This window comes from Lygodium microphyllum, chromosome 26 (assembly GCF_053477565.2).
Source record: "Lygodium microphyllum isolate KBCC chromosome 26, Lygodium_microphyllum_v1.1.10, whole genome shotgun sequence".
Taxonomy (NCBI): Eukaryota; Viridiplantae; Streptophyta; class Polypodiopsida; order Schizaeales; family Lygodiaceae; genus Lygodium; species Lygodium microphyllum.
In genome coordinates this window covers 116071052-116143140 of record NC_141160.1, presented here as the reverse complement: position 1 = coordinate 116143140, position 72089 = coordinate 116071052, and the positions used below count along the sequence as shown (strand labels likewise).

Here is a 72089-nt window from a genome sequence, read left to right as displayed (position 1 = left end):
GGCTAAACCGTCTCTCTCCATTGTCGAGTAATTCATTTCCATATCTGTGAGTCGTCTGCTAGCAAAGCTCACATGATAATCTAAGTTGTATTCACCAGGCTGGCACAACATAGCTCCTACAACAAATTTAGAAGCATCAGTATGAACATGAAAAGTGATTGTCTAGTATAGGGCTTATAGAATTGGTGCAATGTTAGAGCCTTTTTCAACTCCTCATATGCGCATTGGCATTCCTTGGTCCACTCGAATATAATTAGCAACTTGTATAGAGGTCTAGCAATCAATGCACAGCTCAACACAAATTGTCGATAATACCTTGTATGGCCTAGGAAGCACTAAACTCCCTTGTAATCAATTGGTGGTGGAAGATCAACAATAACCTTGACTTTCAAGAAGTCTATGGCAATGCCGTTCTTTGACACCACGTGCCCTAGGATGCATCCATGCTTCACCCAAAACTAGCACTTTAAGGCGTTCACTGAGAGAGGATATAATCGACACCATTCAAAGACAACTTGGAGTTTTTCTAAGTGTTCCTTCCAAATAGAGTGAACACACAAATTATCAACAAAAACCTCTAACTCCTTCCTAAGCATATCCTTGAATATGGCACACATGAGCCTCTAGAAGGTAACTGGCGCATTAGTCAACCCGCAGGGCATGACTATGTAGGCAAAGACTCCCCACTCAGTGGCAAAGGCGGTCTTGTACCTATTGTCAGGGTGCACTTGCACCTAATTGTACCCTGAGAAGCCGTCCAAGAAACTGTAGGCTTATCAATTTTTTCCTTGATAGCATGAGCGTGCTTTGGATTCATGGGATATGCTCGCTGCTTGGACCAACGTTGCATCGAGTATCATGGATATATTGTGAGTCACTACACTCGAATCTACCCCTTTGAGTTCCTCCAAGGACCAAGCAAAGATGTCCATATACTCTCTCAAAAGAGCAATGAGACTTGCCTCCTCTTTCTTGGTCAAGTCATTGGCTATAAAGATAGGTCACGGGGTATCTCCCCCTCCTTGGCTAAATTGACCTCCTTGACCTTGGCAGGTTCTTCTATTGGTTTGCTTGCTTGCCCCCTGGTGTTTGTCTCCCAGCAAGATCACTACCCTATTGCCTTTCTTGAACTTAGTGAATCTCTTTGGTAGATCTTGCGATGTTCTTTGCTCCTACACATGCATGTCCCTAGGCTGTTTCTTTCTTTCCTCCTTTAACCTTTGGTGTCTTAGGTGAACGGGTAAGTCCCCTTTGGTGAGTCTTGTCTTAGAAGGTTGAGGTATTTTAGGATCTAAGCTTACTTCTGATTCAAAATTGAACCTTCTGTCTTTTCTAGAAGAGGGAGTCTCTCTTGATGGTCGTAGCTTTGATGGTGAATCCGTCCTAAGCAATGGCGTGGCACTTGGGTGGCCTAGGCTTGCTTGCTCAAAGTCTGTTACACCTATGTGCCCCAACCAAGAGCGATCGCAATCCATGCACATTACTCCTCTTTCGATTCTAAAGGCATTTCCCTTGTGGTTTGGATTCTGCTCGTATTTGCTCTATCAGCCATCCCTCACTAGTGTATTCTATCGTGCCAATTTTCTCTTCACTCTCATCACTAAAGGAACAACAGTCCTCATATTCGTCGTTACGTCCGTCTCTTAAGTCTTGATATGTCTTCTCCTTCTTGTCGATGACTAAGGCCCAATTGTACATCAAGTTTAAGTCATGCACTTTGGTCCATCGCCACTTAAGTTTGTTCAAGAGATCTTTGAGTGGTTTAAGGTTTGTTGATGGGTTACAGGCTAACTTGTCAGTCAAGTACTCTAAGATCTCATGGAGCTCTCGCTAGTTGTTCGGTGCTTAGAATATGACAGGATTGGGTCTTCTCTGCATGCTCCTAGCCATCATGCAGATTGGCACTAAGGGCTCTCCTCGGGTCTTGCCAACTGCCTTAGCAGCTTGCTTGTATTCCTCATTGTCCAAGAATGGTAGGTCGATTGTAGCAAGGACATGCATCCAGTCTCTCTCGTCCTCAAGGCAAGGATATACTTAGTTAGTGGCCCTCAAGATTTTCTATTCTGGCAGTCACCCTTCAGCACAGTGGAGATGGCATCTAAATCGACTGTTGTGGTCTTCTAGGTATCCATCTCTACTCTTACGGCTTTCGCTTGATTGCCTAGGAAGATTAGACTGTTGCCCCAGCCTTCTATGACTCTCGCATTGTGCATCTATGGACAACCTAGCAATATGTCATAGTCCACTCCCTTCATGACTATGAAATCAACTGAGAATTGGACTCCTGCAATCTTTACTGGCCAATTCTTTAACACGCCAAATGGCTTCACTTTCATCCCATTAGCCAGTGTGACGTTAAACCTAGCCATCTCAACCGGTGGGTTACCCTAGGTCTAGAGCACTCATGGCTCAGCACACTGACTCCCACTCCTGTTGATGGTTGAAAATGAGCGACTAGGGACATTATGCTGCATGGAGTCAAGTGGGATAATACATGTAAATATCATTTTTTTTTCTTTCTAACACTTACCCATAGCAAGAGTCGCATTTATAGATGGGGATACCAAGTGGTACCATGCATGTTTGACACATGGTTGTGAACTTTCAGTTTTGAGACACGCGCCTCATGCAGGAAGAGAAAGGAACGTGTTCTCGCTTTCGGTTTTGAGTCCCCAAGTGGAATTGTATGTGGCAAGGGGCGTGTTTGTCATTTAGCAACTAAGAGGAAGCAAGGGACAACTTGGTAAAATAGGGGAAAAAGCAAAAATGTGAGTTTTTTTTTAAAGAAAGGAAGAGGGTGGACCTTCACCTTGTCCATTCCCAACATGGCGTAGACGTCCCTCTTCGGCTTTCTTTCCACTTTAGTTGGCAGCCCCAGTGCCCTCTCCACCAATTCTGGGGTCAGCTCAATCTGTACTTGTCGGGTGGCTTCATTCTCGCGCACCGTGATGGTGCCTCTGTTTCTGTTAAAGGTGCGCAAAAAGTCAGTGCACTGGGTGTAGTCCACCCCCTGGCCCCATGCTTCTAGGTATTTCTGCAAATGGCACTAGTCTATAATCTGGCGCACTGCCGGCTCTTTGATGGCCCCAAGGCCAATTGTGCATAAATAGAGTGCCAAATATTTGAATTCAATGTCTTTTTACAACTGCACAAGCATAGAAAATTTGCAAGTGGCAACAGATTTAAATCTAATAGTAGCTAATCATTATTAAAAACCATTATGATGCATTTCAATTAAAAGTAAGAAGAGATGTGCTCACTTTCTGTGCAAATTGGAATACCTTCTAAATCATATTTTATATTTTATTTTCTATGTATTGTACACTCACAAGATCCACAATAGTAAAATGAAGATCCATTGGCAAATCCATCCATTAAATGAATCTTAAGCATGTAAAAATGAATTCATCAGACAAGGAAAATAGTCTAGGGGTTGAGGCTACTTTCCCAAGGAACAATATGTATATAATATGTAAGATTCATAGAGGCCCATTCTTGTGTGTGCATATTTTGAGTGTTCAAGCTTTCTCTTTACCTTCTTGCTTCCACCATAGCTTGTGCTTGAGAGTGATTAAAAGAGAGTTTGAGAGAATTTACAAGTGAGAGAAAGTGAGGGACTCGAAGAGAAAAGCACTCTCTTGCTTCCATTAATCTCATTCTCTTCTTTTTCCCCTCTTGGATACCACATGGGCTATGTGCAGATATGGAACTTTAATAAAATAATATACTACTTGTTCTCCATATCTAATAATGTCTACTAACTTTATTTATTTATAAGGTTTGGAGAAATATTGGATGGAGTGTCTAGGAATGAAATGAATGATAACTATTGGTGCTATGATTTTTGAACGCAATGTACTAGTTGAGAGAAAGGTGAAACTCTAGGGATGAACTCTTATGAGCTAGGTAAATCAAGAAGCAAGTCACATAGAAAAAAAGGATGTAGAATGCTACTTTTGTAACAAGAAGAGACACTTAAAAAAAAGATTGCTACAAGAGCTTTTTAGTGACAGTAGTGTATTTGGCCAATGGCTCAAAGATCAATTCTATGTCATGATGTAGGTGTGCAACTGTTGGTTGATTATCATGATTCTTCATTAGCTATTGCAAATTAGTTAGTGTTGTTTACTTCAGTTTTGTGCATGGCCCTAGTGCCACATTCTCCATTTCACTTTATGTGATTATCAATTGTCCTTTGTAAATTTTTTATATCTATCTATGCATAGCATCTTAACTTTAGTTCATCTTTTTTATGTGCACAAACTTCTAGAGCCTATTATGCAACTGCATAAGAGGGTCATGAACATCCTAGGGGGGCTCTATTTATGATTGCTTAGCATGGCTTGTCATGGGGAGCAAGGCCTTTTGGCAAGGTATAGTAGAGTTCTTTAAATTAGTCTAGATCAGGTAATGTTAGCTAACTGCATCTTGTGGGTTCGAGACATCCTAGTCAACCACCATGATGTGCTAGGTGTTGATACTACATTAGGACCTTAGTCATTACACTTACGTACATTCTAATGAAAAACAACATTTACCTTTAGAAAAAAGGTGGTTATCCAGTTGTAACGAATTGAGGATTATGTCTTTTGAGTTCTCACATAATTATATGTTTAGGATAGTGCCTATTCAAGGCTATGAATGATGTGACTTCGAATCCTATGTAATTTTCTTGAAAGATGAGCGTTGTTTTTGGTTGATTTCTTTATGAGGAAATATGTAGTTAGAAATATAGATCTTCACATGTATTTTTCACAAAAGTTGAGTTTTGTTTTTTGTTGCTTTATTTTTTAGAAAATATGTAGATAAAAATGTAGATCTTCCTAAGTATTCAAGTTATGGATCTATTTTTGCTATTATTCTAGTAGAGATATTTGATAACCTATGCTAGTACAATCCTTTGACTTATCTAATTTTGGGTGGAGGCCAATCCTATACATCTTGTACCATAGCAAGATCAATTTCTATCCCTTTCTTTGAGACAATAAATCCCAAGCACTTGAGTTTCCTTTGGAAGAAGGCACCTTTTATTTTCTTTATATAAGTCTTATGCGTCCTGAGGATCTCAAGCACAATCCAAAGATGAGCTGGGTGATTCTCTTCGTTAGAATAGGTCAAGATGCCCTTAGAGAATGTGAGCACAAACTCATCAAGGTACAACTTGAAAATGCCATGGACCAACCTATTGAAGGTAGTCGGAGCATTTGTTAGCCCCCAAGACATCATAATAAATTTAGATTGGTCATACTTGGTGTTGAAGGTTGTTTTTGGGATGTCTTTCTACTTGGTCTAAATTTGCTATTATCTAAACCTTAAATTGATCTTTGAAAAGATCATGTCTCCTTTTCTATCCCATAGCTCGTTGATATAGGGGATAGGGTGCTTATCTTGATAGTCATTTTTTTAAATCCTTGGTAGTCAATGCAAAACATGAGGATTCTATCTTTCTTCATTTAGAAGAGGACAAGCACCCAAAGGTGAATTATTTGGGTTTAAAAAAAGCTAGTCCAATAGTTATTTCAATTACTCGTTCCATTGAATCGCCTAGATACTTTGTGTGGCCTCCTACTGAGATTGGTTCTTGCTCCTTGTGTTAACTTGATTTCATGATCCATTCCTTAGCTAGGAGGAAGTTTTGTCAATCCCTTTTGGAGCATCTCAACATAATCCTTAAGCCAAGAAGGTTCATCTTTATCTTTTGAGTCATCTACATTGTTGAGCTTAATCGGTGTAGAAGAGGAGTCCTTTTCTCATCCCTTTGAGAATTTGAAAAGGAATACATTGGTGAGTTGGAGGAACTTGGATAATGGAGAATTGGCATCTAGCTTTGTGCAACTATCCATTATGGCATGGACGAATCCTCTCGCCATCTATTCCCTAAGACAGAAGGATCTACTTCTTCTGATAGCGCATACATGAGTTCTAGCACCTTCCCCATCTACTTGGGGCAAAACTTTAGTTGTTGAAATTTCTTTCTATTGGAGGATTATGAGGAGCATTGGCATTGGTGTTATTGCCCCTTTTGGAACACTAGCTAATTAGTGATCCCTAGGTCTACCTCGCAGTGAAATGCCATGGCTCCATCCCGTGAGAATCAACCTCAGGTTCCAATGACTTGGAGAAATGTTGTTTACAAAGGATCCATGCCGTCTTTCATAAATGGTTGTATAGCTCTTCTTAGTCTCTATTAGCAATCACGAGAGAGAGAGAGAGAGAGAGAATTTTTTCCCTAATTATTTGTAATTGTTTTTTATCACACTACCCTACTTTTAGGCATCTATGTTTTTTTGAAATATTTACCCTTATCTTGGGTGTCCCATTTCATTTTGGGTTAATTTTTACTTTTTTCTTTTCATGGCTAAGCCTAAATTTTATAATTGTATTATTTATTTATCACTTTTTCCACTAACCAAGATTTATTTTTCCATTCATATTCAATTATTATGGTTGTCTAATTATTTAAAAGTTATTTATCTAATTTAATTTATTGCTCTCAAATTTATATTTTTTGACTTAAAATTTACAACCCTAGATATACCATTTTTTGATAAAATTTTCACTTTCACTAATTATTCATAATTATTAGTTTTAATTACCCAAACCATAAAATTTGCTCAATTTTTTTTCATATTCTAATCCTAATTTCATTTGTGTTCTAATATTGAAAATTATTTGTATGAACTTTAATTGTACTTTACCTTTGCCATTTGGTAAACAATACATTTATAAAAATGTCAAAACAATTTCTAAAAGTGAGAATTCATGTGATGATTGGACTTCTTGTGTCACCTTGAGATGTCCTAGCTTATTGTTTGGTATCAAGGTGGGTTTGGCAACATGTGGTGTCTTCAAGATGCCATGGTATAGCTAGAATGAAATGAAAGATAAGACAAGAAGTGGGTCAATGGTGTAGCTCTTGCATGCATATGTCATCTTTGTTTATCCAACTTGTGATGTGTCTCTCTCTCCCTCTCTCTCTCTCTCTCTCTCTCTCTCTCTCTCTCTCTCTCAAGCATATACATAGAGGTGAGGGTCATATGGGAAAATTGTTGCATTAAAAGATGTGTGAGACAAAATATTCACAAAAATGAAAGTAGTCTTTTCATAGTTTTTATAATAATATTGGCTATATAGTTAGAAAATGAAATGTGCTTATAACACATTTTTCCACTATTTTTTATACCTATAACATGCCTACCATAAAGTTAAAGCCCTAAAATATTTATTAATATGTTTATACATTTAAAAAACATCAACATAACTTATCCTTGACTTAAAGGTATAGTGATTGATTAAATAAGGGTGAAGGAGAACAAAGTTCTTTGAACATAAGAGTATAAACTGTGCAAAAATATAGAAAAAAAGATAGATTATTAAATATCTAGATTAGAAAATGTATGAAAAAATAAACCTTTAGCCAATTTATGAAATGATTAAAATTTTTAATAAACAAAGAGACAAACACGAAGTAAAACTTGCAAGAAATTCAAAGACTATTAAATTGAAGTAAAATTTAAGACAACCATTCAAACTTTAATCACTTTTGCTAGAAACAACCCCTTCTTGGTAAGATAAGATGAATTGAATGATTCTAAAATTTAAGTAGACATTCCAAAGGTGTATCATTTTGATAAAGTAACATTTAGACATTTTTCTAAAAAAGTATCCAAAATTTATTTAAGTGAAGGTGGCATTGCATCTTAGCTCTATGGTTTTTTTTATCGAAAACAAGAAAGCACTGGGACCCATCTTAACTTCTCATACTATTCTAGGGATTTATGGTAAAAAAATAAGAAAATTTCATGTAAGTTGAAGCTCATTTTCAACTTATGCCAAGCAAACTTGCAAATTAGCCCCCCTTTTTGGTCAAAGTTGAGAGAGAGAGAGAGAGAGAGAGAGAGAGAGAGAGAGAGAGAGAGAGAGAGAGAGAGAGAGAGAGAGAGATGTAGGCAAAGAGGCACACATCAAGGGTTTAGTTACAACTAACTTTAGGGTGCCATTGGCACAAAAAGAAACCCACCTTAGCATGCGAGTGGCACAAAGACTATTTAGGTTACTAGATGCTTAGGATTTTTGGACTCGTTTATAACAAATTTTGCCACCTTAATAAATTGCCCATTTGCCTTGCCTTTTATCTTGGCAATTTCACTTGGGTCATGCCTTGAATCATGCCAGTGTAATCCTATTTGTGACCCATACCCTTGAAACATTTAGATTGTTAAGAGAGAGTGTGTGCACGCATGCGTGTGTGCGCACATTCGCTTGTGTATTTTCCATGTATGTCTAACGGAGGCAGGTGCAGCAAATACATCACAATAAGGCCTCAACGATTATGGTGATGACGCCTGCTATGATGATAAATGATTGGGATATCACGACAGCCATGCTTACACCTTCTGAGTGAGAGTGAGAGAGAGAGAGAAAGAAAGAAAGAAAGAAAGTTATATTAACGTCTTCTAAAGACCAAAACTGGCCTATGAGATAAACTATGATACAACTGATGAGGTCCAGCTATCCAAAATAAAAGTGCTAAATGAAAAGCTAAAAACTGGAAACTGAAAATACGGTGCTGTGAGTGTGATAAGTGTCGTGTATGTGTATGTGCGTATGTAGCTCTGGTACTCCAGATAATGGCTACAAAAGGGGAACAAATGTCGGTTGTGATAGGGGAACAACTGTCGGCTGTGATAAAGTGGTGCGATGTGTATATGTAACAGATGCAGGGAGATATACTATCCTGGGATGTAGTAGCAGTCGTCGAAGTCGCTAATAGCAGGTGATTCCTCCTGGATGCAAGATGTGGTATATCGGTGGTGGAGAAAGAGCAAACTAGAGATCTGAGATCCAATGTGTCGAGTGTCATCGGATCTCAGTCTGCTGTCGATGTAGATCAAGAATCCTCCGGATCTCTTGTCGGTGTGGCTGTGGGGTCCGAAACCCACGGATCCTCGTGCGACGTCGGGTACACTGATCCTCAGCCTGCTGTAGTGTGAGCCCGGAGGTCTGGCTGGAGGCTGGTACAGTAGCTCTCACTCTGTCTGTTTGAAAGAGAGAGAGAGAGAGAGAGAGGAAATATTCAAACCCTTAGAATAATAATTAGTCTCTTATTAGCCGCATTATACAGCATGCATACAAGGCTGAGAGAAAGAGAGAGAGAGCGGTAAAATATCCATACCCTTAGAATATGACATAAATTAACACTTACTCGTAGCCCTAAAGGCTTGGATAGCGAGACATGACGAGAAAATTTGGACTTAACCAAGCCTTCTTGCACAATATGTTTCACTCAAGCATGGACTCCCCCCTTTCCCTCTCTCTTATATTCCTCCCTAGATGTTCATAGTTAATGGGATTAGGTTCGGTATCAAGAGGAGACCTTTATACCAACCCACCAATGAGCTTTTGTCATACCAACCTTATAACATGCAAGTAGATAAACTAGACATCTAGTATGCATTGGCTTGCTTCTTACTTTCCTTTAAAAACCCTCTTAATTAGTATTGGATGATTGGAGTGAGCATCTCAAGCTCCAATGCTCTTAAAATTGTGATAATGACCACGAGAAGTTACTTGCCATGACAATTGGAATACCTATCAATTTCTTTCTTGTGAACCTTACTCTCTTGCATGCATCCACATCTAACACTCACAATTCTACAATTAAATATTATTTCAAACATTTTGCCACTAGGTATTTGGGATGGCTAATGCATACATGGATAGGTGCATGTATTCTTTTGAAAATTTTCTCCTTGGGTGTTTAGCATGAAACTTACATGCATGGTGCATGTGCATAAAGGTTTACATGCATGCTTATGCATAGGCACACACACACATGCACACAAGTTAAAAACCTTCCTTCTTTAACAATTTAATGTTCATGATTAAGATTGAGTCTACCAAGCACACCAAGATAGGGATCTTATTATTAAGAGCAAAGGCCATGGCCGTGGCAAATGTGCACACAAACAAAAAGAACTTAGATGGTTGATCAATGAGCTAGAGTCAATTCCACATGGGTTGAAACACACATTTAGAGGGGCTCTTATAAAGACCAAGCCCACATCAAGGGCCAATGTAGAGGCTCGTGACTAGAAACAGGGTTACCATCGCACGTGGCTTTATGTACTATGTGACATATTATACTTGCTAGGAAGAGAGTGCCTTTAGCGACATTCATGAAATTCATTAGTTGCCTATCATACTTCAAACCTTGTTATGTCTCATTCAATTGGGTTGGTGGTGGTGTTACATGGTAGATGTCTTAGCATTAAAAAAAAGATTGGAAGGTTTCACACTACCCATGGCAAGATTATTTGTTATAGTCACATTTTTCTTTTTTGAGGACAAGGTACTATCCGAATAGAATATTTCAAAATCAATTAAGGATGTGTCTTAAAGTGGCTATGAATTGGATTTCAATCTCACATATTTCTAATGACCATTGCAAAAAAGATTTTGATTTTGCTAGAGGGAGGTTTCAATTAGAGCTATCTAGGAGTGTGGTCATTATTAACTCCCCTCCTTTATCATCATCATTGATAAAGCACATTCTACTACATAACTAATAGCAACTATGCCCATATTGACCAATGTATTGATCAAAAAGTGTGGGCACTTACCTTTCTCCAACCAAAACTTAATGGATCTAACATGGTTTCAAGCTTGCATAGAACCAATAGAGTCCAAGAGTTTATACCACTTGTCTTGAGGGTATACACGGCCCATAGAAGCATCCCTCATTTCATGGCTCTCCATGTTATCTACTCCTAGCTTACAATTATTGCAAAAGAATAATTAGGTCTTAGTTGTTAAAGTATTGATAACATTGTGGAGTTGCATGCTACTATTGATGCACACGTAGATGAGTAATGAAAATTAGGAGTGATTATGATAACATTGGTGACTAAAGTTTTGAGTTTTGCAAAAAGGGTGGGTGACCAAAACTCAAAACTTTAGTCACCAATGTTATCATAATCACTCCTAATTTTCATTACTCATCTACATGTGCATCAATAATAGCATGCAACTCGACAATGGCGCCCCTTTTTACAAAACTCAAAACTTTAGTCACCAATGCTTTTGGAGGAGGGTTGGACATCCTCATCTAAGCCTCGGACATCCTCATCTAAGCCTCGTGAATCCTCATCTAGCTAAACATCGGTGACTAAAGTTTTGAATTTTGAGTTTTGAGTTCCTCATACCCCATTGACACACTAGTTTAGTCAAGCAAGAAACTACATAATTGTAAAGATACTAGCATACTCACAACATGGACATCCACTTCTATGCAATGGTTGCTTTCATTAGAATGTACATCATCAACAACAATCCTACATCAACACTTGATGATATTGCCCCAAAGCAAGTTTATGTAAATATACATGCTTCAATTGTGCATTTTCATATTTTTTGATGTGATGCATTTGTCCATGGGTCAACATAAAAGAGAAGGAAGTTTGAACCCTACCCTTTGAAGCATGTTTTTGATAAAAAGTACTTCCAAGGCATATCAAAACTAGGATCTTGAATTATGCATGTTCTTGTTGATAGAGTCACAATTTTTAATGGCTTGCCTTCTTCAAAGAGGCTAGCTCCTCCTCCGAAAGCAATGGCGCCCCTTTTTTAGCTAGATGAGGATGTATGAGGCTTAAGCACACCCAACTTCCTACGACCTTACATTCTCCCAATGCAACCACCCTTACCACGATGTCTTAGAACTCCATGAAAGCTCTCAAAGTGGTATGAGTCCAATTTAAGATATTTTAGACTTAATGTCCTAGCAAGAAACACTTCACTACTCATTGAGGTTATGGGGATACTAAGGAAAACTAGAGGTAAAGACAAAGCACTTCCAACAAGTAGCATATGCAAAAAAGATATACTACCAACAAACTCTGGAGTCCATGCACATTAATGTTCATCATCTAAGTATATTTAAGCGCCCCAAGTGGTGATAGTCAAATTAACATCAATTTGATTCAACCAATACTAAGTTGTTTGATGACATGACTCTGTAGAGCCAACATCAAGAACTTGTATCTATGTCAAAGACAAACAAAGACTATTGTGTTCATGAGAAGATACATTCTAGTTGAGCCATTGCTTGCAAAGACAAAAATATTTGTACAAAACAAACAAGTCATCATTTACATTATGCAAAACAAAACCATAATTCTTCAACTCGACTAATGGATCAACTAAAGTATTCATCGGCATGATTGATGAAGGCATGGATACAAACACAAAACCATTTACCTTCAACCTTCACATCCTAACAATCAAAGCACAAAACCAAGGTAGCCCAAACTTGATTCTTGCTTTGCACTTATATCCTTGTGCCCTCTTGATCGCAAAAGACCTCAATTGGTTAATTTCAATAACGCTTTTATTCATATCATTTATATATTGAGTTGCCTTCCTTGGACCTCCTTCCTCTTTGAATGGTTACCTTGTCCCATTTATTAACGATCTAGCTATGTTCATGGAAAGTCAAGATCAAGCCGCTTGGTTTTGTCAACACGTTGCATGAGATGGACAATATAGGAAACAAATTGTAAGGGAGACTATAGGAAACAAGTTGGAACCTTATACAGCACCACATCATTAACATTGGTGAAGTGCAAGAACATGAAAGCTGAAAGTTGTCCCGTGACAACAAAGATTTCAACAAAAAAGGTACTCAAACATTCTTACTCAACCAAATTCACCATAACAAGTTCTATAATTTAGTTCATTCAAATAACAAATTCTCCCCCTATGCTCAAAGGATTCTACAAAAATGAGAGGCACAATGGCACATTTCACTCGTGTCAATTCATCCAACATATGTTTCTTTAACCACAATCTAAGTTTGCCAAAGAACTCAAAGTTGGCCCAAGATGCGTTTATATAGCATCATGTAACATGGCAACTCCTCTTGGTCCATTTAATATAGAATTATTCCACTGCACATGGACTTTTGCTCACCTAACTATCTTGGGTTTGGCCCCTTTTGAGCTCAATGCAAACAAAAACTTCTATGTTTATAAAGCAACTCCTCTTGGTCCATCTAATATCTCATTATACCACTGCACATGGACTTTTGCTCACCCCACTATCTTGGGTTTGGCCCCTTTTGAGCTCAATGTAAACAAAAATTTGTATGCCTATTAAGGTCTTTGATTCACTACTAGGTCCCCAGCAATCATAGGTCACCATAACTAATCCAAATTGATAGCTTGACATGGTTAATCTCATTTTCCTTGTGTCTCTGTTTTGCAAACAATTTTCTTGGTCACATTTTGATCCCTACATACAACATGAAAGCATCTTCAAATAATAGTTTTGATTTGAAATATGCATATCATATGCTATGCTCGTGGAATAAATTGTCTCCAACATGAGTTTAGTTACTTTCACTGTTAAGTCTATTTCTCCGCTTTGAATTCATTCAAGACACAATTTCTTGGTCACATTTTGATCCCTACATACAACATGAAAGCATCTTAAGATATTGTTTTAATTTGGAACGTGCAGGTCATACGCTATGCTTGCAGGATAGACTAGCTCCAAGATAATTTTGCTCCTTTCACTACTAAGTTTAATTCTCAGATTTGAATATCCATTCAAGACTGAATTTCTTGGTTTCAGAGTCTTGCCCACTCACATTGGTGTCAAGTCTAAGAACTTGAGAGAAGCCAAGGCCTTGGAAGTTCATCTAATGGCCCCTCTATGCAATGGTGAAAGTGCAACATAGAAGAAAACTATGTGCCTAAATGTCACAGAGGAGCTGTGTAAACACCAAGAACTGGGACACTGTCTGGTAGGGAAGGCAATGCTTGCGGATATTTGTCCATAGCATCTGATGTGTGTGGAGCTAATTTTTGTTAGCCATCTTACAGAATGAGCAATAGGATAAACACACTTCACGAGAAAAACAGAGGCTTCTGTCTGGACACACATTTTCACAGAAGCTTCAGCAGCCACGTACATACTACATAGCAGTGGAATTCACCACCTACAACTTCCAAGCCAGAGCCTCAGTCTGATATTGAAAAACAAGTAAGCATATGCCCAAACGGTTTTTTAATTTGATAGACAAAAAGAAGACTGACCCTAAATATTTTGCTTTTGAAATTAAACCAACCAACCCACACTTAAGTTCTACAATGGTGCACAAGATGAAACACTACTCAAGATGAAAGAGGAGACTTCACTTGGACCCCATCTTGAAAGAGCTTTCAGCTTCTTCATCAATTTTCCTGTCAACAAAGGCATCATCTTATGCAAATGTGCAGTGGGGAAGCACGGGTTTTAAAATTGGGTTGACAGAATGAGAAGGGATATTCATCTGTACTCTCTCTTAGCAAGAATGGAAAGAATAGGACAAGCCCCTGCAAAATATTATATAAATCATCAAAACCTAGAGTTGAGCAGAAGTTTCAGAATTCATTAGGTAAAACTATGCCTATCAGATGAAAACTACCCTCAAAATTAACACTTCAAAAGAAAACCGGTCTCCAATGTTTTGACCAGAGATACTTGACCTAATATTTATGCATGTGGAGATCTGAGAAGCCATAAATGATAGACTACACGATAACTTGTCTGAATTATAAGTCACACAATAATGAAGCTTTAAACCAGCACTAAAGACCAAGTGAGAGAATATAATTCTGCAGACGAATGTGATACATAGCTCTAAGCATGAAAATCAAAACTTATTTTGTCATATTATTCATGCCATATGATACTTGAGAGAGACACCACAATATAAGCATATAGGCTACCTGTCAGCTCCGGTACAGTACTTATTCACTTTCAAGACAACTAGGTCAAATAAACATCAATTCTCTCATTAGCTCTCTGCTTCCCCACTTAGCCTTCAGTCTTCTACTGCCTCCAATAATCTATCAGATTGATAGGATGCATCTACAAGAACCTCTGAGGCATGTCATGTGAAATAAACATCGATGTCATTAGCTCTTTGCTTCCCCCGTCAGCCTCTTCTACACAGCACATGCCTTTGTTGGGTGGAGCTTGGAAGTTGGAAGAAGACCAGCAGTCTATGGTGGATGCAGCTGCATGATATATATATATATATATATATATATATATATATATAGAAGGCATGAAATGGTGGAAATCAACAGTGATGTTGGGTTGACTCGAAAAAAACCCCTTCAAATACAAAGATTTATTTGTGAATGTTGGTGAGTGCTCTCCCTCTTACTTCTGCACTGTCTGGGCACAACATCTTCAATGGTTCATGCTTCTTCCGTACTACAAGCATGGAGACATGTTATCATCAATTCATCTCCAGCCCCATGGCAAGAAAGATCTAGTCCCTTTTATTTGAGATCTACCAGGATGTGGTTGAAACTACCATGCATTCCCGTGATTGGGTATTTTGGAAAGCCTAAATGTTTGGATCCTGTGCAGCCACATATGAAGGTTGTGTTTCACTTCCTGCGCTTCTGGGGTTGTTGCATAATTGGACTACCCGAAATGAATGCCTTCATTTCTAATGCCCATTCTGCAGAGCAAAGTCACATTGCTCAACTGAGAGGCCCACACCCCTTCTTGAGGACATGGAGTGCTGCCCCTGGATTCCACAGCCCCTACACATCTAGGCAACTTGATTTCCAACCTTCCATAGCTTCATTTTTAGTCTACAGCCTGCCACCCTACTGGTTTGTCAGACATTTCTACTATCCGGCAACCTGTTGAAGCATCAGCCAGGTCTGTGTTTGCTTTATTGCAGGCCACCCACCATCCCATGACCTTCCTTCATCAGCGGCCCTTATGTTTGCTGATTCAAATGTCTTCTACAACTGCCACATCAGTGTTTTCCACTACAATAGGTCAAGGTCAGCCACCCAGCCTTCAAAGCCTTCCAAAGTGCTAACATCATCAACCTGTACTCCAGAATACAGCAAGGTCTGCACTTTGTTCCCATCATTGGTCATTGTCATCTTCAGACAAATGTATTATTGCTGTGTTTTGAGATTAGTTCAAGTACAGCGCACTTGGCACCCACTCCTTCAGCCACCTTTGCCCCGGTCCTAGAGACATGAAGGTTCAACGCCCTCTAGTTGTATCATCTTCATACTCATTATTCATTCATTCACATTCAGCATTCTATAGATTGTGTTCTCTGTGTTATTGTACACAATGAATTTTCTATGTTGCCACACCATTTCTTTACATAGTACTGGAGCAGAGATGCTCTAAAAGCTAAAGATCCTCTCCTCTCATAAAAAAGGAAGTTTGGCATTCCAAAGTGCAAGAACACCTTTTGAGATGCCTTCCTCATTGTCACAGAAGCATTATCCTTCACAGCCTATGACAAAGGTTAATATTCTCAATTGTCTCCCTCAAGGACCTATGACATAATCATGAAAGATTGGTACTCAATCTAGAATCTGTATGCTCATGCATGATGGATACGAGCTGGTTCTGAGACAAATTATGCAAATTCAAGTTGGAGTGAGCTCTTATGATCTTGATCTACATCACCAAACACCTTTGGCATAGGAGTCCAATGAGCAAGTCTACAACGAGGAGAATCTTGTACATCAATCAAAGATCCATAATGGTGTGGATCACAAACCCCCAACTCAAGAGGACAAGTCCGTTTGGGAAACATGAGTTATTCAGTCTCAACCGTTCCACCAAACATGATACAAGGTATGTATGGTACAATTTTTGAGAGTTTTTCTCTCGTTCCTCCTTCCAAAATGCAAGGGTGAAGTTATCATGAATATCCAAACCACAGCAATATGTAAATGCAAGAAGAGGTGATTATAGAAACAAGTCAACATGTCAAAGTCACACCTCTACTTCTCAATGCTAATGAATTAGCTTTTGGTGCTTCATCATCATTTAATCAAAATCAAGCTTCATAATTTCAATTCCCACCCATTTTAGAAAATCCTTCTACTATATATACACGATCATCCATTCCATAAAACACTAGACCTAGGGCACCAAACCATTAGGCACATATCCCATAGGTCATATTCCTATCCCTTGACTAGGTGGGGCCAATGCAATGGTGATGGGAGTTCTAATCCCAAACCAAGCATAGATGGGGGACCTAGACCATAATTACCTGGAACAGGGAACAGGAATGAGACCCCCTGGAACGGGGGGAATGTCCAAGGTCGGGGAACGGGAACAAGAACGGGAACGGGACATGTCTTAAGTGCCCCAAATATGCCTTGCATGACCCAAATTGCCCCAAAGAATGTCCCTCTAATTGCCCCAGTACCCTTCAATGCTTGAAATTAACCCAAATGTCCCAAAATTGACTCGATTACCCCCATAGCTCCAAATTGCCTTGAATTGCCCCAATTACCCCAATTTCACTTGAAATTAGACAATATAAATGGATGAATACCTTGGAATTGAGGATAGGCTGAAATTTGATTGTGATTTGCAAGAGTTGATAATGCATCAAATTTGAACTTTGCATGGACTTCTAATTAGCTTGTGGGTTGTCTTGACACTTTGAATCTTCAACCTGAGAGAGAAAGAGAGAGATTAGTGTGTCCACATTAGGCAATGGAGATGGGTGAACATGTGTAGAACGAGTGTGACCCAAGCAAAAAGAAAAAACCAGAAAAAACGTCAATTTTCAGTCAATAGGCCTAGAATAGCCATTCCAAACAAGGAACGACAAAGGGAACGCCAGGGAACGGCCTTGGGAATGGCAGGGAATGTTCCCTAGCCGTTTCACCTCCTTGGAGGGTTTGGAACGCGTTAGACCGTTCCTACAGGCCGGAACGGCCATTCCCTATTTCTATGACCTAGACACAAGGGTATCCTACCTATATGTAACAAGCCCCTTACATTCCTCCCATCTCACATGCGGCCACACATTTTGCCAATATGTCAATACCTACTAGGCCAACCTACACCTTTTTGGCATGTGCACCACATGCTGGTCAGTGACCTCCTTTGGGGCAAATACCTAGAGTCACCATGCCACACACTTCGATGCCACATATAGCACCTAGTCACCCACATACATGTTCAGTGCCACCCACTTATCCAACTCCTCAAACAACCATCCCTATATTTGCATCAGCATCAACAACCATGCCTTCAGTGATAAGCCTTCATTTCCATGGCCAAATTTGATGCCACATGTCCTGGATTCAAAAGGTTTTGGGAACTCATTTAAAAGTGGGGACCCCAACCTAACCCCCATTGGTCCTCATACCAAATAGCTTGCCCTTGGAAGAGTAAAAATGCCACAGCCATTGTAGAGCTCATGCAAGGTCTTGTGCATGAGTTTATCTCACAACTTCAGCACTTTCACCTTAGTCAACTACTACGTCTCAACCACAAGCTCTTGAGCTCAAGATCATTGAGGGGGATGACTCGATTGTCAAGTTGGCAAAGTACTAGTGTCTACTCACCAAATTCATCACAACTAACCTACCAAAGTCTAATTATGATCACATCACTTTGATTGTGAACAAACTGCCACCTAAATATTTCAATTTTATGCAACAAGTCATCAGATAACCCTAGTTACAAACATTCTGTAAATATAAATTTCGACTTTTTCATTTGTTCGATCAAGTTCACAAGAAAACCCATCTACCATATTCAAAGGGAGCCTTGACTTTCACCATACAAAATGGAAGGCAAGAGGGTGGAAAGAACAATCACAAGTCACTATCAAGTAGTGCAGAGCAAAGTAACTCCCCCCCAAGATTGACATCAAGCTAGCAAGATATTCCCAAGAAAAATAGGCATTGTCAACAATACCAAAAGTCCAATCATTTTGAAAACTAGTGTTGCTCAAAGGCCAAGGATAATCCACTCAAGAGTCAAGACTAGACCCTATTCCCCATCAAGACACTCAAGCTCATTCAAAAATGGCACATTTGCCCCTCCACAATCAACACGAGGTCATCCTCCTACAACTTTGGCTTATCCAAGCCAATAAGGTGTCTCAGCCCTATATAGATCAATGGAGACCCACTAGTCACATGGCTTCATGACCACCCCCTAAAACCCTCTTGGCTTTCACCACAAAAAATGGAAAGCAAGAGGATGGAAAGAACAATCACAAGTCACAATCAAGTAGTGCAAAGAAAAATAACTCCCCTCTAGGATTGACATCAAGCTAGCAAGCTATTCCCAAGAAAAATAGGTTTTATCAACATTATTGAAAGTCCAATCCTTTTGACAACTAGTGTTGTTCAAAGGCCAAGGACAATCCACCCAAGAGTCAAGACTAGACCCTCTTCCCCACATAGACACCTGAGCTCATTCGAAAAGGGCACATTTATCCCTCCACAATCTAGAGGGGGTCATCCTCCTAAAGCTTTGGCTTATCCACACCAATAGGGTGTCTCAGCCCCGCACAAATCAATGGAGACCCACCGGTCACATGGCTTCATGACCACCCCCTTAATGTGCCCCTACTACCCTCGCAACCAATGGGTTGTTTGATCAATCCACAACCCTCCCATGGACTTTGGCTCTTAGGTGCTCCTTGTCTACATTGAGGGTAGAATGGATGCAACCTTCACCTCCCTTTCTAAGTTGCCATCTATATCTAGTGTGCCAAAAGTGATAGAGTCTACTTCACAAGAGATCCTTGAACCTTTGGTCTAGCAAACTATAGAATCTCCTTCTCGCTTGATTCAAATGTCTATGACACTAATCGAGATACTCTCACTTTTCCCACTTACATATCTTCAAATTCTAGCAAGGCATGCTCAGCTTGTCTTCACTCTTAAATTAGACATTCCCCTTTTTACTATCCTACATCTTTAACACACCCACCTATTTGTAGTACGAAATACCTTAAAAACCACATATCCATGAAAAGCACCTAAATGCATCTTCCTAGCTCTTGTCCAATTGTTTGTGTTAGTAAGATTGTCAGCTCATGTGTGAGTCAATGCATGCCATTTAGGACTGGGCACATTCTAGTTATTATAGGCATTTTTGTGGTGGTTATGTCATGTCAGTTTGGCATTTATAATGCCAATCACCAACATTCATTTAGGGCCTATTTTATGCCTATATATAGTGGGGCTCCTCCTCCTTAGTCATCATCATTCACCATATGGACTTGTTGTTGGAAACTTCTTGTTGGAGAGAGAAGCCAACACCAGTGCCCACGCAGCCAGTGGCTCACTGTTGTACGTGATTGTCTTGTGTTTAGTATATGGATTCCATTTCGCAAGCATTCTTCTAAGTTCTCTTCATTGCAATGTTCTCTCTTTCTTTTTCTTCTGCCTTGTGTTCAGCAGTTTATTTCAGCACTTGTTTATGCTTCCATTGTTGCATCCACTTCTGACATGGTATTAAATTTCAGGATGCTCATTGCTCCTGCTGCTGTGTTTTTCTGCTGATTACAAGCCCGTTTTACTCCTGATCATCACGTGACCTGCTGCTGGGTATTTTTCAACCTGTCTACGGTTCCCTACAGCCTGCGACAGCGTTTCATCTATCCACATCAGTCTGCAGCATTTAATGCTCCATTCATCCTGCATTTTGGTGTTCTTCCCTTGACTGTTGACTGGGTGACCGTCTGTACAGGTTATCTTTGCCATTTTTGGCATTTTCTGGCTGTGTTTTCCACTTCCTACAATAGTCATCCTTCTTTTCTGAACCGATTTTGACTATAACTGAGTGTTAACTCTTATTCTTGTGCAGTCTTTGTTGTTTGGTTGGCTATACTTTCTCTCTCCATACCTTCACACCTTTATCCTCTTCATATGGCTCCTCCGTGCGCTTCTACTAATAATAAGTTACATGGACCTAACTATTTGACCTAGAGTTTGTGCAAAAGTAGTTATGGTACATTGTTTGTGGAGCTATTCTCTTCCCTCAATGTCCTTTTCCACTTCCTAAAGATTTTGATGAGGACAACCATGCGGAAGCTATACTTACATGGGTAAGATAACATGCGTGCCTATTCTACTGTTCTTCAATGTATTTCTAAAGAAGTTCTACCAGTGGTTATCTCCTGCAGGACATCTCCCAAAGTATGGTAAAAGCGTCAAATTATGTACCAGGAACCTTTCACCATGCATGCAATAACCATTTATGGACAGCTTCAACAAATGAAGTTTGAGCCTAAGGACACCATTCAGTCATTTTTGCTCCGTGTTACACAAGTACAAAACCAACTTCGGCACATACAATCTACCCTTCCAAAGGCACATCTTGTGGAAACAGTACTCCACAAGCTCACTCCAAAGTTTGATGGAGTAGGAAATGCTTTGAGGGTGCAAACATCATCTACACTTGCGAGCTTTACCCATATGTCCTCGATGCTACTTGAGCATGAGACACCTGTGCGTTTACAGGGGAGGCTTCCGTCTCATTATGGAGGTTCCAGTGAGGCCTTTATTGCTTTAGAGAAGGGCACCAAGAAGAAGAAGTCAAAGGCTCGGTGTTATCATTGTGGTAAGAAGGGCCATCTATGGAAGGACTGCAAGGACTTAGCAACCTCACGAAAGAAGAACAAGAAGAACAAGCATGATGTTGACTCCTCTGATGAGTCATCCTATTCCTCAAACTCCGACTCGAATCCCCAAGCCAAGGAGAAGTCCAAGGCACAGAAGGGATTCACTTCTTCAAGTCGAGAGAAGGGCTTGGCTGCCCTTTTCTCTGCTACTTTCTAGCCTAGGTGATGCAATCATCCCTCACGACTCTCAGTGCCAAAGAGAGTGAGATGGGGTTGATGAACCTCCTCTATACAAGTATACATGTGCATGGGTTCCAGAGTGGAACATCCTTGATGCATCAACCAAAGTCTAGTAGGTTAAAACCCTAGAGTCGGGATTGATTTCCAAAGTCATGATGAGCTCATTATTTAACAAAGAGCGGGCTTGGCTCCTAGTCTTATGATCACATAAGGGGACACTTTGGCGGTTTGAGAAAATCCATGGTCATGTATGTTCAAAGGCATTTTTGGTAGGATCATCTTGTATACTCCTACAAAACATTGATGATGGCCATAGAATCATTCGGTTCTCTATTTTCACAAGCTAGTACGATCAACATCGACATCAAGTTCTCTCCAAGACACCTTGGTGTCGGCTTTATCACCCACTACTTGGGTATCCATGGTTCTACTTTGGTGATTCTTGTCAAAGTGCAGCAATGCGGAAGCGTAGGACAAAGACAGAGAGAGAGTGAACACAGAAAGAAGAGAGAGAGAAAGGGAGACAATGTAACGCAGAAAATATGCAATGTAATATGCTATATAGGAGTGCAGAAATATACACGGGTGCAAAAAAAAACATCTACATGTGTCTCCGCCTTGAGAACCTTGATCTCTGTCATCCCGGGTGATGTCCGTCTCTGCAGTTTGTCTTTGTCAGATGTCAGATCAAAATGTGATCAAGTGTTGGACCACCAACTCACTATAAATAGCCGAAAAAGAATAGTGGCCAGCACCAAGTCGACTACAGTAAATGCAACTGACTACATAAAATAATGAAAAAACTGTCTGACTGCAGAAATTGTTGACTGATTGTAGTTGTGCCACGTGGCACTTGTCCGACTTACTGACATGGCATCACACACCTGCTGATATGTCTTGCTGATGTGGTGCATGATGTCCGTACTGCTAACGTGGCCGAAGAATGACCCTCTAACACCCTCTCTAGATCCTAGACAGGTCAAAAGACTGAGAGATCTGGAATGTTGCCAAAGAAGAGTCTGGGAAAGCGCCTTCATAAACAAATCTGCAAGATTATCCTCCGTCTTGCAGTACTCCACATCAATGGTCCCATCCAGAAACTTCTCCCAAATGAACTGATACTGAATCTCAATGTGCTTCGTCGGAGCATGGAATACACGATTCCCTACCAAGGCAATGCAACTCTCATTGTCGCACCGCAGAAGAGTAGGATGAGTCTGGGGGAAACCAAGCTCCTCCAACAATCTTCAAAGCCACACAACCTCACATGTGGTGGAAGACGTGGCCCGATTCTCTGCCTCAATAGAAGAAAGGGCTACCATGGGCTACTTCTTGCCACTCCAAGAGATAACACCTATACCCAAGATAAAGCGTTAGCCTGTAGTAGACTACTGGTGGGCCACATTGTCAGCCCAATCCGAGTCGCTCCAACTTGCAAGAACAAGATCTAAAACATCTATACCTGCTAGATAAAAAATCCCTAAGTCAAAGGTCCCCCTCAAATACCGAAGAATCCTCAAGATAGCCTGCATATGCACCTGCTTGGGTTCACTCATGAACCCCACCAAAAGACTCACAGCAAAACAAAGATCAACACGAGTGCTCAGTAGCCAAATCAAGGATCCAATCAACTGACGATAGTGGAAAGCATCCGTCAAGGGAGAATCTGAGTGGGAAGTGACCTTCCAATTCAAATCCATAGGAGTAGAAATGATCCAACAAGTCTTCGTCTCAAAAGTCACCAAGAGCTCCTAAATATATCTCTGTTGAGAGATGAAAATCCCCTCTGAGACTGATAAATCTCGTGACCCAAGAAATGAAGAAGCCCCAAATCCGTCATCTCGAACGTCTAATGTAAAGCTGTCTTAGTCTCTTGCACCTGTTGTGCATGATCTCTTGTCAGAATCAAAACATCAACATACAACACAAACAACACACGACCAACCTCGGAAGTGTGCACATAAAGCTGCAGATCGACCATGGAGCGTCGATATCCCAACTGCAACTGAAGAAACCAGTTAATCTTCTCGATCCATGCACGCGGAGCCTACTTGAGGCCATACAAGGTCTTCTTCAACCTGTAGACTTACCCATCCGAGGATCCAAAGCTAGGAGGCTGATCGACATAGATCTCCTCCTAAAGAAAGGCTGATTTCACATCCAACTGATAGACTGTCCATCTCCTATGGCCAGCCAAGGCAAGAACAGCTCAAATAGTCGCCATACGAGCAGTGGGGGTAAAAGTATCATGGAAGTCAATACCAAGGCACTGAGCAAAACCTTTAGCAACAAGGCGAGCCTTGTGCTTGTCCAAAGAACCATAGCTAAGATACTTGGTCTTGAAGACCCACTTGACACCAATCACCTTCTTGTGAGAGGAACGAGGCACAAGAGACCAAGTGCTAGTCCTCTCAATAGCCTCCAACTCGGCTTCCATAGCCTTCCGCCAATGGTCAGACTACAAAGCTTCCTTCACTGATGGGCTCTCGATCATGCATAACACAAGTCATCAAACAATAGTTAGAGCGAACAAGCTCCGTAGAATGTGCCCCGTTCCTCCGTGACCTCCGTGGTCCATCCTAAGGTTCCCACTTCTCAGGGACCCCTTCAATCCCTGAATCTCGAAGTGTGTCACGAGCCCAACGAGGAGAAGGCCGGACCTCTCCATGTCGCTCTCCATCTGCTGAAGACTCAGGTACATCCACCACGGCAGAAGCTCCACTAGGGTGGCTGGTGAAAGGAAAGACTCTGAATCAAAAGAATCTCCATCAGAAAGCTCTGGCTCCAAAGGAACTGCCTTGGGAGCCATACTCTCCCCTGGATCTCCAAGGACGGGGTGCTCCTCACCCCCCTCTATGGCCGAAACTTCCACAAACTGCACATCTCAACTCGTGTAGACATCCCACTTGACGGATTCAAAAAGAAGATAACCTTGGGACTAGGAGTTGTAGCCAACAAAAACCTATCGTCGAGAATCTGCCTCAAACTTGTCACACTGCATCTTCAGGATATGCACATAGCGTCACACCCAAAGATCCTGAAATACGCAACATCGGGCTTAGTCACAAAGTAAGCCTCAAAGGAAGTCATCTTGTCAACGGCCGAAGTGGGAGATCGATTGAGGATGTGAATTGCGGTAGCCACTGCCTCAGCCCATAGAAACTGAGGTGTCTGTCAATGCTCCATCATAGTGCGCACCATCTCAATCACATTGCGGTTCTTCCACTCCAAAATGCCATTCTCTTAGGGAGTCTTCGTATTAGCAAACTCTTGATAAATGCCCCTATCTACACAAAAAAGAGCAAACTCGTTAGACATAAATTCACCACCCTTGTCTAAATGTAAGGTCTTCAGTCTTCGGCCAGATCGGTTCTCCTCAAAGAGAAGCCAATTCTTGAAGTGAGAGAAAGCCTCCAACTTCCATGTCAAGAAATAGACCCATGTCATCCTGTTGTAGCCATCTACGATCAACATGAAGTACAAGCTCCCCTTAAGGGACTTGGTCCTCATCGAGCCACAAAGATCCATAGATACAAGCTTCATAGGTAAAGTAGACTGCCATGAAGCCTTGTCGGGAATTGCATCCCGATACAGTTTCCCACGAATGCAAGAGATACATGGCTGATGGCTCACCACTATGTCCTGCAAACCTTGGACAAATGAACCTCGCGATGCCTTCTGTAGGTACTTAGAGTTCAGGTGGCCAAACCGAGCATGCCATAGCTCAGACTATATCTGAGAAGTAAGAAGAAGAGAGGTAACAGTTGTAGAAGACTTCAATTTGTAGATGTCATTCTCTTCATACCCTACAGAGAGAACCTTCCTCGATCCACGATTAAGGACTTGGACAATATCACCGTCAAACTCCACCAAGAGACTAAGAGCACAAATCTTATGGACCGAAAGTAAATGATACCCCAAGCCTGGCACATGCAACACCTCGAAAGTGTGGGTACCACCACGTCCATCTAGAATCAGCTGCATCTCACCCCGCACAGCAATAGACACAGAGGAGCTATCTCCTATAAGAATCTGCCCATGCGAAGGTCGCAAATGGACAACACCAATGGGAGAAGGAGTCATGTGTCGTGAGGCACCACTATCCACGATCCACTCTCGAGCTTGGAAAGTTGTCATCGCAACGTCAAAAGTCTTCGATATAGAGTCATCAATGACTGCTAAGTGTAGAAAAGCAGCTGATGAGGGTGCAGCCACCACTCCAGAAACTTTTGTATCCTTCTTCTTGGTGTCCTTCTTGTCTTTGTCGGGGCAATCCTTCTTCCAAGGACCAGTCTTACTACAAATGTAGCAAGTCGATTCCTTCTCCTTGTCCTTCTTGGATTTGGTGTCCTCCTCCTTCTTCTTTTGGTCCTTCCTCTTCTTCTAAGAGCCTTGACCAACCAAAGCCTCCGATTTGGAAGCATTCTATCCCTTCAATTGTTCCTCTTAGTCCAAGACCATAGAAACCAACTCTCCCCATTGAAGAGTCGACTTCCACCCTGATGCAATAAGAGTGGAATAAAAGGTACCGAATCATGGCGGCAACTGGGACAGTAAAGTGATCGCTATGTCTACAGAGAAAATAGGCTTCTGCGCATTTTAAACCTGCATCTGAGCTACCGAAGCTTGTTGAAGCGTTCCCGAAGCAAAGAAGACTTATTCACAGACAAGATCCACATCTGCACCTCCAAAGAAACCCTCTTTATCAGGGTCATCCGGTTGTATATCTGGTCAAGCTCCAACCATATCTCTCGGCCCACCATCAAGTGCTCGATGTGAGCTATCACGGCTGTAGTGAAAGACAGAAAAAGAAAAGAATAAATCATGGCATTCGGTTTGTCCCAATGAGACTTGGCCTTGGTCAACTCCGTACGAGCACTGGAAGAGAGTTTGGACACATCTCTTACCGAGGGCATGTTAATCTCCTCCATCACAAGCTCCGCCAAATCATAAGACTCCAGAATGGCCAACATCATCACCCGCCAGATGCAGTAATTGTCACCATCAAGCTTCTGATCTAATGGAAGAGCCAGTAGGACAAGAACCTTCCTGTCCATGATCGCCTGGAACTCCAAATTAGTCTATGTAGACATGTTCACCTACAATGCCTGCACAAACGCAAAATTAGTCCCCTCTGATTGTGTAAACATAGTTTGTTAGGATTGTTTCCTCCGCTTTTCAAACCTTCTACAATCACCGGAGGCGATAAAAAGGTAAAATCTACATTGAAAGGCCTAAAACACAGCCTTCCTCTCCTTCAAACAGCAACAACCTACAGCAAATTCACCAACTGGACTCCTTTCCCCCACGCCCACACTCACTTCAGCCTTGATCTGATGTGCAGCCCTCCCGCTCACCCTCGAATGCTGGAAACGCAGCCTTGTGTCGCAATGAAATCTCCTCTTCAGATAGGTTCAGCACTCAATCAGTCCGTCTTCACCGCTCTGATACCATGTCAGAGTGCAACAATGCGAAAGCGTAGGACAAAAGCTAAGAGAGAGTGAACACAGAGAGAAGAGAGAGAAAGAGAAAAGGAGACAATGTAACGCAGAAAATCTGCAGTGTAGTATGTTGTATAGGAATGCAAAAATATACACAGGTGCAGAGAAAATATTTGCATGTGTCTCCACCTTGAGAACCTCGATCTTCGTAAGCCCGGGTGATGTCCGTATCTGCAGTCTGTCTCTGTCAGATGTCAGATCAGAATGTGATCAAGTGCTGGACCACCAACTGACTATAAATAGCCGAAAAAAAATTGTGCCCAGCACCAAGTTAGAAGCAGTAAATGCAGCCGATTGCATAAAATAATGAAAAATTTGTCTGACTGCAGAAACTGCTAACCGACTGCAGCTGTGCCACGTGGCATTGTCCGACCTGCTGACATGTCCTGCAAATGTGGCACCTGCTGTCCGTACTGCTAATGTGGCCAAGGAATGACCCTCTAAAAGTTCTATGTTGTATGGACTATAATGAATCATTCTCCTTGTCTCATTGTATCAGATCACCCATGATCTGAGAGAGAATGCTAGCAGGATTGTTAGCTCATGTGTGACTCAGTGCATACCTAAGCACTTAGTTATTTTAAGCATTTTTGTTGTAGTCATTTCATATCAATTTGCCATTTATGATACCAATCCACCAACATAGCCTTCATAAGGATGAGTTTCCAGCGGTCTTGGATACTTGTATCTCACAAATTTCAGCCTGCTGGTGACGGAGACTGCACTCAAGGCTAACGGAGATTGAGGTCCTCATGGTGGAGACATACGCAAATATTTCCTTTGCTCTACATCCTTATACAGCATTCTTCACTGCAGATTTTCTCTCTCTCTCTCTCTCTCTCTCTCTCTCTCTCTCTCTCTCTCTCTCAGTGTTCACTCTTTGCCATGGTCATTTGCTTCCACATTGCTTCACTCCGATACATAAATGTTGGGTGGGGCCTATTTTATGCCTATATATACTGGGGCTCCTACACCTCCTCAATTGTATTATCATATTGGGGGGAAGATTGTACCCAATCTTGTGTCGCTTCTCAAGAGTTGTATGCAATTTTATGAGTAAAAGAGAGAAAGAGGGAGCTTTTTCCATTCACTAAGCGCAAACCTCGCATCCGTTACTCGCAACAGGTGCCAAAGGGATGAGCACCTTAAATGGTTCTCCTTTGTGTGTACGTTGGCGGGATGAGCACCTTAAATGGTTCTCCATCAATGCGGGGCACATTCCTAAGAATTGTCTTAAACGGAAGGTCGATGGGGATGCCTATCTTTTCCGGGCGTCAATGCAAGTGCGAACGTGGGTGATACCATTTTATCCACACGAGTATTAACATATTCGTGAATTAATTATTGTATGGAATTCCAAATTAATTCATTATGTGGCTAGCTGCAATTATTCAGTTGGTTATTATTCTAACATGATTTTCTGAATTTTTGGTAGCTGATGTGTAGAGCAAGGTGAATTGGAAAGGGGAGCCACGCGCAAACATTTTAAAGATTATTTCCTCAAGAATTTATTTGGCAATTATTGGATTATTGTATTGGACGCACTGCTATTTCTTATAAAGCGTTCACATAGCCTCTATGTAAATATTTATTAGCAAAATAGATTTTTAGAAGATATGTCCAATAAAATATTAATGGTTCTAGAGACTTGTGGGATACATAACTGCTAGCATCCATTAATTCAAAATACTCTATCTCTTTTCCAGTACACTCAAACTCTTTATGCAAAGAGTGATTGTAAAGGACCTAAATCTTGGGCAAAGAAGATTTTATGATATTATTATAAATACGACATAAAGGGAGCTGCCCACTTCATGTCGAGGGGGGAAATGTACCCAATCTTATGTCGCTTCATCTTACTTTACCCTCTCTTTTAGTCTATTTTGAATTTCTCATGAATCGTATGCAATTTTATAAGTAAAAGAGAGAAAGAGGGAGCTTCTTTCATTCACTACGCGCAAACCACATATCCGTTGCTCGCAACAGTGGTATCAAAGCCCAACCCACCTCTTGGGCTTCCAATCGCCTACCCTCTAGCATGAAGGCGAGCCCTTTGCTGCAAATGGGCTCTACGGTCCGTCTCATCGCGAACCAACTACACAGCTGGATTCCCAGGCCTTCAAAGCCCCCAACCCCTCTATCACAATCAAGAAATTCTATTATTTTCTCAAACATTGAAAAAGACCCACTCCCACATCATGGAGCCATGTTTCGTGAAGTACTGGAGCTTCAAGGTGATTAGCAAGCTTAATTAAAGCCTAATTAAAAGCTTTGCTTAAGCTTAATCAAGAGCTTAAGCTCAATCTTGATTTCGTTGGGGAGGAGGGGCCTTTTTTCTACCGTTACGGCAAACATTCACGACATCCTTTTATCCTAAATTGTCAAGTTCTTTTTTTTAAGGCTTAAAGCCTTATTAAGCAAGTTACATTACCTCTTTTATCACTTACATAATCAACTTCATCTTGTCTTACTCCGTGTCATACATAGACTCTGCAAATCTTCACAAGTCACAGCTGACTATCTCTTCCATAGAGGCAGTTCTCGCACAATTCTTTCCACCTTCATAAATTTCACAAAATTCCCATAAAAAATTCCCACCTTTCTTGCCTACTTCCATCCATAATTTCTTGTCTAAAGGCCGCTTAAAATTTTGGTCTTACACACCAAAATTCTTCGACGACAAGCAAGGCGTCTTTTCATTTGCAAGACATCCTAAATCTCCAGATTTCTCCATCAAGCAATCATGTCACACAAAGGGCCGTCCGACACTACCAATTTCGACTTTGTATCACCGCTTCCTGAGCCAATCTTGGAGCAATGTATGGATTTAATATCCATGCAACTTGAACAAGAGCGTCAACACGAGAACTGGAGCAAGAATTGAAGTCTCTCAAGCATCCTACCACTAAAATTTCTATCAACGACAACGAACTATGGTCCATATCATATTATTCTCTAAAGAAGTTTGTGGTAAACCTGTAATGAAGTCCATAGAAATCAGCTTCCAAGGTGAAATTAGGGATATCAAGGTGAATTAGGGATAGGTAATGGAAGTAATAAACCATATGACTTACTATGATGTCTTTTTATGCGTTGACATACAATGCATTCAGAAACAAAATTAGAGACATCACGTTGCATATTTGGCCAGAAAAAATCTTCATGTAAATTTCTAAGTGTGGAGATAATACCACGACGTCCCATATAAGGAGGCTTGTGTACTTCTTGCATAATGAAATGACGAAAAAATACATAACCTTTTTTCATAAAACAGAAAACCATCGGAAACAAAAAAGTTATTAGTAGGGATCCATTGATTATTAGATAAATTTACCCAAACATCATGAAAATTGGGATCTTGTAAGAAGCTGGGAATACTTAGAATACTAATAATATGCCATGTCACATTGACACTGGTATATAAGGAGAGAAGTTGTAATTTTTCACATCTTTTTGACATATCAATACATTTACAATCTTTCTCTCCCTTCTTGCTCCAAGCTTCCATGGCTTCTTCATCTTTCCTGTCTTTCTCTCTCCAATTCTAGTCTTTCTCTCTCCTCGTCACTCTATTTCTCTCTCTTCCTGCAATCTCTCTCTCTCCTTTGCAGTCTTTCTCTCTCCTCTTCCTCTCTCCCTAGTTCTCTCTCTGACAAGTGGTATCAGAGCTTCAGTCTTTGATCCATTATTTTCTTCTATTTTCACTCTCATTTTCCTATTTCAAAACCAATTTCAGACAAAAATGGTACAAGACAGTGACTAGTGGAGTGCTGCAAGACAACTACAGTTAGCAATGACTACATCTGGAGTTATTCAAGGTCAGATATGGCGGGTAAAGGCTTAAATGGCTGGACGTCATCAAATTTCATGCAAAAATGGAGGTAACTAGGGTAAAGAATGGTTAACCGGGCTTAGTTACAGACTAAACTACAGTTACTTTTCAAAAGAGAGCTTCTCTTCTCTCTCCTTCAAGCTTTTGGCTGAAGCTTCCATAGTGGATGTCAAGAATCTTCACAAATCTCTCTCTCTGTGCTGAATATCTCACTGCCAAACCATGGGGTAAAGAATCTTTGTTGCCTAAGCTACAGGAGGAGCACCATTGTTGATGCCTACTGCTGAAGACCAGCCCAGGACTGCCCGAAAAATGCGCCGCAAATTGCACTAATTCTCCTGCCCTCTTCTTACTGCTCTGCTGCTCCAAATGCTCACTCAGCTCACTGATCAAAGACTCTTAAGGCTTCATCAAACAATGGAGTACATCAACTTTCAACCCCAGGGGAACTCTCATCAACCATTTCTCTGTTCAAAACCCTAATACACAGCAGGGCAGCCATAGCCACAGACATGGAAGCTCAAATTTCTCAAGATTTTGGACTTTCCCGACCTCAAGGCTTCTCTAAAGCTGAATACAAGCTGGATAGACTTCAAGATTGAAGACATTGAAGAGATTTCAGCCCGTGCATGTCAATGAAGCTCAAATGGAAGGAATATTTTGGGGCTTTTCATCAGAGAGCTTGAATCTTTGAAGTTCAAGTGTTCAAGCAAGGCTGGAGTATTGATCTTTCAAGGATTTCATCATATTGAAGCATGTATGGACTGATTTCATGGAGATTTCAAGCTTTATGTTGGATTCATGGTGGATTATGAAGAACTCTTGCATCAATCGGGTTAAAGCTGATATCCATCATCATTTTCAAGCTTATTGGAGGTATTTTCTTTTGCTAATCTCTGAAATCTCTCAATGATCCTATTGCTAATGGCTTTTCCACTTAATGATGAGAGGTTATTGATCAATTAATTCACTGGATTGATCAATAGATCAGAGAATAGTATTAATTTTCTTCAATTTCAGTCTATTTCATTGAATTCCTTTTGATTCAAAATCATTACTCATCTTAGGTAACATTTGATCAGCTTGATGCATAACCTTGATCTATTTTGTTAAAATTCTCTCTTATCCAAGCTGAAATATTGTAAAAGGGTAAGTACTAGCAATCAGTGAGTCACTGAATTGCATAGGTAAACCCTTCTCCCATCTCAAGTTTTCTTATCTCAATCAATTGCATCTCATGAAAGGCTGAATGGTTATTTTTCAATTGCATATCATGCTGATTGCTTAGCACACTAGCCTCTGCCATGTTGATATTCCCACCGAGGAAAAAGGTGGATGCCGGGGGAGATAGTGGGACAAAAGAGAGGTGACCCTCCCTCACTATCGAAGATCCCGAAGGGGTGCAACCAACCCACCCGGGGGGAACTTTGCCCACCTCCCGGTGATTCGGAGCCCGTGTAGGGAGCCCGTCCTGCCGTTTTATCCCTCACACAGGTACAGCGAGTGGAGAATTGAAGATTCAAGACTTTCCAACGACTCAAGTACCTACTGGAGTAAAACAGGGTAAAACAGGGCATTTTCAGGTTACCCATAGGGTATTTACAGGTGGATACAGCTACACCCTTTGATACTGAAGTACAGGTGCAGGTACTACAGGGTACCCACAGGTCCTATATACCCCTTTGCAAGGTTTGGTAGCCATTGGAGGTTACTTTCTTGCATTACAAGGTCAAAACAGGGCACTTACAGGTCTAAACAGGGTGCAGGACTGGACAGTTCAGACTCTGAAATTCAGTTACAGAATTTTCTGTCCTAAACCTGTTATAGCGTGCTATAGCTCATCTCGAAGAGGGCATTGTAAGCTTCAATTCGCACAAAAAAGTTTTGCAATCGGAGTTTTCTAGCCAAAGTTATAGCCGTTTTACTGACAGGGGGTACTGCAGGACTGCACTAGTATGGCAGGGCATAAAGGCAAAAATAAGGTCCAGGAGGACTATGCACAGCAAATCAGGGATTCTATGATGGAAAGTACACTTCAAGAGAACCCTGAAGAGCCTCAACAAGGAGAGATTAGTATTCTCAATGACGCTTTATGTGCCCATGAACTAAGACATAAGGAATGTCATGAAGCTATTTTGTCAGCAATGGAGCATATGATTTTATCATTTGGTCAAACAAAGTCTACAATGGAACAAATGGTTTTATCTCATGGACAAACGAAGTCTACGCTTGATAAGTTGATGGAATCAACTACCCAAACCAAGGCTTCCATTGATAAATTAGTAGAATCCAATGCTCAGCTTATCGCAAAATTTTCTCAATTGATGCCATCGCAAACAGGATCAAAAGAAGCTAATGAGAAGGCTTGTTCAAACAATGACCCTTCAGTCCCACTTCAGCCATCCAACCAAAATGGTTATGGAGATGGAATCATTGGAAGAAGAGGTATTCCCAATAGTCAGTATGAAGTAGGAGAAGCTTCACAAAGGCATGATGACTATTTGGGCAGTTTGAACGGCGCCAATACTCAAGCTTTTGGACTGCATACTCAGCATTCTAGGGGTGCTTTACCAACAGGAAGATTACAGGGTAATTCTCAGCCACCTGTTGGAAGATTTCAATCTCATTTTGGGGGTTCTGTACTTAGAAATTCCGATCAGCCAGTTTTGGGACAGCAACCTTTCCATGATAGAGAATTCAAGGATAAAATTGTTTTATCCAAATTCAATGGCCAGTCATCTTCACCATCAGAATTAGAGGAATGGACTTCTAAGATGGAGTCTTATTTCGACATATTTCCTAAAACTGATGACATGAAGATACATTTTGCCTCCCTCCACTTAGAAGGATTTGCTCACACTTGGTGGAGGTATATCAAGAAAGAGAATGTACTTATTGAGAATTGGGAAGCTTTCAAGGCACTTATGGCTGAAGTCTTTGTTTCACCTCTTGAGAAAGAGAAGTTAGAACGAAGATGGTATAACTTGGAACAAAGGAGCCTAAGTGTAAGAGAATATACAAACCAATTCCTCAACTTGACCATGTATGTGGAAAACATCAGTGATGAGGCCAAGTTACACAAGTTCATGTATGGTTTAGAACCATCCTTGTCAGCTGATGTTATGGCGCAGAATCCTACTTCACTTTTCAAGGCTATTGAGCTTGCAGAGCGCTTTGGAAGGAAGTATAGGAAAGAGTCTTCATTTCAGCCAAGTTATGGACAGCCAAGGACTGTTCTAAAGCAAGTACAAGTTGGTAACAATTATGGCAGCAACCATATGCCTAGTGGGAGCTTACGGATACCAACTTATCCTCCATTTAATGCTTCTAGGCTTCAAGGCAATTTCAGGACAACAAACAGTCCAAAGGTTGAATTTAAGCAAGGTGACAATAAGCCTAAGTCTACTTCAGCCAATACAAATTCCAGAAATATTCCCATGGATCTTTACAAGGAAAGAAAGGACAAAGGCTTATGCTTCAAGTGTGGAGAAAAGTATACTCCTGACCATGCTTCAAAGTGTGTATACAAAAATGCCAAGCCAAAAATTCAGAGTATGCTAGTTCTTGAGGACCTTGAAAATGACATAGATGAAGTTAATGCAGTCCCAATCAATGCTGAAAATGAAGATTTCGAGGATGATGGTGGACAGGAGTACTTCTATGATCCATCTGACTCTTTTCCTTTTGATCCAGGCGGTGATATCCCATTTGATCCTGGTGGATTCTGTAATGAGTTGCCTGCTGCCACTAATTGTTCTATCTCTATGGATGCTTGGACAGGATCTAAGAACCCTAATACACTTCGTATGAAGGGAAGCATATGTGGAAAGCCAGTGTTCATCCAGATAGATAGTGGCAGTACCCACAGTTTTGTCAATAAATCCATTTTGTACAAGTTGAATTGTATTCCCACCGACTTAAGCAGCCCATTAGAGTACAAGTGGCTAATGGTGAAGAGGAAATCAGCACACAAATTTGTCCACAGGTTTCTTTGCAGATGGCTGAAAATTTTGAAGTCAAAGTAAACCTGATCACTTTGGAAATGGGGCCCATAGATATTGTACTTGGTTGTGGCTGGTTGATGACCTTAGGCAGGATTACTATGGATTTCTCACAGTTATATATGGAGTTTTTCTCCAATGGACAGCTCATCCGTTTACAGGGGATCCCTAGTAAATCTGATTTTCAGCTTATCACCATTCAACAACTCAAGAAAAAGTACAAGAAGCGCTCACAGATATTTGTATTGCATTTGAATAAAGAAACACAGGATCAGCCCAATAATTCAGCAAACCATCCAGCCTTGACAGCTCTTCTTGAGGAGTATAGAGATTTATTTGAAGTACCTACTTCATTGCCTCCTAAGAGAGCGGTGGATCACCCCATTGATTTGGAACCCAACTCAAAGACGATCAATAAGCCACCTTACAGACTATCAAAATGTGAACGAGAGGAAGTAGCCAAGCAAATCAAAGAGCTTCTTGAAATGGGATTCATTGAACCAAGTTCTTCACCGTATGCATCCCCAGTCCTGTTAGTCAAAAAGAAAGATGGATCTTTCAGAATGTGCATTGACTACAGGGATCTTAACAAGATAACAGTGAAGAACAGGTATCCTATACCCAGGATAGATGATTTGCTTGATGAGCTTAAGGGGGCTCGATTCTTCACGAAGATTGATTTGAGATCAGGGTATCATCAGATTCGCATGAGAGAGGGTGATGAGGTCAAGACTGCTTTTAGGACTGATCGTGGACTTTACCATTTCTTGGTGATGCCATTCGGCCTTACAAACACTCCAGCTACCTTTCAAAGCCTGATGAACAAGATTCTACAACCTTTCCTCTTTCAGTTTGTCTTGGTGTTCTTCGACGACATTTTGATCTACAGCAAGACTTTTCAGGATCATTTGTCGCATATGAGGAAGGTTTTTGATGTGTTAAGACATCATAGGCTTTTTGCTAAGGAGAAGAAGTGTTCTTTCATGCAGACTGAAGTGGAATACTTGGGACATATAGTCAGTGAAAAAGGAATACAGGCTGATCCCAAGAAGGTGCAATGCATAAAAGATTAGCCAACGCCTACTACTACTACCTTTCTTAGAGGATTTCTTGGTCTATCTTCATTCTATCGCAGATTTATAAAGCATTATGCGGCAATTGCAGCCCCTTTAACTGACAGGTTGAAGAAAGAGGCTTTCTTTTGGGATTCTCTTGCAGATAGCAGCTTCAACCAGTTAAAGGAATTACTTACCTCCGCTCCTATTCTTGTATGCTCGGATTTCTCTAAAGAGTTTACTATACAATGTGATGCTAGTGGCCGTGGCATTGGGGCTGTTTTGCTTCAGGAGCATGGAGTAATTGCATTTGAAAGCCGTAAGCTTACTGATAAGGAGATGGCCATGAATTTTTATGATCAGGAAATGTTGGCTATTTTGCATGCAATCAAGAAATGGCACCATTACTTATATGGCAGCCGATTCAGAGTACATAGTGATCATCGCGTACTCAAGTATTTCCTTACTCAGTCAAATCTTACTCCAAAGCAACGACGATGGGTAGCAACATTACAAAATTATGACTTTGACATCACTCATACAAGGGGCAAAGATAACATAGTGGCTGATTCTCTCTCTCGTATGTGGGCCTGCAAAGTATCAGCCATGACGGAATTACATAATGATTGGATTGAAGAGCTACAAGAGGCATATCTCTTAGATGAGGAATTCAGCCAAATCTTTCAGAAATTACAAGAAGGTCTCATGGAAGAAAACTCACATTGCTAGCTTAAAATGGTCTTATTTGGTGGAAGGGCAAGATTGTTATTCCCTCTACTTCTTCTTTCAAGCGAAAAATTATGGAGGAGATGCATTCTTCGCCTTTAGCTGGACACTTGGGAGTTTTCAAGACTTATGACAGGATCAGCAAGAGCTTTTATTGGAAAGGACTGTGGAAAGATGTCAAGGACTTCGTTATGAAGTGTATGCCTTGTCAGCAAAATAAGGATAGCACCCATAAGCCAGGGGGTTTATTGGAGCCATTGCCTATTCCTACGGATAAATGGACTCATATTACTATGGACTTTATCACTGGCTTACCTACTACCAAGAAGGGGTGGAATAGTATTTATGTGGTGGTTGACAGACTCACCAAAGCAACTCATTTTATCCCAACAAAAATTCAGTTTACTGCTTCTCAAGTGGCCAACCAGTTTATGGAGCATATTTTCAGATTGCATGGATTACCGCAGGTGATTGTCCATGATAGAGACTCAAAGTTTACGAGTAACTTTTGGCAAGCGGTATTTACATCTATGGGTACCAAGTTGGCTCCATCTACGGCTTATCATCCCCAAACTGATGGACAGACAGAGAGAGTTAATAAATGGTTGGAGACTTATCTTCGCCATTTTTGCTATGATGTCCAAACCTCATGGGATTCTTAGTTACACCTGACTGAGTTTGCTTATAATAATTCCACTCATGCGAGCATAGGAGTTTCACCCTTTGAGGCTTTGTATGGTTACAAGGTGCCCCTACCCACAGTCATTTTTAACGAAAAGATCAACCCTCATGGGAAGGAAGAGTTGGATAGAATGCAGACCCTTCTTCAGCAATGCAAGGTGAATCTAAGGAAGGCTCAAGATCAGATGAAGATGTATGCTGATGAGAAGAGGAGGCCTTTAGAGTTCCAGGAAGGAGAGCTGGTTTTATTGAAGGTGCCCAAATCCAAGTATTCTACATTGAAAGATGGATCCAGTAATAAGCTTGCCCACAGATTCTATGGCCCTTACAGGATCCTTAAGCGGATTGGAGATTTGGCATACAGACTAGAGCTTCCCTCTTCTACAAAAATTCATAACGTCTTCCATGTTAGTCAGCTCAATTCCTATTATGGTGATCCAGTGGATTTAGTTGATGAGCTGCCACCTATTGATGAAGATGGTATCGTTCAGTACATCCCAGAGGCTGTTATAGGTCAGCGTGAAAAGAAGCTTCGATCACGTTCTATTGTGGAATATTTGATTAAATGGAGAGGTTTACCCTCTGAAGAGGCTTTTTGGAGACCTGATTCAATATTGGATGAGTATCCATACTTGAAGGATACATTGGTGGCTGAAGCCTATTGCTTATGGAGCTAGTATTGGTGCAGACTGGTTCAGGACAGCACGCTGTTTTAGAACAGTTTTTGTCGTACTTCATTTTCAGAATTGAGGTATCTACATGAGCTTAAAGTACTCTTCAAGAGCTTCGTTTTGATATGTGGTACACCTCATTTGGACACTTCTATCAAAAGTTATGGCTGATTTGGTCCAGCAGGGACTGTTATTTCAGCAATCTGTCTACTTTCTTCTGGAACTATTTGTTAAAGATTCTATGGCTCCAATGGCTTCTAAAGTTCTTCAAATCATGTATATAGCAAGGTCCACTTTCAGTACTTCAAATTCAGCCCTTGTAATGATAAATTCTTCACTCATTCCCTATTTGTAAAGCTGTAAAACAGAGTAGTACTCTGTTCTATCCATCTTTTCTTTAGTTCTTTCTAGTTTTGTTTTTGGGGACAAAAACTTTTGGGAAGGGATGGATTGTAAGAAGCTGGAAATACTTAGAATACTAATAATATGCCATGTCACATTGACACTGGTATATAAGGAGAGAAGTTGTAATTTTTCACATCTTTTTGACATATCAATACATTTACAATCTTTCTCTCCCTTCTTGCTCCAAGCTTCCATGGCTTCTTCATCTTTCCTGTCTTTCTTTCTCCAATTCTAGTCTTTCTCTCTCCTCGTCACTCTATTTCTCTCTCTTCCTCCAATCTCTCTCTCTCCTCTGCAGTCTTTCTCTCTCCTCTTCCTCTCTCCCTAGTTCTCTCTCTGACAGATCTTAAAGATAAGTATTTTTCATTGTGTCTAACGAAAAAGTAGAAATGACAAAAATATTGTTTAATGATGGTCTATGGCTAAGTGCATCGGCTACTACATTTTCCTTACCTGGCTGATGTTGAATGAGTGGATGAAAGGATTGAATAAATGATGCCCACTGTATGTGTCTGTCAGATATTTGTGGTTGTGACAATAAATATTTAGTACCTTGCTGATCGGTTTTAATTATAAACTCTGAACCCATTAAATAGTGCTTCCATATGCGCAATGCATGAACACTGTTGCTCCTTGTAATTTATCTAGAAGGTCGTCTACTCTAGATATTGGATATATATTTTTAACCGTTATTTTATTAAGTGCTTTATAATCTATACACATACGGTAAGTTTGATTTTTCTTTTTAACTAATAATACAATAGCTCCAAAAGACAAACTACTTGGACAAATTAATTTTCTATTTAGAAGTTCTTCAATTTGGTTCTGAATCTCTTTCTGTTCTAATTGGTTATGGCGATAGGGAGCTTTGCAAGGTGATTGACTACCAGGAAGTAAATCAATTTGGTGGTCTTCGGGTCATGATGGAGGAAGTTGTAAAGGTAAATTATTAGAAAAACAATCAAAAAATTTAGCAATAAAATGCTCTTACTTTGGAGTTAGTTCAATTTTTGTAACATCTACTTTATTAATCCATACTAAGAAAGCTTTTGATTGTTTACACAAAGCTCGCTTTGCCTGTGTATGACTAATAATTGAAAATAATTCGGTTTTTGTTAATCCTTCGAGTAAAATACATTTGTGCTCAATGTAAATTGAGTGTATGTTGTAATCTATATTGGGGTTGAATTGGTGACCCCATGGCATTCCTAGAATTACGTCAGCAGATTGCAAAGATGCTACTAAAAATTTTCGCTTTTCCTTATAAGATCCAATACAAATTTCTAAATTATGAACTTCTTTAGTACCATTATATCGTTGTCCTAGAAATGCAGCCTTAATTTTATAGGCAGATGGAACAATTTTAAGTTGTAAAATTCTAACTACTTTTTCTGAAACAAAATCATGAGTGCTTCCATCGTCATGCAAAACAATCATATCATTATTATTGATTTTACATTGCATCTTTAATAAGGCATGCATAGAAATTTTACCAGCAAGGTCTTCAGGTTCGTTAGAATTTTCGCCCATAAGTGTAGCCTCATCGAAGTCGAGCATTGCTTCAAGGTCTTTGTTGGATTGTTCAGCTCCAAGAAAATTCAGATGCACCGTGGGTTTCTTCCAATCACGGGTATTGCCCATGGGACAACGACTCGCAATATGACCATGACGCTTATAATTATAACAAATTACATTTTTGGAAATGGCATTGGAGACACTTGGGTTAATTTTTTTAGGTTCAATAATTTTAGGCAAATTTGAAGGTAGATTGGGAGGTTTAGAATTGGAAACTGATTGACCATGATTATTAAGAACATTTCGCATCCATGGCCATCGGTTAAAACGATTCTTTCCATATTGAGAATTGAAGTTATGGAAAGAATTAAAACGAAAGTAGTTACCCATATTGTTACCGTTGGATGCCAGAAATTGCGTTCGGTCTTTAGACTGCTTCTTTTCAACGTCGTGAGCTAGGGATATGGCTTCATCCAGATTATTGGGCTTGAACATGTTGACTTCGGCTTGGATGGATGGTATTAAGCCGGACATATACTTTCTCTTGAAGGTCGACTCGGCCACTGGCTCCACCATTTGGAGCTACAAGAGAGTGCTCCAAGATCTTTCTATATATTGAGGAATAGACTCACGTTCCCGTTGTATGAATAGATTTCATTGTTGTTGCATGCGGAGCTCGAATTGTGCAAGGAGAAGATTTGCAAGAACCTTCTTGCGAAAGTCATTCCATATGAGAGGACGATCAACGCTTTTACGCGTGACATCCCACCATAATGCAGCTTTCTCAATAAAATAATGAGATGCACATTTAATTTTATCACTTTCTGAGTATTTCTCATTGTCAAAATAAGCTTTGAACTGACTTAACCATGACAGAATTTTGCGACCATCTTTAAGACCATCAAAAGAGTTGAATTTCAATGTATGCTTGCTTATCTTGGACTTCTTTCGACAAGCATGGACATCCAAAGTAGCGTTGATGGCGGAAACTAGGTTGTCGTCGTTGGTAGAAATTTCAGTGGCAAGATGCTTGAGGGACTTCAGTTTTTGCTCCAGTTGTACGCGGTGTTGACGCTCTTCTTCAAGTTGCATGGATATTAAATCCATACGCTGCTCCAAGGTTGGCTCAGGAAGCGGTGATGCAGAGTCGAAATTGGTAGTGTCGGACGGCTCTTTGTGTGACATAATTGCTTGATGGAGAAATCCGGAGATTTAAGATGCCTTGCAAATGAAAAGACGCCTTGCTTGTCGTTGAAGAATTTTGGCGTGTAAGACCAAAATTTTAAGCAGCCTTTAGACAAGAAATTATGGATGGAAGTAGGCAAGAAAGGTGGGAATTTTATGAAATTTATGAAGCTAGAAAGAACTGCGCGAGAACTGTCTCTATGAAAGAGATAGTCAGTTGTGACTTGTGAAGATTTGCAGAGTCTATGTATGAAACAGAGTAAGACAAGATGAAGTTGATTATGTAAGTGATAAAAGAGGTAATGTAACTTGCTTAATAAGGCTTTAAGCCTTTAAAAAAAAACTTGACGATTTAGGATAAAAGGATATCGTGAATGTTGCCGTAACGGCAGAAAAAACGGCTCCTTCTCCCCAACGAAATCAAGATTGAGCTTAAGCTCTTGATTAAGCTTAAGCAAAGCTTTTAATTAGGCTTTAATTAAGCTTGCTAATCACCTTGAAGCTCCAGTACTTCACGAAACATAGCGCCATGATGTGGGAGTGGATTTTCTTCAATGTCTAAGAAAATAACAGAATTTCTTAACTGTGATAGACGGGTTGGGGGTTTTGAAGGCCTGGGAATCCAGCCGTGTAGTTGGTTCGCGATGAGACGGACCATAGAGCCCGTTTGCAGCAAAGGGCTCGCCTTCATGCTAGAGGGTAGGCGATTGGAAGCCCAAGAGGTAAGTTGGGCTCTGATACCACTGTTGCGAGCAACGGATGCATGGTTTGCGCGTAGCGAATGGAAGAAGCTCTCTCTTTCTCTCTTTTATTCATAAAATTGCATATGACTCATGAGAAATTCAAAATAGACTAAAAGAGAGGGTAAAGTAAGATGAAGCGACATAAGATTGAGTACAATCTCCCCCCCAACATGAAGTGGGCAGCTCCCTTCATGTCGTATTTATAATAATATTATAAAATCTTCTTTGCCCAAGATTTAGACCCTTTACAATCACTCTTTGCATAAAGAGTTTCAGTGTACTGCAAAAGAGAGAGAGTATTCTGAATTAATGGATACTAGTAGTTGTGCATCCCGCAAGTCTCTAGAACCATTAATATTTTATTGGACATATCTTCTAAAAATCTATTTTGCTAATAAATATTTACAGAGGCTGTATGCACGCTTTATAAGAAATAGCAGTACGTCTAATACAATAATCCAATAATTGCCAAATAAATTCTTTTAAAAAAAATCTTTAAAATGCTTGCGCGTGGTGCGCCTTTCATAATTTGGAATTTCATATAATAATTAATTCACGAAGACGTTGATACTCGTGTGGATAAAATGGTATCACCAACTGAATAATTGCAGCTAGCCACATAAATCAATTAATTTGGAATTTCATATAATAATTAATTCACGAAGACTACTATGCAAGTGTGGATAAAATAGTTCACACTTGCATCGACGCCCGAAAAGGATAGACGTCCCCATCGACCTTCCGCCTAAGACAATTCTTAGGAACATGCCCCGCATTGACGGAGAACCATTTAAGGTGCTCATCCCTTTGAGGAGACGCCACCTGGCAACAATCATTCACCACGTGGACTTCATGGTGGAGAGAGGAGCCGATGCTAGTGCCCATGCACTCGGTGACTCACTGTTGTACGCGACTACCCCCTGGTTGGTAGATGGATTCCATTTCCCAAGCATTCTTTTGAGTTCTCTTTTATGCAATATTCTCTCTTTCTTTTTCTTCTGTCTTGTGTTCAACTGTTTATTTCGGCACTTGCTTATGCTTACATTGTTGCAATCACTTCTAACAATTCCTAGTTGCTACCCTATTCATTCAACCTTGAAGGACACCTATGTTTCCAATCTAATCAGTCCCCTTGCCATCACACAGCTCATGGAGGTCCAACAAGCTGCATTGTGCTGCCTACCCACATTTCTAAGCTCCAACTAGTGGTTTCAGCACTCGCGATTCAAATTTGCTAGACAACACACTTTGACACCTTCCTCAACCGACTCCCACGAGAGCCATTGGCTGTTGGACAGCTCTCCCCTTAAGCATTGTATAAATGTTCATTCATTTTTTGTTTATTATTTAGTACTTTTTCATTCATTCACTTATCTTTATTCTTCTATTTTATGTTTTTGCATCGATGTTTGAGTTCATTGTGCCTAAATTGTGGTCTTACACTATGCTCCTAGCGTATCTTCACATGGTACCAAAGCCAATGCTCTTCTAAAGAGTGTCTTGCATCACACAAAGACAAACAAGCGACGCCTTCGACACAACATCCATGGTTGAGAGGGGATGTCTACCCTTCATTGGTATTTTCAGATTTTGGCATTGTCTTCTTGTCCAATATCATCATCCCTCCCGTCTTGGTACAAATCCTTTGCATTGCAAGATGATCATGTGAGAGTGCACAACAAAAGAGAAACGCGAACACACAAAGAAGCATAGAGAGAGAGAGAGAGAGAGTAAGCAAAGGATGAAGGAAGAATACAGCATTGATTGAAGAAGAATATCGATACAATGAAGATGGACTGATCAATCCCTGCACCCAACCCAAAACATCAATGAGAGCACCAAATCAGCCTGATGATGATGGCAACACCAAGCACATAGAGTCAAGTGTAAAAGTGTGCACCTGCAAAGGGAAGATTGAAGATTGAAGAGTGTGTGTGTTTGCAAAGTGGGAGGGAGGGCTGGCTATAAATAGCAAAATCCCCAAAAACTTGGCAAACCTACTCCTACAGGGGCCATAAATGCTGGCCATGCAACATTTTATGTTGATCACTAAATGGAAAATGCCAAAAAAATAGAGGTGACCCCAAAAATATCCCAAATGACAATGACAATAACCGACGAGTGTAGACCGACTGTGGAAAGTAGTAACTGGCCTAGAAATGCACACAAGAAGCTCACAAATAAAGAAAATGCACCTAAACCGCCAAAGCTCCTATGCCTCTGTCAGACTCTGACAAGAGCTCAAAACTAGGAGATGATAGACTAACATAACTAACATAGGCAAGCTAACACCCCCTCTCAAATCCTAGGAGTGTTTGAAGACCCAACAACTCATGTGATGAAGCATAGAAGCCTTGAACAAAGGCTTCGTGATGAGAAGCTACATTGTCCTCTGTGGGATAGTAGACCACCACTAACTCCGAATCCAAGATCTGCTCTTGAACATAGTGGTACTGAACCTCAATGTGCTTCGTGCCAGCATGAAACCAAAGGTTCTTCCCCAAAGCTAGAGCACTCTAGTTGTCCATAAACAACTCCCTCGGTCTAGGCTAATAAAAGCCAATCTCCGCCAACATGCGGCGAAGCCAAACTGCCTCCATAGCTATAGAAAATAAGGCACAATACTCTCCCTCTATAGAAGAAAGGGAAACACTAGGTTGCTTCTTGCCACTCCACACGACAACTCCCGATCCAAGGGACAAGGCATAACTTGTAGTGGACCATTGCAATATCACATCACTTGCCCAATTGGAATCACTCCAACCAAAGAGAGTAACCCCCTCTCCATACATGATCCCAGAGGATTAACTCCCCTGTAAATAACAAAGAACGTGCAAGGCAGCTCTCCAATGCTTCTACCTGGGTTCTTCATGAAAGAAGATAACAATGCCACAACAAAAGAAACATCCGGCCGAGTGTGAATAAGCCAGATGAGGAAGCCAACAAGACACCTATAACGGGTGGCATCTATAAGGGGAATTCCAGCTGCCAAAAACTTGGACTTTGGGTCCATGGGGCCAAAAATAGGCCAACAATCAGCCATATCAAACTCCAAGAGAAGCTTGAAAATGTACATGTGCTGCGAAATAAAAATGTCTTGTACCATCTAATAGATCCCCCAATCCTAGGAAGAAGTGGAGGGTCCCAAGATCTGCCACGTTGAACTCATGTCTCAAAATTTCCGGAGTACAATAAACATTCGGAGTAGAGCTCCTTGTAATAATATCCACATACAAGATGATCAAAACACACATGTCACCCTCAACCTTGAAGTATAGGTTGGGATCATGAGTTGATCGATGGAAGCCACTTTGTAGAAAGAGGCAATCGATTCTCTGATACCAAGCACGAGGAGCTTGCTTCACGCCATAGAGGGCCTTCCACAATCTGTAGACATAGTCCTTTCCATACACAAGAAAATCAAGAGGCTATGAAACATAAATCTCCTTCTCAAGGACACCATTCGAGAAGGAAAACTTGACATCCATCTAATAAACTGGCCACTGACAGTGGACTAAAATAAACCAAATAGTAGACATCCGAGCCGTAGGTACGAAAATCTCAAAATAGTCCAAACTTGCCCTCTGAGTAAGACCCTTGGCAGCAAGCCTAGCTTTATGCTTGTCCAAGGAGCCATCTGCAAGGTACTTGGTCTTATAGACCCAATTCACACTTGTTACCTTCTACTTCCAAAGACATAATTCCCAAGTTTGATTATACTGGATAGAATTGAGCTCCTCCTACATGCCATGATGCCAAATAACCTATGGAAGAACCTTCTCAACCGTAGTAGACTCACTGGCATGAAGAATCTATAACATAAGAGCATAGTTCACACAAAGTGAACTACTCCGTTGAGCATGTAAGCGAACGGATCTGCATGGACCTGGAGTAGGGAGTAGAAATGTGAGAAACACCTGAATTCTACACCAGTGATTGGTACCAACGAGGAACCCAAATTGGCCCATCCTACTACGAGGGAGATTGAGTAGTCTCCGGTACCTGTAATGCACCTATCTTGGGTAAGGACTTCCCCTTACCAAGAGAAGATAACTCCTCATCTCAAGAAGACAAGGCCCCCCCTCTAATAGCTAACCAGCCTTAGAGGAACCCCAAGGGGAGCTTGAAGGGGTGGAAGTATGCGACGAAGAAAGAGTAGTAGTTGCATCAATCAAAGGTGGTAGGGAAGCCAAAGTTGTTAGCAATCATGTTTGTCATGGCTTGTCATCTCTTACTTGTGAGCCTCAGTCCGAGTCAAATGAGAACTTTAGGAACTCTAACCTATCTATCGCTTGTTTTGATAGAGAAGATAGCTCATTCTAGAACACTCAATTTATTGCATTTCAATGCATATTCTCCTCTAGTTCAGATTTTCTATGCATTTCTCGAGCAGTTTCTGCATTCTTCAACCTACCTCACATGCCTAACATTGTCCACCCTTTTTGTGATTTTTCTAATCATTTTTGGCATTTTTACTAGCATTCAATGCTTGTAAACCATATTTTTGGCCCTAGATTTCCCGTCAACCAATTTTTGGAATATTTGGCTATTTATAGCCATTTCCCACTTAGCAATCAGTTATATCATCATCTTCCCTCTTTCCTTAACAGGTGCACTCTCAGACTCCTACCTTCATCTTCGGAGCTGCCGTTGTCATCGGCCTGATCTAGTGCCCTCACTGACATTGTGGGCTGCGTGCAAGGATTGATCAATCCTTCTATATTTAGCATTTATTCCTTGTTTAGTGCAAGTCTCTTCTCTGCTTTTCTTGTAGATTGTCTCTCTCTCTTGCTCTGTGTTCGAGTTCCTTCTGATGCGCACTCACATGGTATCAAAGCATGGTATCTGAGAGAGAGAGAGAGAGAGAGAGAGAGAGAGCTGACTTCTCGCGGAGACCACACCAAACTACCAAGCAGCCTTGCCACATCAGCATTTTGCTGAAAACACAGCTTTCTGCTTGGAGGCGTTCGCTTTTCTTGTGCTAGGTACCCGTTTTGCAGCCCGCTTTCTCTCTTGCTCCAGGCAACAGGCTTCCTCAGTCAAGCAACAGTCTTCTACTGCAAACGCAATGCTCCTTGGTCAAGCGATAGCTCTCCTTAGCAAACATACATAGTCCTTGTGCAGGCGAGGTCTATTTCCCTCGGGCAAACCCTCTACATTGACTTCTTTGTGATCCTGTAGCCATTTCCTCCTGTTTTGAGCCTATCTACCGCCAAAATGCTAATTTCTTGTGGGTGTTTTGCAGGATATAGAAGATGTCTTATCACCAGTTCTTTGTTGACTCAGGATGAGGTCTCTATTCCTTCCTCTAAGAGACACAAAGATTTTCGTGCTAGTTCACGCAACAACTGAAGGTCACCTAGCACGTTTGTACGGGATCCCTCTCCTCCCCATTCTCTCCATGTTTTACAAAAGGCCTGTTCGGCTCACCTTTGTATGCCTTTCATGGCACCCTCTATACAGGTGCCTATACTCCCTTCTTTACCCAAAGAAGATCGGCTTTTATGGTTCCAACTACTCGCTTTGGTCATGTAAGGTGGAGTGTATCCTCGATATCTTCGCTCTTTGGGAGTCTGTTGCCCACCCTATTCCCCATCCAATGGAGGATCCCACAATTGGATCATCGATGGATCCTGCGGCCTTATGGAATTGGCTCAACTCCAGAGCTCGATCTTTCCTCTTTATGAGCTTACAAGAATCTATCCTAGTGCATATGCATAGGTTGCGGAAAGCAATAGAAGTGTGGACAAAGCTTGCTTCTTTGTACCATCAAAAGATGTTTGCCCATTGGACTACTCTCAAGAAGAAGATAGCAATGCTCAATGTTGATGATTCTCCTTCCATGAAGAATCATATCAACAAGTTGGAGGATATGCAAGAGAGCTTGTATCCCTTGGCATGATGATCTCTTCAAAGGATATGGCTATGATTCTTTTGACTCAACTACCAACTCCCCAATTCGATGCCTTCTACACCAGCCTTCTTACATCGAGGACCCGTGAGAAGCTTCTATGGGAGAAGCTTGCCCTGCTTGTTTTAGAGCATGACGAGCGCACCAAAGAGGTAGCTAGTGGATCCACCTTCACCAAAGCTTTTGTTGCAAGTTCGGGAGGGGGCACAAAGAAGAAATGGAAGTCGAAGGCTAAAAGATAGGAGAGGTCTTCAAGTTCTGACTCCAACTCGGAGAACCCTAAATGCCCATATCGTGGGAAGAGGATACATATAGAGAAGAAATGTTGGAAGAAGTACCCTCACCTTCATCCAGGAGCGAAGGATGGAGCTAAAACATCTGAGCCTTCTACCTCTACTCCAACAGTTAGCCATGAGTCAACGTTCCTTCATATTTGTTAACTTGAAGGAGCCTTCTTCCATGGTTACCTTATCTTCTAAGAGGCCTTGGCTAGTTGATAGTGGAGCTTCTAGTCATATGACTCCAGGAGATTTGTCACAAGATCTATGCCCTTCTGAGGGTTCAGTCATTGTTGGTGATATTGTTTCAATGCCTATTTGTGGTGTTGGCACTTTGCCTTTATTTCCCGAATGAACGTCAAGCTCCCTTTCACAGGCCCTTTATGTTCCAGACTTAGGCTTTCCACTCCTCTTAGTTTATGGCCTTACTAGGCTTGGTACCTAGGTTGTCTTCACCAAGCATGCCGTTTGTATTAAGGATTCTACTATAGGAACTGTTATCGCGATAGGTTGGCAAGAGAGCGAGCTCTATAGGCTCCATTCCCCTTCTCTTATGCAGGGTCCTCCAAGACAGTTGTCTATTGATACACCTGTTTCCACTTGTGCACCATCTTTTCCACAGGTTCCTTCCCATCCCCCACCTCTCCTCCAGTGGTTCCCTCGTACACCCTATCCCTTTCAAAGGGGGATGATCTCGATGATATGGGTGTGGTCGGCCCCTAGTGTTTCAAAGAGGGTTTTTCGAGCTTATGAGGAGCTTCTTCATCAACAATCTTCATCGTTGTACTTCATCATCATTCGCATTCCTCTTGCCACCCCAAGATCCATTTCTCCCTTGGCCTTTCACCACATCCAAGATCTGAGAGGGGGTGTGTTAGCAATCATGTTTGTCACGCCTTGTCATCTCCTGCTTGTGAGCTCAATCTGACTCAGACAAGGACTGTAGGAGCTCTGACCTATCTATTACGTGTTTTGATAGAGAAGGTAGCTCATTCTAGAGCACTCAATTTATTGCATTTCAATGCATTTTCTCCTCCGCTCAAGATTTTATGTGCATTTCCCAAGCAATTTCTGCATTCTTCATCCTGCCTCACTTGCCCTACATCATCCATCGTTTTCGAGATTTTTTTAAGCAATTCTAGAATTTTTACCAGTATTAAATGCTGGTCGACCATATTTTTGTCCCCAGATTTCAGGTCGAACGGTTTTTGGAATATTTGGCTATTTATAGCCATTTCCTACTTGGCTGTCACTTATATCATCACCTTCCCTCCTTCCTTGGCAGGTACACTCTCCGACTCCGTCATCTTCCTCTGTCTTTGATGTTGCCATCATCATCAGCCTGATCTAGTACCCTCATTGACAATATGGGCTGCGTGCAAAGATTGATTAGTCCTTTTATATTCAGCATTTTCCCTTGTTCAGTGTTGGTTTCTTCTTCTTTTCTTGTAGATTGTCTCTCTCTCTTCCTTTGTGGTCAAGTTCCTTCTTCCGTTGCGCACTCTCACAAAAGTAGAGAATGGAGGAGGAGGAGGGGGAGGGGGAGGGTTCCTCCACCTATACTTGTAGTAAATGCCTTGGTGGAGCCAGAACCACTAGCCCCAACCTCTCTGAGTCACTTGTCATGCTCCAAGACAAGCAGTGAAAGCTCCTCCCAAAGTGTCTCGTGGTTCCTCAATGTGATAAGGTTAGTATAGAAGACATCAAATCGAGTAGATAGTAGCTAAGTCAAAACGATCATAGCCATGTCTTTAGAGAATATTATCCAACCAAGAGGGGCAAGCTCACCTCTCATGTCCTTCATCTTCATGATGTGCTCCTTAATACAAGAGAAATCATCAAGACTAAGCATCCACAACTTCTTCTCAAGGGAAATCTTGTGGGCAAATGTCTTGTACTGATACACAGACGCAAGCTTCTTCCATACTTCCACCGCGATCTTCAACCTTTGAACATGCACAAGGACAAAATCCTGCAAACTCAAAGAGAGAAAGAATCAAGCTCGAAAATTGAGACTACCCATAGAAGTCCCATCGACTAGATCCTCCTTAGGATAGGAGATAGAATCGAAAACAAAAGCCCAAAGATAGAAGGTGTCGAGTATACACTCCACCTACCATGACCACAATCGATAGTTCGAACCATCGAGTTTGTCTTCTTTGGGTCTGCACCAAAGGAATCAAGGATGGTATCTTCACTGAGAACGGAGCCTTCTATGAAATATGAATAGAAGGGGGACGGGTGCAAATAGGGGACTCCTCTCACTAACTACAATCGCGATAATCTCGTCTCCGCTCAAGAGTGTTTGGAAAGAAGCTCCTCCTCTTAGTCATCAAAGCTCGTGAACTGGTAAGACATCTTCGATCCTGCAATCACCCAAAAATCTGTCTTTATCAAAGAAACAATTGTCGTGTGTCACTAGGAATTTGTCACCTATATAGAAAGCTGTCATCTACAACAAAAAGTTGTTGCCTATGCCCATGGAGTTGTTACCTACACCAAGGAGACATCACCTACAAAACAAAAATTTGTGTTTTTTGCAAAATGCAAAAAGCTAGGGCCACCTGACAAAGTCGCCTACTCCTGGAGCACCTATACAAGGTGTAAACACAATAAATGCAAGATGAAAATCTGCACTTTGAAGATCTAGACTACTTCTCCACAATGAAAACCTACTCTTTTACAAGAAATCTCCGCACTATGTCCTCACTTAGACAATGATACCATGTGACAGTGTACAATGGAAGAGAAACACGAACACAGAAAGAAGCATAGAGAGAGAAAGACAGAGAGAAAGCGAAGGATGAAGGAAAAATACAACACTCACCGACTGAAAACAAATGTTGATACAATGATGATGGACTGATCGGTCCCTGCAAGCAATCGAAAGCGTCATTGAGGGCAGCAAATCAAGCTGATGATGATAGCAGCACCAAGCACAGAGTTAGAGTGTGCACCTACAAGGGGAAGACTAAAGACTAAGCGTGTGTGTGTGTTTGCCAAGTGGGGGCTAGCTATAAATAGCCAAATCCCTAAAAAAACTAGCTGACCCACTCCTATAGGCAATAGGGGCCATAAATGCTCGCCTACCAGCATTTAATGCTGGTTACTAAAGGGAAAATCCCCAAAAAAATCCTAGATGGCAATGACAATATTTGGCAGGTGTAGGCTGACTGTGGAAAGTAGTAACTGGTCTAGGAATGCACACAAGAAGCCAACAAGCGCACATAAACTACCAAAGCTCCTATGTCTCTGTCAAACTCTGACACGAGCTCACAACCAAGAGATGACAAACTCACACAACTAACATAGACTAGCTAACACATCATTGTAAAGGGGCACTTGGGCAAATGAACAATTTTCCCACAAGGAACACCATCCAAGTGGCGCTTTGCTAGAAGTGCATTCTCATCATGTGGCATTACTCTACATGTCATTCTGCAGAGAACCCTTGAGCACATTGCTATCTCCTTGGATCTAGAGTTATCTTTACTTCATCACCGACACCCTTGTAGGTGGCTGCGTACATGCTATCTATTTCTTGATTTGCGAGCCAAATATCCATTTCTCTCAATGGGTACAATTTTTTTTAAGAAAATAAAAATTACATAAAAATAAGCTGAATGTGGATTTGTGTTGCCTTTGTAGATCCTGGTAGACCATTGGCAACCGACAAACACACTTTATCCGATGCCTTGGCCTCTCTAGCATGCCCTTTTAGACTCCAAGGGAAGATAACCAATCGCCTTTGTAGGCTTGGTAGGTTATTGGAAAGCTGATATGCACCCATTGACGGATGCCCTTACTGCTTAGGGATGGGACCTCTTGAGGTAAACACAAGGCAAGCTACGCTTGGCAGGCCCTCATGGTTCTAATTTGTGGCTTGAGAGGGGGTGTTACTAGTTAAGCTCAAACAAGTGCATTACACATTACACCTTCATTGGCTCATTAAGCAGCCCCACGACTCAAACTTTACACGCAAACTACTTCAGTGTCCCATAAGTCATCCTTTACACTGCGGTTGGTTCATCATCTATAAATAGATAGTGTGCAGTCGCTTGGCATCCCAATCTATCCTAGTTGCTTCCTTTCAGCATTCATCTCCAATTACTGCCATGAACATCTTTCAGTTGCCCTTCCATTTCCAATGAGCTGCATTTGTTCCCAACCTGTTGTTGTCCATTTCCAACTCTTGCAATGGCCATCCTCAATTGTTGCCTATCATTCTGAAGGCTTCTACTATCAACATTTTGCCCCAGCTGCTGTCATCATCATCAGTATCATCTCTGCTGTTATTGCAGCCGCCTGTATGCTGGTCACCATCTTCTTTATGTCGACTGCTTTCTCGATTACCCCAACTCCAGTCTGGCCATTCCCAGTTGCACCTTATTCAGCCTTGGAGGACAGTAGCATCTCCAGTCTAGTCAGCTGCCCTATTGTTGCACAGCTCGTGGACATCAGCCAGCCTCTCCACACACTCCTACAAGCTGCATTCTTCCTGCCCGCCACATTTATCAGCTCTGACTGGTGGTTACAACACTCAAGATCCATCTCCAAAGGATGACACTCTCTGACACCTCCCTAAGCTCCCTCCGACAAAAACCATTGGTTGAGAGACAACGCTACCCTATCATCTATACATTCATTATTCAGTACTTTTCATTCATCAAGTTATCTTTGTTCTTCAGTTTTGTGTTCTGCATTAGTGTTGGAGTTCACTATGTTTCTGTCATGATCATACACTCTCTGTTTTCTTTTGCAAACTCTATTGTATCTCCACATGCCAAGGACCTTAGAACTCAAGCACTTGTTGCATGAGATTTGACCAATGAAAGTCAACCCATTACAAAGAGTCTTATCACTAAAGGAATTCTTGGTCATAGCAACTAGAGTGTAAGTACTAAGAGAAGGTTAGGGAGGGTATCCCAAAGTGTGCACCACACATTGGTAAAGCATGCATGTTGGATCCCAAAAGTAAACGAGCTAACTAGGCAAAGGCATGTTCACCCACTCCATAGCCCAAGGAGGGAGAATAGGCACAACAAAAGCATGGGATGATATGCTTGCACCAAAGACTTAAGTGACCCAAGGAGGGGGAATAGGGGTACCATAAGCCCTGGATGGATATCCTTGCCTTTGAGTGGCCGAAGGTAAACGTTCCAGGGGCAGAAAGGGAATACCCAAGACAACCCCACTACGATAGACAAGTGTGCTCATTTACAAGCAAAGTAGAGGGGCAAAGTGCACAAGTTGCATTCCCATAATGGAGCACCAAGAGTAGTGCGGCATTCACATGAAGGGAAATACTCAAACCTAAGGAAAGCATAACATCTAGAAAGAAGTGAGCTAAGCTAACCTAAGGAATAGAAAAGAAGCTTAGACTTGGGACTAAATATCGTAAACTCTTGACATGTTGGACTACGATGTAATAGGACCTAAAGAGGAAGATGGAAGAGTGGAATTAACCCCCAACATAGTATAGGGGAGTTACAAAAACAAAGGAAACAAAATGGCAAAACACAAAATTTTGAAGTTTCAACTAGTTTTGGAAATGAGAGAAGTTTTGGATTTTAGCATTAAATCCATATACAAGTACTTTAATATATCAATGCATATAACACCACTTACTCAAATTTTACACAAAACTCCAAGCCTTCATGTCACATGAACTTGCTTTTATCTTGTCTCCGTCTCTTATATCAAAAGAACTATGACAAGTCGAGGGTTTAAAGCATTTGTGCCACTATTTAGTAGCTACAGATTGTTGGCAAGAGTTGAGACCTAGCACCGTCTTCTTAGTTATGCAAATATTTGTATGATTGCTTCCATCCTCTCATTATAAATGGCGTCAATGAAGAGAAGCAAGCATGCAAACACATGCAATAAAAGTGGTTTTTGAAGGCTGGAATTGAAAGGTGAGAACTAAAACCCATTGCCTGTCAACCAAAAATAGAGACATGGGTGAGTAAAGTTAAGGCCTCTCTCCCTTAAACAAAAACTTTTTTCGCCCAAAAAGAAAGAAAGAAAGAAAGATCAATCCCAAAATGTGGTTTGAAGTTTCCAAGTTTTGGAAATGGCGTTAGGAGCTTGAAACACCATTTCGGCATACTATGAACCCCAAACCGGTAAAGGCACAAGAAAAAAGTATAATGAGGGAGGAATTGGAGAATTTGTAAATGAATGGAACCGAAACCATGCTCAAAGGAAGGTCGTTAAAAAATTGGGGCTACAGCAACCAGGCTACGAGGTCCATCATGAAAGAGTTAAACCTCCTATGCTTAATCCTATGCAGTGACACAAGCAAGTTTCCATGGCCCATTACAAGAGTCACATGCTCTATGGCATTGCAGCATGTGGCTCTTTACAGTTGAAGGGCAAGACAATATGGCAAAGATTATGTCTACTAGCCTTATTTGTCCTTTTCATTTCAAACAACTAATTGAACAATGGACGTGGTGTCTATCTAGTATAATGGATTTAAATGGTACCTGCATGGATTTAAATAGTACCTGCATGGATTTATTCAACAATACCTTTTGGTGAACTATATATTGATTCTATAGTAGCCATCAAGCTAGCATCCAATAAGGTATATAGATATATACTAATTCATCCTTTCTAAGCCTGCATTGGATGGATTGAGCTCTGTTGAGAGATAGGCATGTGAACCCTATGTATGCAAGGGTAGGTATGTCAAAGTGCAGCGATGCGGAAGCGTAGGAAAAAGACTGAGAGTGAACACAAAGAAGAGAGAGAGAGAGAGAGAGAGAAAAGGAGAGTGTAAATGCAGAAAATCTGCAGTGTAGTATGTTGTATAAGAGTGCAGAAATACACAAGGAGGCAGAGGAAATATCTGCGTATATCTTCGACTTGATGACCTTGATCTCCGTCAGCCCGAGCACAGTCTGTCTCAGCCAACAGATCTCAAGATCAGAATCTGAATAATGAGCCACGAAACCGGCTATAAATAGCCGAAAAATAGGAAATAATTGTAGCAGGTCGGCTGCAGTAAATCTAGCCAACTATACCAATGCCCTGTCGTACTGCTGACTGGACTGCCGTACTACTGACGTGGAACCTGCTGTCCACCAACCTGCTGACGTGGAACCTACTGTCTACCAACTGTCCACCAGGAAATGACTAACACCCCCTCTCAGATCCTGGACGGGTCAAAAGATTGAGGGATCTCGAATGCTGCCGAAGAAGAGCTTGGGGAAGCGCCTTCGTAAACAAATCTGCAAGATTATCCTCCGTCTTGCAGTACTCCACATCAATGGTCCCATCCAAAAGCTCCTCCCGAATGAAGTGATACTGGATCTCAATGTGCTTCATTTGGGCATGGAATATTGGATTCTGTACCAAGGCAATGCAACTCTCATTGTCGCACCGCAGAAGAGTACGACGAGTCTAGGGGCAGCTAAGCTCCTCCAACAATCTCCGAAACCACACAACCTCACATGTGGTGGAAGACGCAGCCCGATACTCTGCCTCGGTAGAAGAAAGGGCTACCGTGGGCTGCTTCTTGCTACTCCAAGAGATAACACCTATACCCAAGATAAAACAGTAGCCTGTAGTAGACCATCGGTGGTCCACATCGCCAGCCCAATCCGAGTCACTCCAACCTACAAGAACCAGATCTGTAGCATCTGTACCTATGGGATAAGAAAACCCTAAGTCAGGTTCCCCTCAAATATCAACGAATCCTCGAGGCAGCCTACCAATGCACCTGTTTGGGTTCCATCATGAACCTTGCCAAAAGACCCACAGCAAAACAAAGATCAACACGAGTGTTGAGAAGCCAAATCAAGGATCCAATCAACTAACGATAGCGTGAAGCATCCATCACGGGAGAATCTAAGTGTGAAGTGGCCTTACAATTCAGATCCATAGGAGTAGTAATGGGCCGACAAGTCTCCATCTCAAAAGTCACCAAGAGCTCCTCAATGTACCTCTGCTGAGAGATGAAAATCCCCCTCTGAGACTAATAAATCTCATGACCCAAGAAGAAATGAAGAAGCCCCAAATCCGTCATCTCGAATGCCTGATGTAAAGCTGTCTTGGTCTCTCGGACCTTCTGTGCATGATGCCCTGTCAAAATCAAATCATCAACATACAACACAAACAACACAAGACCAACCGCGGAAGTGTGCACCTAAAGCTGCGGATCAGCCTTGGAGCGCTGATATCCCAACTTTGACTGAAGAAACGAGTCAATCTTTTCGTTCCATGCACACGGAGCCTGCTTGACGCCATACAAGGTCTTCTTCAACCTGTAAACTTTCCCATCCGAGGATCCAAAGCCTGGAGGCTGCTCAACATAGATCTTCTCCTGCAAGTCACCATTCAGAAACGCCGACTTCACATCCAACTGATAAACAGGCCATCTCCTATGGCCAGCCAAGGCAAGAACAACTCGAATAGTCGCCATACGAGTAGTGGGGGCAAAAGTATCATGGAAATCAATGCTTGGACGCTGAGCAAAACCTTTAGCAACAAGACGAGCCTTATGCTTGTCCAAAGAACCATCACTAAGGTACTTGGTCTTGAAAACCCACTTCACACCAATCACCTTCTTGTGAGAGGGACGAGGCACAAGAGACCAAGTGCCATTCCTCTCAATAGCCTCCAACTCGGCTTCCATGGCCTTCCGCCAATGATCAGACTACAAAGCCTCCTTCACTAAAGTGGGCTCTCGATCCTGCATAACATGGGTCAATAAACAATACTTGGAATAGACAAGCTCCAAAGAATGTGCATGGTTCCTCTGTGACCACAGCGGTCCATCCTACGGTTCCCACTCCTCAAGGACCCCCTCAATCCCTGAATCTCGGAGGGTGTCACGGCCCAACAAGGAGAAGGACGAACCTCTCCCCATCGCTCTCCATCTACTGAAGACTTAGGAACATCCACCGGCGGAAGCTCCTCAAGGGTGGCCGATGGAAGAGAAGACTCTGAATCCGAAGAAGAATCTCCATCAAGAGACTTTGGCTCCAAAGAAACAGTTTCGGGAGCCCAACTCTACCCTGAATCTCCAAGGACAGGGTGCTCCTCACCCCCCTCTGTGGGCGGTACTTCCACGAACCGCACATCTCGGCTCGTGTAGACATCCTGCTTAACGGGATCAAACAAACGATAACCTTGGGATTGGGAGCTATAGCCAACAAAAACCTATCGTCGAGAAGCCACCTCAAACTTATCACACTGCATCTTCGAAATGTGCACATAAGCGTCACACCCAAAGATCCTGAAATAAGAGACATCAAGCTTAGTCCCGAAGTAAGTCTAAAAAGGTATCATCCTGTCAACGGCCGAAGTGGGAGATTGATTAAGGATGTGAATTGCAGTAGCCACTGCCTCCACAGAAACTGAGATGTCTCCATCATGATGCGTGTCATCTTGATCACACTTCGGTTCTTCTGCTCCAAAATGCCATTCTCTTGGGGAGTGTTGGTGTTAGCAAACTCCTAGTGAATGCCCCTACTTGCACAAAAACGAGCAAACTCATTAGACATAAATTCACCTCCCTTGTCTGAACGCAAGGTCTTCAGTCGCCAGCCAAAACGGTTCTCCTAAAAAAGAAGTCAATCCTTGAAATGAGAGAAAGCCTCCAACTTCAAAGTCAAGAGATAGACCCAAGTCATCCTGCTGTAGTCATATACAATCAACATGAAGTACAAGCTCCCCTTCAGGGACTCGGTCCTCATCGGGCCACAAAGATCCGTAGATACAAGCTCCATGGGTGAAGTAGACCGCCTAGAAGCTTTGTTGGGAATCGCATCTCGATGCAGTTTCCCACGAATGCAAGACACACATGGCTGATGGCTCACCACTATGTCTGGCAAGCCGCAGACAAAGGACCCTTGCGACGCCTTCCGATGGTACTCGTAGTTCAGGTGGCCAAACCGAGCATACCATAGCTCGGACTGTGTTTGAGAGAAGTAAGAAGAAGAGAAGTAAGAGCTGAAAAAGACTTCAATTTGTAGACTCCATTCTCCTCATACCTTGCAAAAGAGAACCTTCCTCGATCCACGATCAAGGACTCGAACAGTATCACTGTCAAACTCCACCAAGAGACCAAGAGCACAAATCTTATGAACCGAAAGTAAATGATACCCCAATCCTGGCACATGCAACACCTCAGAGGTGTGGGTACCACCACGTCCATCTAGAATAAGCTACATCTCACCCCGCGCAACAATAGACACAGAAGAGCTGTCTCCAATGAGAATTTGCCCACGTGAAGGTCGCAAATGGGCAACACCAACGGAAGGAGTCATGTGCCGTGAGGCACCACTGTCCACAATCCACTCTCGAGCCTGGGGAGCTGTCATCGCAGCATCAGAAATTGTCGGTGTATAGTTCTCAATGACTGCTATGTGTAGAAAAGCAGCTAATTAGGGTGCAGCCACCGCTCCAGAGTCCTTCATGTCCTTCTTCTTGGTATCCTTCTTGTCTTTGTCGAGGCAATCTTTCTTCCAGTGACCGGTCTTACTACAAATATGACAAGTTGATTGCTTCTCCTTGTCCTTCTTGGATTTGTTGTCCTCCTTTTTCTTTTGGTCCTTCCCCTTCTTCTGAGAGGCTTGACCAACCAATACCTCCGATTTGGAAGCATTATGTCCCTTCAATTGTTCCTCTTGGTCCAAGATCATAGAAACCAACTCTTCCCACCGAAGAGTCGACTCCCGCCCTGAAGCAATAAGAGCGGAAAAAAAAGTACCGAATCGTGGCGGTAACTGGGATAGTAAAGTGATCGCCATGTTTTCGAAGGAAATAGGCTTCCCCACATTTTGAACCTGCATTTGAAGCTATCGAAGCTTGTTGATGTGTTTCGGAAGCGAAGAAGACTTATTCACGAACAAAGTCCGCATCTGCACCTTCAAAGAAACCCTCTTCATCAGGGTCATCCAGTTATACATCTGGTCGAGCTCCAGCCATATCTCACGAGCCACCATCCAGTGCTCAATGTGAGTTATCACGGCTATGGAGCAAAACAAAAACAGAAAAGATCGAATCCTGGCATTCAAATTGTCGCAATGAGACTGCGCCTTGGTCAACTCCGCACAAGCATTGGAAGAGAGTTTGGACTCATCCCTCACCGAGGGCCTCTTAATCTCCTTCATCACCAGTTCCGCCAAATCATAAGACTCTAAAATGGACAACATCATCACCCGCCAAATGCGGTAATTGTCACCATCAAGCTTTTGATCCGTTGGAAGAGCCGGTAAGATAGGCACCTTCCTGTCCATGATCGCCTGGAACTCCAAATCAGTCTTTGAAGACATGTTAACCTGCAATACCTGCACAAACGCAAAAACAGCCCCCTTTGACTGTGAAAATGCAACCTTCTAGGACTGATTCCTGCACTGCCCAAACCTTCTACACCTGCCGAAGGCAATGAAAAGGTAAAATCTGTAATGGAAGGCCTCAAACGCAGCCTTCCTTCCCTTCAAACAAAAATAACCTGTAGCAAATTCACCGATTAGACTATTTTCCCGCACGCCCACGCTCGCTTCAGCCTTGGTCTGATGCACAGCTCTCCCACTCGCCCTTGAAACCTGGAAACGCAGCCTTGTGTCGCAATGAAATCTCCTCTTCAAATAGGTTCAGCCCTCAGTCAGTCCATCTTCACTGCTCTAATACCATGTCAGAGTGCAGCAATGCGGAAGCGTATGACAAAGACAGAGTGAACACAGAGAGGAGAGAGAGATAGAGATAGAGAGGAGTATAAACGCAAAAAATCTGCAGTGTAGTATGCTGTATAAGAGTGCAGAAATACACAAGAAGGCAGAGGAAATATCTGTGTATGTCTCCGACTTAATGACCTTGATCTCTGTTAGCCCGAGGACAGTCTGTCTCAACCAACAGATCTCAATATCACAATTTAAATAATGATTCCTGGAGTGAGCCACGAAACCGGCTATAAATAGCCGAAAAATAGAAAATAATTGGAGCAGGTCGGCTACATTAAATGCAACCGACTGCAGTAAATCTGGCCAACTGTACCAATAAATTTGGCCGACTGTACCAATGCCCTATCGTACTGCTGGCGTGGACTGCCATACTGCTAATGTGGAACTTGCTGTCCACCAACCTGCTGACGTGCAACCTGCTGTCTACCAACTGCCCAAGAAATGACTGTCTAACAAGGTAAGGGTAGTTGGGGGTGATGAATTGGAGGGCAAGAGGAAACCCTAACCCTAGCCATCCAACAACCTACAGGTCACTCTCAATGTAGAGGAGACTATAACACTTGTACTTGTAAACAACTCATTAAGCAAGATCTTCTTGTACTTGAGCTCCCTCTCCCCCTCTTATGCACACTCTCCTGCTCTGATATTTCAACATGGTATCAGAGCCATCTCTGATCCCTTCAGGTCCCCTAAACCTCAACTCAACCTAATTGCACAAAAAAAGCTTCATTTTCCCATCTTGATCTTTCAACCTCCATAGCCAGCCAACACCTACCTCTATTGGAGGAGCTCGTGTGAGCAAAGAGGACCATACCAACTCTTGATTTCTTTTGGAGACTTCATCCCTAGCTCAGGGCGCTTAAGCACAGTGCGTCAATTCCTGACAATTGATAACTAAGAAGGGGGCATTGCGCATTTTGCAGATCTGGCGTAGATCTGGACAGCGTGAGGTTTCACGCTGCAGCGCGAGCAACCAAGGGCATAATTTGTTAGCCCCCCAAGTGGACTATCTCTACCTACGAGGGTTTGGCAAAATTCTCTCCCAGCTGCTCACACAAAGCAGAACCCTAGCTGTGGGTTGTCAAGCAATCATAACCAGAAAGCTCCAAGCTTTCTCCTTTCAACATTAATCATCCTATTTGACACTAATAGTGATTCTAATCACTAATTCAAGTCCTGTGAGGTCTCTTGCAAATCTAAAAGCTCCATCTCAAGTTCAAAGACGTTTGGTGAACATCATTAAGCTCGTGAGAGAGCTAACTTGCAAACATATACTATGAGATCGGTACTTGTAAACACTAATGTTACATCTCATATTCATAATCATATTTCTACTAACATGTGGAAGATGTTTTCCACTAAATCTCAGTCTTCAGAAGATTGGTTTCTATCTTAAGCATATATATTGAGTGCTTCACTGTCATTATGAGGCTATGTGTAGATTATAAACACACAAACCATTGCCCTCATCCCCCATCTCATCTTGTAACACATCACAATAGAGTCTGCTATGTATTAAACATCTCTTTTTGCTTCCGCACTTATTAGCCATTGTGTAAAGGACTAAACACTGCCATTGCCTAGAGCAATCGGTAAAACCTTCCTATCTTGACCATGGCCTTTCCCGATATTAGACCTCAAATCTATAAGTTTGATGGAAAAGACTTTCATCCATGGTAGGTACTAGTGAAGTATAAAATAATGAAACAAGGCTACTGACCCTTCATCAAAGAAACCAAGGTTATTGATCCATCAAACCCACTTGATGTAGAAGATAATAAAAGAGCCCAAGCCATAATTATGCTTCGTCTAGATGAATCCCTAATCCACCAGTGATCACATTGACCAACTCTCCACTGCCAAGGAGAAATGGGATGAGCTTAAAAAGCTTTATGGTGCTACAAGAAAGAGCTCTAAAATTTTCCTTAAGATCGAATTTTTCAATCTGGAGTATAAGCAAGGCAAAGACCTAGGTAAGTTCATTTCTCACATGAAGGGGATCATGGCACAACTATCCTCAGTTCAATTTCCAATTCATGATAAAGATGCCATTGCAATTTTCTTGAAAGCTATAAAGAAGACATTTCCAACCCTTGTAACGACTCTTATCAAAATCATTAATCCAACCTTGAAAAGCACCATCCAATCTTGTTTAGATAAGGAAAAAAGAAGCCAAGGATCTACTTAAAATCGTGAGCAACTCTTGGTTCATACTATCTCCATTAAATGCTCCTTTTGCAATAAGAAGGGAAGGGACATCTTATTAGTAATTGTTGGAAAAAATATCCTAACAAAATGAAGTGCAACAAATGTAAAAAGACAAGGCATATTACCAGTAAATGTCCTACCACCCCTGAAGTACCAAAAGAATTGGAGGCCAATTTTGTCTCTAAAACATCTGATGATCAACTTTTCTAAAACTATAACATCCTCTACTTATAAGCACTCTTGTAGCCTGATTTATAAAGGCATCCCATTTTGCTTAAGGAGAGGCATTAACATGTCTTCTAGTCCAATGCCACTCTGGTATTGAGGGGGGGGAGGTAAGGGTAGCTAGGTGTGAATGAACTAGAGGGCAGGGAGAAACCCTAAACCTAGCCATCCAGAGGCTATTTAAACAACCTAGAGTGAATGTAGAGGAGAGTGTACCAGTTGTATTTGTGAACAACTCATTCAGCAAATATTTTCTTGTACTTGAGCTCTCTCTCTCTCTCCCTCTTGTGCACACTCTCTTGCTCTCACTCCGATATTTCAACAAGCTCCCATTCAATCGAACATTCTTTAGCCTAGATTCAGAAAGCCTATGACCCAGGATAATCCTAAGGTCAATGTTGCATTAAGCATAAAGAGAAGAATAAATGTACTGCCAACAAAGTGTAAATGAAGTGAAATTATAAAACCAAGAAATGTTGTGAATTAACTTACCATACATGAGATCGTCAAAATTCATCATGAAAATATTCTTCATAATCCTCGTAGGCATATGCTGTACTGTAAAATGTATATGGATTCTCCAACATCTCCTCCAATGTCAAATGCCCATCTTTATTTTTGTCCGCCTATGATACAGAGGGTCAAGAATTTTAATACAATACATCATTGAAACTATCAGCTATGCATTATTTTCACAAATGCCACATCTTGAATGTAATAACTAAACAAATAACTCAGTGACACAATTTCCTTAGGGTTTTCTTATCCTTGGGTGACCAACCTGTGACATAAGATAGTCTGCTTGTTGATAGGCATAGTATCCCTCCCCTGGATGCAAACGATCCATGACAGGTATAAGCTCATCCTCAGTTAAAAATCTGGAAGTTTCAAAAAATACAACCAAGTCACCAGACATCCAAATTGACTATCTTGAACATTGCAATCAAGCAAGTTATGTGTCCCAGAACATGCCCGTCCTTGTTGGTATCCAGTTCGGAAAACTTCTGCTTAGCATGAGCTTCCCTGCCCGCAGAGATATCATGACTGTTAGATGATGTTGCTGCTGATTCATCATCATCATGTGGCCTTATCAAGTCAAACATCCCCTGATCAAACTCTGAAAAGCTTAGCTTTCCATCTTTATCATGATCCCGATCCCTGCAATGAGATTAGTCAAGTGATAGTTTGTAAGAAATGCCATAAAGCAGAGATGGAGTAAAAACCAATCTCATTAACCTACATGCATGACTTCTTTTGGTAGCCCAATCATCATAGCCCTGTATAAGCTATAGCTTGCTTTGATAAACTTTTATTGCCACTAGCTTGTTCCAGTCTATGAATACAGCAACTTCGGGGCAAGTTACTCACACAGGCAGTTTCAAACAATCCATGAAAGCATCAAGCATAAATAATCCATGACAATCATATGGAATACCTCTTGTTTCTACAGCCTTTTTACAGGACACTTACCAAAAAACACGGAACAAAGACAGAAATGCCCACAGTTAAGTGAAAGAAACAGCTCAACCCTGGGAGGAGCATCACTGTAGGTCCTTCAGCTCAACAAAGAGCAACAAAGTCTTGATTCAAAGATCGGTAAAGGTCCAGCTGATCAAAAGAGGCTTTAGAGAAAAAGAGAGAGAATGGTTGGTTGCTGCAGAGTATTGCAGAGGCTTGACATAAGTGGGCAAGTACTAGGATAGGTGATAAATGAGGCCCAATTATTTGTCTCGAAGTTTCCATGCAGTTCAAACTTAAGAACGACTGGTACAGCTTCTCCTTCCTATGAGCCAAATTATGTGTTTCATGTATCGTGTCACATCAAGAATTATTCATCAAAGACGAGATTCTCTCAACAACACCAACTTACTTTATTTCCTGCTTCCTTAGCCACTGATGCAGCCTCTGATTTGAACTGTCCTGTGGGTGCAAAAAACTGCAAAAATGCAAAAAAGCATATGCAGCTGATGAATAAAAAGAGCTGGATTTCACTACACTTCTAAAAATAGAAACAAATCTAATTGAATCTACTTATTCAACTCCGTGCGATTAAGAAGCCCATCTCCATCTTCATCAGCAGCATCAAACTGGGCCTTCCACCAACCAGTGCCACCATGTTCCATTGTGTCATTCTCTATTGCACAAACACAACCAAGACAAACCAATCAAATCCTGCAGTGCTGCCAGAAGCTTGGTTTGAGACTCAAAACCATTTCTATTGACAATCAGTTTCTTTCTCTGTTGTTTTCTTTTGCAATGCTCCATGATCAAGCAGACAGAACATTGAAATGCCACCCCATTGAAAATTTCATATCCCCAATACCCCTGTTCCATGTATCAAGTAAAGCTTGCGGATACAATTACAAATAATAGCACATTTGAGAAAATAACGCATGTTTCCTAAATCCTGTTAGTAAAGCAACGACCTGATTGGAGCTATTAACAGCTTGGCAGTCAAAAAACCGTGTTTGATTTTCAGCTTGAAGAAAAAAAAAAATCCGCAGCATGTAAAGAACTTTTACTAGACTTGACACTCATTCTACTGAAAATACTGAAAAGAGTGTTCTATAGCTGTACAAACATTAGGGCCAAAACTGCACACCTGGGTGCTCCAAAGACAGTTGCGGAAGGTACTCTGAGAAACTAATCAAGCCATCATGATTTTTGTCATAAATTTCCATCTGCCGATCTGTTCGATGTTGAGCCTCAGTCAAAGCTGCTTGGAGATGCCAATTTTGCAGTTCTGTTAAACTAATGACCCCATCAGGTGGGCTGGTGTCAATCAAAGGAAACAGTGCAATGATACGGGAAGAAATATTGAACTGATCTTCGTCATTTAAATAATCTTCAGGATCAGTGTAGTCCCATGTCTCAGGATCAGGCTGTGACTCAGGGTGAGGGGCAGTCTCGTGATGTCCCAGATTAACATGTTGATGGTCCGAGTCTGTGGCTGACGCTTTTTCACTCTGAGACCACTGCTTGTACTGTTGTTGAAAGTATTCCTTCTCCCATGCACGATCCTCCCGCTTTCGCTCAAGTGCTGCAATAACTGGATCAAAGGCTACATTTTCACGTTTGGCTTCGGGTGAAATGTTCAACCTACGCACAACTAATCTGCGGCCAGGATGCAAATTCCGGTGCACCTTGGACTTGAGGCGGTCAGGCTGGTTGGAATAGAGGACGAGTGCAATGAAACCGAGGCAGACAAGTAAGTAGCCAACACTGGCTTTCATCTTGCTCACACTCTGTAGTAGTCTAACCGCACGCACTCAATCGGCCGGTGTAAACGTCCATAGATTGGGGAGAAAATCTCTGTGAATTGCACGACCTGATAATTATTCCAAAGAACTAATGCACTGGACGCATTATAGGGCTTGATGTCAGTGCCAAACTAGTTTCAAGTACAAAAGGCTGAGAATGCCCCCAGATCCACTGTCAATGCAGGTATTTTATCCAACATAGACAAGTGCGCTTTGAAGATTGAGTAACGACCAAGTGTGACCCGCGCGCCAGGGAACAATAATAGTGTGATGAGGTTCCTTCAGGTCCACGACTCTGAGCCGTGGCAGACTGGCTTGGAGCTTCAAGCTAGGGATGGCGAAGCTGATCCGACGAGGGGGTAAAACCACGTGACCTTTCCGGTGCCTGTTAGATGCGTCGGAGGTGAGACATGCGCCAGGAGGAGCTCTTTCTATGCAGTATTAGGGTTTCCAGACGTGATACAGAAGTCCTGCTCGGTCTGACGATGCCTCCCGCTCAGATGAAAGGTGATGCAGCTGCAACGATCTTACATTCGAAGCTAATCCGGTTGACTCGCATCACTGAAATTCGAGTCTTGTTGTTAGCAAACCTTAAGAACAAATTAAAAAGTTGCCTAGGCCTTAGGGTAAGGAGCCCATTATAATGGCAGCTAGCTTGCCCCCTTTGCATCGCCTTGGAAAATCCTTTTGTGTAGAGGTTGGGATTCCGGAAGAGTAAGGTGAAGTGAGATAATAATTTAGGCGCCCTACATTGCTCCACTCGATCATATCAAAGCCTGACCTGTAGCAAAGTACTCCTGTAGAATTGTTGGAGATCTTCTTCTAAGTGTCTTTCAAAAGGGAGTGCACTAGCCTTGTATAGGGGGCACATTCTATAGGGGGCCAACACTTAATCAACCCCCTTACCCTATCTTGCGCAAAAGATGAACTTGGCCATCTACCATCATATGGTAAAAGGCATTAACATGAGGTTGACATGTAACCAAAAAGTTATGGAACACATATATGTAGCCTCATATCTATGGTTTAGTATCACATTGATTTCAATTTCAAACCAATAAGAAGTCTACTTTTGAGCTCAACCACATTTGTAGCCTATTAAGAGGCTGTTTCTGATTGTAATCACACACTGGATGAGTTTGCAAAGGGCATAGAATTTTCTCTACATATGCTTATGCATGCCTTATTTTACCAGCGTTTGCATATGGCATTAGTGGGGATGGTGAAGATAAGATGGAGTCTACTTAAGGATGGTAGATCTCAAGTATTTTACTTAGAGCATTAACTATAATATTATATCAACCCTTTAGATACCATTGTGTGCAATCAAACTTCGAAAGAAATTCAGCTATCTAGTATTTCTTCCTTTCAAATCCTTTTGGCAATAAACCACTTGATACTCGCTTGATTAAGCACTATCTCAAATGTAGTGTCATATAAATAATTGTGCCACTTTTCAAAGCACAAACCACTGCATAGAGCTCACTTCATAAGCAAAATAATTCTATTGAGCCTTATCTAGCGTTTTACTTAGAAAAGCCATAGGTCTACCCTTTTGGAGTAGCATGGCCCAATGATTGTGGCACTAGCATCAGTTTCCACTACAAACAATATGTGTGGATCCACTATAGCTAGTATTGGTACAACGGTGATAGCTACTTTGAGTTTATCGAAACTATGTTGTTATTCCTCACCCTTAGAGAAATTGCAACCTAGAGTTTTTTATCGATTCATCATAAGAACAAGTATCTTAGCATAAACTTTGATGAGCTTGTGATAAAATCCTCCCAAACCAAGTAATATTTATAATTCATTCAAATGTGTAGGATGAGACCATTGAAAACTTAGCCTCAACCTTGTTCAAATCCATCCCAATACCTTTTGCAAATATTATATGACCAAGGTAGTCAACTTTCATCTAGAAATTTTCACATTTACTTTCATTCGCATATAGAGTTTATGCTTCTTGAGCAACTCAAGGCCTAAGTGAAAATGTTTCAAATGTTATTCTTCAAAATGACTATAAATAAGGATATCATCAAGGGAAACAACAACAATTTTTACGAGATATGGATGTAAGACACTATCCATGAGTGCCATGAATGTAGTATGAGCATTAATTAGATCAAAGGGGATAGCCAAAAACCCATACTAGCTTGAATGTGTTCAAAAGTCCCTTTTAGGCACATCCTCGATGCATGATCTGAAGTTAATCTTGGAGAAGTATTATGATCCTTTAAATTTATCAAATAACTCATCAACACAAGAAAGTGAATACTTACTCTATCATGATTGTATTCAAACCACAATAGTTCATGCACATACACATGGATTCATCTTTCTTCTTTATCTATAATACTAATGAAGCCCATGGAGAAAAATGAATAAATCCTCTCTAAATATAATCAATCAATTGCTTCTCTAATTCGTTAGATTCATTAGCACTAAGTTAATAAGGTGGTTGATTAATGGGTTTAATCCCTAGTAGAATATCAATATTATGAGTTAAAATATGTTCAAGAGGTAAACCTAGAGCCAATCAAGAGGAGGCACATCATTGTATTTTTAAAGCAATGTTCTCATCTTATCATGTACAAGTGGTAGAGAATGAGAAGAAGATTCAGTAAGAGAATGTAATGGTGAGAAATTTCATTATAGAGAGAGAGAGAGAGAGAGAGAGAGAGAGAGAGAGAGAAGCATATAGTTAAATTATCATTAGATTGTGGTAATGAATATCTACAACGTCATCAACATAAGTCATAGATTTGTGCAAATAATCAAAGGGAGACAATACATAACAAAAATAGGCATATTCTATTTCATTATGTTTGGAAATTTAATTAAGTTCAACTATACATATGGGAGGGGATGGTGAAACATCGAGCTAACCAAATCACAAGACATGCACACAGATGTCCTCAAATGCAATAGTATTATGCTCATAACTACATTTTAATGTGCTACCCAAATGGTGTGACCAATCATCACCTAACACCACATCTGCAATAGTCAAGTTCATAAGTTGGAAATTGTCCTTGCACCTCTAATGAAACATCATACACTTCTATATCCTATACATCATTGTCACTCCCATTCATAAGAGAGACAACGTAGGTATGAGTGCTGGGCACCAAGGCCAAACATAGCTCCTTAACCAATATCTAGTTAAGAAAGTTGTGAGTTGATTTGTCATCCACCAAAACATGGGCTTGTCATCCCTTGATCGTATTGTGCATATAGAGCAAGTCATGGGGACCAAATATGGATTTCCATGGGGATGCAATCAAATAACACTCATGCTCATTAGTTCAATGGCTAACTTGTACAACTGAATACTTAGAACAAGCTTTCTAAGGAAGCACTTGCACCATGTGCACTACTTTCTCTTTATTATTGTTCTTATTTGACTCATTGCCTTTGAGTTGTGGACAATCATTACATTCATGAGGCTATCCTTACAGACTCTTGTAAGCTCTTTATTTGAGAGTGTCCATCTAGCCTCGTTGGGCTCCTTATCATTCTCATCTTTTAATTTAGCATTGAACTTTCTCTTCCTTGCTAATGTTGATGTAGATTTTGAATGTGCAAATGCAAATGCAAATGCAAATGTTTTCCTATCTACAACACAATCAAAAATCTGTGCACACTTGATGGCCTCTTATAGCATTTTAGGATATTGTAACGTGATCGCCTAAGCTTTCCTTGGCAGTACGTTCTTAGTAGTCCATCAAGAGATGTCCTAGGAAGTGCCGTCCGGGATTTTTATGAAAACCAAGGGAGTTTGCTAACTAGGCTCGCTTGAGTCTACCCAGCAGTGGAAGTTCTGATTGTTCTCATGAGGATCGACCTGAGTCTTTCTAGTCAAATCTATTACTAACGATTAATTAGTATTAGCAATTTGAGATTCCATCCCCTATAGGAATTGTTGACTGAAACGGGCTTACGTTGTATTGGGTTCAAAGTGATATGAGTCAGGCTCTCTGATCTCTAATGGTCCATCAAAAATGCAATTTTTATTCCTTCTTAGGAAAGCTCTCGGCTTACGAAGACCACCCAACCATAGGTCTAGATCTATGAAGGTCTATCCTCCCGCTTCCCTCGAGAGGGTATTTTTTTAATATCTAATTACCTACCACTTTAGGTTCAACATATAAAAACAGCTTCTTTGAATTATCTCGTGATACAAATTCGTTACACGCCTTTAATTCATGAAAAAAAAAAGAAGCAAAGCAATTTCCTTTTCTTAATAGTTCATTTTAGAAAAATGACTTTTTACAGTGTTTTCAGTTCAAAGGTATTATTCTCTCAAAGTTCCATTCCCCAACTACTATTGGAACTTCTAGGACACAATCTAGAAAATCGAAGGGTAGTTGGCAATTCGTAAGAGTCTAAGGACTTTTATGACTAGAGCCCCTTGGTATCCTCACCTTGTCTTGCTGACTAGAGTTCCCTACGACGAGACCTTTCGTATCATGATTGGTCTATACTCACTAACACGAAACAACAAGAGGAAAACCCTTAGAGCAAGTTTTATTTACGCTAGCCTTGGGGAGGTCTAGTGCCGTTAAGAACACTCATTGCCTTAGTCAACGTTTTGTGATCACCGAAATACTGCCTCAGTCGGTGATCTCTACTCCGCCATCCATCTTTTAGCTTGATGATTTTAAAAATACTCAGTACCTACCTTACAATCACAAACATCTTATTTTGAATGCATCACTTTCAACAATTTTATTTCCAAGACAAATCTTTTCCTTCCAAAAATTCATAACATCAAGGCAAAGTTAACATAAGTGGCAATATTAGCGTAAGTGGCAATACCTTCCAATAGTCTTCTCGGATTTTCCCTTCCTTGGGATCTAGTTGGATTGAATCTAAATAAGAATTTTATTATTGAGAATAACCCCTTTGGAGTTTCGTGGGTTCTTACCCGTAATAAAAGAAAATCTTGGTTAGTTTAATTACGAATAGTATTCTTTGGCAATTTCATCTCAAGTTCTCTTATATACCAAGGATTAGCGTTCATGATTACCCATCAAAGGTTTCGTTTGATCAACACAAATAAAAAATAATAAATCTTTTAGGGACACAGTACCTTCCTTGTGCTCGCTTAGGTTCATCTTGTACAAACCCAAGCTACCCCTTGAAATTTGAGGTTAAGAATTCCTTTAAAAAGTTATATGTTAAAAATGAATAAAAATCATATTTTATAATTGCAACTTTTGTTGCCAATTCATGGGTTAATGGCCTATTAGCGGCCTTTATTATAAAAATATAGTACTTGGGGATCCATGATGGATACTTGGTTAATGGTGTTTGCAACTTCGTTTGTAACCCTAGTACTTGTCATTTCATTTGTAGTGATTGTGTCTGCAGCGTTATTAGCAACTCCTGCCTCCGCGACCTTCGTAGCTTTCTTCTTCGGGGTCATGGTCTTTAATTGCAAGATTGAAAAATGGAATTTTTGGCGAAGGAGCTTGGGGGTAATTAGATTGATAGAATTTAGATTGATGGGGAGGAAAGGTGATCACCAAGAATTTAGAAAAATCGAGAAGAGTGGAAGGGATAGAGAATTTGATTCCAAGAGTTTGCAGAATATCCTTCTTGTCTTTATGACGAGGATTCCCATCCTCGCGTTTCTCTTGCCTCACTTCCTCTTGCTCTATACTCCTAAGAAGAGCCTCTCCTCTCATGCTCGAGACTGCCCTCAACGGCTCCCCATGTCTCGTATTTATAGCTAAATTGAAGAAGAAGGGTTGTGGCCAAGAAGAATAGCTCTTTATGGAGGGTATATTGGCAAAACAACAATCTAGAAGCTTTCATGATGCAATATGATACTGGCGATTTGATCTTTGAGACCCAGAGAGGATGCCAAAGATGCCACGATCGATTCACCTCGCTCTTAGATGATCTTGCTTTAATCCAAGCCCCTCGTCAAATTGAGAAGAGGGGGAGATTGTTGGAGTTAACTACTGGACTACAGAAGGAGAATTCAAGCTTTTTAACCTAGAAATTTCCAAAATTGGGGGATTCATGGCGCCATTTTTTTCAATTAAAAAAGGAGGGGCTGCCTGTTCATGACATCTTTTTCTCCTTCTTCTTTATTTCATAAGATTTTAAAGCTTTGCGACTTATCTTACTTGCCAAGTTTTAAATGGGTTTGGTCAAATTCAACTTATGGCCCATGAGTCACATTCATGCGATAACTTCCATGATGGATGGCTACAGTCCTTATTAATCCGCGTAAATATCGGGTTATGAACCTTAGACCATTTTGCTCGAGATCTTCTTTATTTAATGATTTAGAGTTCTTCAAGTCCATTTTGCAAGAAGCCGTGAAGATTTGAAATTAAAGTGATATCACAGATATTGAGTTTTCACATTATCCTTGTACTCATTGTCCAAGCCTCAACAAATCCTTGAGCCTTCTAAAAGTCATCCAAGCTTTCAAGTTGCAAATGATTTCTCTACAGTTTGAGAGTCAAATCCTCCATTTGACACTTATCCTACGACAATCCAATTACAATCCTTTTCA

At 41.2% G+C, this 72089-nt stretch overlaps 1 protein-coding gene across 5 annotated transcripts; it reads right to left on the bottom strand.

Annotated features, from left to right (window-relative positions):
• Positions 1-12784: 12784 nt before the first annotated feature.
• On the bottom strand, positions 12785-66153 carry LOC148013724 (Calcium-binding EF hand family protein). Of its 5 annotated transcripts, none has more exons than XR_015688895.1 (8): positions 64897-66153; positions 64326-64428; positions 64165-64230; positions 63204-63452; positions 63076-63122; positions 62787-62920; positions 17384-17506; positions 12785-14375 (listed from the first exon to the last, which is right to left on the bottom strand). XR_015688895.1 is itself a non-coding variant. In XM_087668221.1 (7 exons), exons 1-6 carry the CDS (start codon positions 65525-65527, stop codon positions 62801-62803), a joined length of 1203 nt encoding a protein of 400 aa, XP_087524347.1. In that variant the 5' UTR covers positions 65528-66149; the 3' UTR covers positions 12798-14375; positions 62787-62800. The 5 variants fall into 5 exon arrangements, 1 of the variants encoding a protein (XP_087524347.1); XR_015688893.1 differs by having other exon boundaries at positions 12792-14375; positions 63076-63172; positions 63267-63452; positions 64897-66150; XR_015688894.1 differs by lacking the exon at positions 17384-17506 and having other exon boundaries at positions 12792-14375; positions 64897-66152.
• Positions 66154-72089: the final 5936 nt, after the last annotated feature.

Coding starts and splice junctions, on each gene's coding strand:
- LOC148013724 (XM_087668221.1), bottom strand. CDS start 65,527: ATGAAAGCCAGTGTTGGCTACTTACTTGTCTGCCTCGGTTTCATTGCA. Junction 64,429..64,896: donor ACTGTCTTTGGAGCACCCAG/GTGTGCAGTTTT, acceptor TTTGTGCAATAG/AGAATGACACAATGGAACAT. Junction 63,173..63,266: donor CTGGATACCAACAAGGACGG/GCATGTTCTGGG, acceptor TGAAACTTCCAG/ATTTTTAACTGAGGATGAGC.